We start from the raw sequence: 71,411 nt of genomic DNA, 5'->3' as shown, positions 1-71,411 counted from the left end.
CCTAACCCTAACCCTAACCCTAACCCTAACCCTAACCCTAACCCTAACCCTAACCCTAACCCTAACCCTAACCCTAACCCTAACCCTAACCCTAACCCTAACCCTAACCCTAACCCTAACCCTAACCCTAACCCTAACCCTAACCCTAACCCTAACCCTAACCCTAACCCTAACCCTAACCCTAACCCTAACCCTAACCCTAACCCTAACCCTAACCCTAACCCTAACCCTAACCCTAACCCTAACCCTAACCCTAACCCTAACCCTAACCCTAACCCTAACCCTAACCCTAACCCTAACCCTAACCCTAACCCTAACCCTAACCCTAACCCTAACCCTAACCCTAACCCTAACCCTAACCCTAACCCTAACCCTAACCCTAACCCTAACCCTAACCCTAACCCTAACCCTAACCCTAACCCTAACCCTAACCCTAACCCTAACCCTAACCCTAACCCTAACCCTAACCCTAACCCTAACCCTAACCCTAACCCTAACCCTAACCCTAACCCTAACCCTAACCCTAACCCTAACCCTAACCCTAACCCTAACCCTAACCCTAACCCTAACCCTAACCCTAACCCTAACCCTAACCCTAACCCTAACCCTAACCCTAACCCTAACCCTAACCCTAACCCTAACCCTAACCCTAACCCTAACCCTAACCCTAACCCTAACCCTAACCCTAACCCTAACCCTAACCCTAACCCTAACCCTAACCCTAACCCTAACCCTAACCCTAACCCTAACCCTAACCCTAACCCTAACCCTAACCCTAACCCTAACCCTAACCCTAACCCTAACCCTAACCCTAACCCTAACCCTAACCCTAACCCTAACCCTAACCCTAACCCTAACCCTAACCCTAACCCTAACCCTAACCCTAACCCTAACCCTAACCCTAACCCTAACCCTAACCCTAACCCTAACCCTAACCCTAACCCTAACCCTAACCCTAACCCTAACCCTAACCCTAACCCTAACCCTAACCCTAACCCTAACCCTAACCCTAACCCTAACCCTAACCCTAACCCTAACCCTAACCCTAACCCTAACCCTAACCCTAACCCTAACCCTAACCCTAACCCTAACCCTAACCCTAACCCTAACCCTAACCCTAACCCTAACCCTAACCCTAACCCTAACCCTAACCCTAACCCTAACCCTAACCCTAACCCTAACCCTAACCCTAACCCTAACCCTAACCCTAACCCTAACCCTAACCCTAACCCTAACCCTAACCCTAACCCTAACCCTAACCCTAACCCTAACCCTAACCCTAACCCTAACCCTAACCCTAACCCTAACCCTAACCCTAACCCTAACCCTAACCCTAACCCTAACCCTAACCCTAACCCTAACCCTAACCCTAACCCTAACCCTAACCCTAACCCTAACCCTAACCCTAACCCTAACCCTAACCCTAACCCTAACCCTAACCCTAACCCTAACCCTAACCCTAACCCTAACCCTAACCCTAACCCTAACCCTAACCCTAACCCTAACCCTAACCCTAACCCTAACCCTAACCCTAACCCTAACCCTAACCCTAACCCTAACCCTAACCCTAACCCTAACCCTAACCCTAACCCTAACCCTAACCCTAACCCTAACCCTAACCCTAACCCTAACCCTAACCCTAACCCTAACCCTAACCCTAACCCTAACCCTAACCCTAACCCTAACCCTAACCCTAACCCTAACCCTAACCCTAACCCTAACCCTAACCCTAACCCTAACCCTAACCCTAACCCTAACCCTAACCCTAACCCTAACCCTAACCCTAACCCTAACCCTAACCCTAACCCTAACCCTAACCCTAACCCTAACCCTAACCCTAACCCTAACCCTAACCCTAACCCTAACCCTAACCCTAACCCTAACCCTAACCCTAACCCTAACCCTAACCCTAACCCTAACCCTAACCCTAACCCTAACCCTAACCCTAACCCTAACCCTAACCCTAACCCTAACCCTAACCCCTAACCCTAACCCTAACCCTAACCCTAACCCTAACCCTAACCCTAACCCTAACCCTAACCCTAACCCTAACCCTAACCCCTAACCCTAACCCTAACCCTAACCCTAACCCTAACCCTAACCCTAACCCTAACCCTAACCCTAACCCTAACCCTAACCCCTAACCCTAACCCTAACCCTAACCCTAACCCTAACCCTAACCCTAACCCTAACCCTAACCCTAACCCTAACCCTAACCCCTAACCCTAACCCTAACCCTAACCCTAACCCTAACCCTAACCCTAACCCTAACCCTAACCCTAACCCTAACCCTAACCCTAACCCTAACCCTAACCCTAACCCTAACCCTAACCCTAACCCTAACCCTAACCCTAACCCTAACCCCCTAACCCTAACCCTAACCCTAACCCTAACCCTAACCCTAACCCTAACCCTAACCCTAACCCTAACCCTAACCCTAACCCTAACCCTAACCCTAACCCTAACCCTAACCCTAACCCTAACCCTAACCCTAACCCTAACCCTAACCCTAACCCTAACCCTAACCCTAACCCTAACCCTAACCCTAACCCTAACCCTAACCCTAACCCTAACCCTAACCCTAACCCTAACCCTAACCCTAACCCTAACCCTAACCCTAACCCTAACCCTAACCCTAACCCTAACCCTAACCCTAACCCTAACCCTAACCCTAACCCTAACCCTAACCCTAACCCTAACCCTAACCCTAACCCTAACCCTAACCCTAACCCTAACCCTAACCCTAACCCTAACCCTAACCCTAACCCTAACCCTAACCCTAACCCTAACCCTAACCCTAACCCTAACCCTAACCCTAACCCTAACCCTAACCCTAACCCTAACCCTAACCCTAACCCTAACCCTAACCCTAACCCTAACCCTAACCCTAACCCTAACCCTAACCCTAACCCTAACCCTAACCCTAACCCTAACCCTAACCCTAACCCTAACCCTAACCCTAACCCTAACCCTAACCCTAACCCTAACCCTAACCCTAACCCTAACCCTAACCCTAACCCTAACCCTAACCCTAACCCTAACCCTAACCCTAACCCTAACCCTAACCCTAACCCTAACCCTAACCCTAACCCTAACCCTAACCCTAACCCTAACCCTAACCCTAACCCTAACCCTAACCCTAACCCTAACCCTAACCCTAACCCTAACCCTAACCCTAACCCTAACCCTAACCCTAACCCTAACCCTAACCCTAACCCTAACCCTAACCCTAACCCTAACCCTAACCCTAACCCTAACCCTAACCCTAACCCTAACCCTAACCCTAACCCTAACCCTAACCCTAACCCTAACCCTAACCCTAACCCTAACCCTAACCCTAACCCTAACCCTAACCCTAACCCTAACCCTAACCCTAACCCTGGGCCATGTTCTGAAGGTTGTTCTTCCTGACTTTTCGCCAGTCTCTGTGGCTGGCATCTTCAGAGGACTGGAGTAGGAAATTCTGTCAATACTCTGTTGTTGTTTGTTGGATTAGTTGAGTATTTATACTGTGGGAACAGCTTTTGTTCTTTTCAGGAGATAGGGTGATCAGCGTGTTTTTGTTGTGATAAGGGGGAGAGATTATCTGTCACTGTGATTGATGGGTGTCGTTAGCTGGTCTTTTTTGTGCAATGATCCCTGGTCCTTGTGGCTGGGTAGAGTTTGTTGACATTTTGCAGGGTGTATTTTTCAGTGCTGGGAGCCAAGCTTTGTTGAGTTTTAAGTTTTAGTGGCTTCCCTGTGCAGTCTAATGTTATGATTGCTGGTGTTGTCCAGTATTTCAGTATTTTGAAATAGAATTTCATGTCCAGCTTGTTTTAGGCATGTTCAGCTACTGCTGATTTTTCCGGTTGTTTTAGTCTGCAGTCTCTCATGTTCTTTGATTCTGGTGTGAATGCTGCGTTTTGTGGTTCCAATATATACCTGTTCACAACTGCAAGGTATCCAGTGTACTCCTGCAGTGGTGAGGGGGTCCCTTTTGTCCTTTGCTGACCGTAACATTTCTTGTATTTTTGTGGTGGGTCTGAATACTGTTTGTAGATTGTGTTTTTTCCAAAGTTTCCCCATCCGGTCCGTGACCCCTTTGATATATGGCAGAAATACTTTATTTGTGGGTGGCTGTTTTTCCTCTTCAGTTTGGTGTTGCTTTCTTGGTTTGAAAGCTCTTTTGATTTCATTCTTGGAATAGCCGTTCGCCTTCAGGGCCCAATTCAGATAGCTGAGCCTTCGAGAATACATAACCAATAGAATTGTAGTACTTTTATGGCTCTTTGTTTGTATTATTATAAAACATATCTGCAGTGTAGTTTCAGGATCTTCTCTGCTTTTAAGAGAAGTCCCAGCTGACCTTTTTCTTTGTTGCTATTCAATAAAATAGGGCCTTTGGTTCAGCTGGCTATGTCTGTGCCTGATTCTTTGCCGGAGAATTTAGAAATCAAAAGAGGCCGGTAACACCCTAACTGAGCAGGAGGCGACGGAGAGTTTACACAAATGTAGCTCCACTTCATTCAGCATTAGCTAGCTAGCAATCGCCCAACAGAAACAGGTTCACATATTTAATATAGAGAAACCAGGATTTTTATTGTTTTTTTACTATTAAGAATGTTTTTATAGCACACAAGCAGACTACCACAATCTCCACGGTCCATCCACCTCCAAATGTTGGCATTTGGCCCTGAGGTTAAGAGTTCACACCAAAACCCAAGAAGGATCACCAGCACTGGAAATTCAGGAAACTTAACAGCCACTGCTCTGACTTGCAGGTATAACCTCCCGCTTACCTAACACACACAACTGGTCCTGTTCAGTCTCTCTTTGCTACTTTCCTTCATGGGTCTGGCTCAAAACGCCCCACCCCCACCGGCCCCTTCGCCAATGCTATGATGGGAGTCAGGCAAAGGTCTGGGTCTTCCACTCTCAAGTCGGCAGTTTTCAAAGTGCTGACTGTGCATCCAGCAGCACCCCTTCCTTCCTTCCTTCCTTCCTTCCTTCCTTCCTTCCTTCCTTCCTTCCTTCCTTCCTTCCTTCCTTCCTTCCTTCCTTCCTTCCTTCCTTCCTTCCTTCCTTCTTTTCTGGGTGTTTCTCTTCTAGAACCCAAAAATCAACGGGAGCGAACAGAACAGAAAGCCAGCAGGAAGAGCAAAAAAACATCCATCCCATAGTGAAGGAGGGACTGGGCAAGGCAGGGCATCCTCAGCAGAAGAAGCCAGCTCCTTAGTGAGGTCAGGGACTGAACCCGATTCCTGCCATGATGTGGCCCCTGGAAAAACCTGCTGGACCCCTGGCCATCTCCAGACAGCGAAAGCAAGGAACGTGCGCTGGCATTACCCCAATGACAGGTGCTGTCCAGGTGCTCACTCTTCTTGGGCCAAGTCAAAGGGCTCAAAGGCTCTCCGGAAGTCCTGGGCTGCAGCTGCTTCTTCCTCCTGACTCATACGGCAGCTCCTCCAGTCTGCCCGGCCAGACATTCCCAGGACAGCTTCACTGGCCAACACTTCCCTGGGGGGGAGGGGAAACAAGGGGTGAACTCAGGCTGACAATTGTCCCTTAACTACCACGTTTCCTCGAAAATAAAACAGGGTCTTATATTAATTTTTGCTCCAAATACCGCATTAGGGCTTATTTTCAGGGGATGTTTTTTTTTTCATGTACAAAATCTGTGTGTGTGTGTTTAGTCGTTTAGTCGTGTCCGACTCTTCGTGACCCCATGGACCAGAGCACGCCAGGCCCTCCTGTCTTCTACTGCCTCCCGGAGTTGTGTCAGGTTCATGTTGGTTGCTTCGCAGACACTGTCCAGCCATCTCATCCTCGGTCGTCCCCTTCTCCTCTTGCCATCACACTTTCCCAACATCAGGGTCTTTTCCAGGGAGTTTTTCTTCTCATTAGATGGCCAAAGTACTGGAGCCTCAGCTTCAGGATCTGTCCTTCCAGTGAGCACTCAGGGTTGATTTCCTTTAGAACTGATAGGTTTGTTCTCCTTGCAGTCCAGGGGATTCTCAAGAGCCTCCTCCAGCACCACAATTCAAAGGCATCAATTCTTCGGCGGTCTGCTTTCTTTATGGTCCAGCTCTCACTTCCATACATCACGACAGGAAAAACCATAGCTTTGACTATTCGGGCTTTTGTTGGCAAGGTGATGTCTCTGCTTTTCAAGATGCTGTCCAGATTTGTCATCGCTTTCCTCCCAAGAAGAAGGCGCCTTTTAATTTCAGGGCTGCTGTCTCCATCTGCAGTGATCATGGAGCCCAGGAAGATAAAATTTGACACTGCCTCCATATCTTCCCCTTCTATTTCCCAGGAGGTGATGGGACCAGTGGCCATGATCTTAGTTTTTTTGATGTTGAGTTTCAGACCGTTTTTTGCACTCTCCTCTTTCACTCTCATTACAAGGTTCTTTAATTCCTCCTCACTTTCTGCCATCAGAGTGGTATCATCTGCATATCGGAGGTTGTTGATATTTCTTCCGGCAATCTTAATTCCGGCTTGGGTTTCTTCCAGTCCAGCCTTCCGCATGATGTATTCTGCATATAAGTTAAATAAGCTGGGGGACAATATACAGCCTTGCCGTACTCCTTTCCCAATTTTGAACCACTCAGTTGTTCCATGACCAGTTCTAACTGTTGCTTCCTGTCCCACATATAGGTTTCTCAGGAGACAGATAAAGTGGTCAGGCACTCCCATTTCTTTAAGAACTTGCCATAGTTTGCTGTGGTCCACACAGTCAAAGGCTTTCGCATAGTCAATGAAGCAGAAGTAGATATTTTTCTGGAACTCTCTGGCTTTCTCCATAATCCAGCGCAAGTTAGCAATTTGGTCTCGAGTTCCTCTGCCTCTTCGGAATCCAGCTTGTACTTCTGGGAGTTCTCGGTCCACATACTGCTGAAGCCTACCTTGTAGGATTTTGAGCATAACCTTGCTAGCGTGCGAAATGAGTGCAATTGTACGGTAGTTGGAGCATTCTTTGGCACTGCCTTTCTTTGGGATTGGGATGTAGACTGATCTTTTCCAATCCTCTGGCCACTGTTGAGTTTTCCAAACTTGCTGGCATATTGAATGTAGCACCTTAACAGCATCATCTTTCAAGATTTTAAATAGTTCAACTGGAATGCCATCACCTCCACTGGCCCAAAATCTACATTTATTCAAATACAGTCACATCATCTTCTTATGGTTGCTGCACAAGGGTGGAGGGCCTTTGTTTCTCTGAACTGCGGCATATTTTTTTTGGATAGGGCTAACGAGCATCCTGAAAAATAACGCTAGGGCTTATTTTCAGGTTAGGTCTTATTTTAGGGGAAACCAGGTATTGAGGACAGAACATTGGGAGGTTGTTCATTAATAGGGACTCCATAACTCAAGGGTGACTTGATAGGACCTAACAACAATAAGATGCTCAATGTTGCAGCTTCGCAGTGGTGTTTCAAGAAAACACACACCTGTTTTTGTGTGGACTGGTCCAGGCTGATTCAAGTTCAGATTAAAGTCATTGAAATTCTAATGGGATTTCCTTTCCATGGATCCAGAATTTTAAAAAAAAGTCATCAAGGTACCTGAAATAGAGGTATTTGTTGTTTTTGTTAAATTGTTCTGGGTCAGCCATAAATATATTTGCACATTGTGGGGCCATGTAAGTGCCCGTGGTGGTTCCATTGATCTGGGGGTAGGTTTTATTGTCAAAGGTGGAATCGTGGTGTGTGAGTACGAAGTTACACGGGGTGGTGATTTTGTGTGTGTCATCTTTATTTTGAATGCTTTTCCTGACACTCTGTAGTCCATCTTTATGTGGGATGTTGGTGTGGAGAGATTCTACCTCTATTTTAGCTAGGGTGTTGTTGTTAGGGAGGTACTGAGTAGACTGATTCCTTTTTAAGGAGAAAGGTGGTGTGGCCACCTCCTCCTACGTCACAGAGGAGCCGCCACTTCACACTCACATACACTTATCACGCTGCCACCAACCACACACATATATCTGACTCCTCAGACAATGGTATGGATTTTAAAAATAAAAATGATTGTTTATTGATACAACATAAGAGATAGTAAATCACAATATAAACTAAATAAGGCAATCAATATCATAAAGTATCCCCTCATACACTCTCTCACACAGACCTTCACTAACACAGTACCATAACCTGCACATGCCCTAAGTCCCTAACAAGACCCTAACCAAGTCCCTCGCTAGTCCCTATCTAGTCCCTATCTGCCTCACACATCATTCACTCCCCCCTTATATACCTTAGCTCCACCCCCTGAAGTCCCACCTCCTGTCCTGCCATAGGCAGATGAACTCCAGCCATAGCATTGACAGGCAGGTGACATCATCGCAGCCGTCACTTACCTTCCCCCTTATAAAGTTGTTTTGCAGTGAAAAGCTAAAGTGCTTTTCATCCCAAAACAACTGCACATCAATTATAACAATACATACCCCATTACAATACATAACATAACCTCATAACATTTTTATGCATAAACATATCTTTTAAATATACTTACTTTCCAAATAACAATTCACAGATAACAATGCAATCACAATAACATTATACAACCTTTTACACTTAGTTACAATTTTTAAGAGTTCATGTTTATTCAGCCGCCGTCTTCAGGTCTTCGGGATAAGGTGTCAGTAACACAGTTCATTGTCCATTTGACAACCTTACCCTCCAAGTCATAGTCCTGCAAAAGGAGAGCCCACCTCATTAGTTCACTGTTCTGGGCTTTCATAGTCTTTGGCCATATAAAAGGTGAATAGTCCACGCACCAAATGAAGTGTCTTTTCCAGATGTAGGCCCTCACTCTCTGGATCACGTAAACGATGGCCCAACACTCTTTTCCGATGGTTGACACGTGCTTTTCTCTCTTTCGAAGTTTCTGGATCAGGTAGGACACAGGATGCTGGTCTCCATTGTCATCACACTGGTACAGCACGGCTCCTACCCCGGCCTTCAAAGTCTCGGTGTGGACGATGAATTTTAAGTCTGGAGCATGCAACACAGGGTGGTTGGTAAATGCTTCTTTTAGCTTTCCAAAAGCCACCTTGCAGTCATTGGACCATGGAACGAGGTCCTTGCTCCTTTTCTTCATCAGCTCTGCATCAATCTGATGTAACATTCCTTTGGCTACATTAGGTTTGCTGTAGAAAACCTGCTGATACTTATTAACTAATGTTAAATCACTCTGCTGTTCCATGAATAGAGCAGGGCTGATCTGCACCTCCTCTGAGATGAACTTTTGCTGACCCCTCCCTTTCCAGAAAGGTAACTCATGTTCTCTTTTATCAGCTGCTTTCATTTCAAACAGCACATTTTTTTCTTCACTATAAGAAGGCTTAAGGGCATTTACATGAACAACCCTTTTGTCTAGGTGTTCAACTCCCTCAAGAATGTCATTGAGGTTACTCATTTCATGAATAACTCCATATGGACTGTTCCAGTTCAGTTGTAACTTGTTCCCCTTGATGGGCCTCACCAGAAAGACCTCATCTCTAGGAATAAACTGAAGTTCCCTAGCCTTTTTGTCATACCACATTTTCAGTTTGACTTTTTGTGGTCTTAGATTTTCAGCAGCCAAATCCAGATTTCTTTTGAGGCAGTTCATTAAGGAGTCAATGTAAGTGACTACATTTTGGGGATCTTCTTCAATACACTGTTCCCAATTTTGCTTGATTAGATCAAGCGCTCCCCTCACATGTCTCCCAAATAATAGCTCAAAAGGGCTGAAACAAGTACTCTCTTGTGGAACTGATCTGTAGGCATATAAAAGTAACTGTGGGTTTTGGTCCCAGTTAGTATGGTTCTCAGTTAAATAGGCTTTAATCATCCTTATGAGGGTCCCATTGAATCTCTCTGTTAACCCATTACTTTCCGGATGATAGGGAGATGTTTCTAGGTGTTTTATTCCACAAATCTGCCATATTCTCTTCATAAGTTTGGAGGTAAATGATGTTCCTAAATCTGTAATAATCTCTGAGGGGAAACCCATCCTACTCATATAGTCCACCAAAGCATCAGCTACGGTATGGGTCTCAATGTTTCTTAAAGGAATTGCCTCAGGGTATCTCGTGGCATGGTCCACAATGGTTAGAATAAATCTGTTCCCTCTCTTAGTGACTGTGGGTAATGGTCCTATAATATCCACTCCTAAACGTTTAAAAGGCATTGAAATTACTGGTAAAGGGCACAGTTTTGCTTTAGTCTTGTCACAGTTATGACACTGTTTCTGGCATACATCACATCTCTGACAGAAAATTCTAATATGTTTTCCTATTTCAGGCCAATAAAAATTTTGGGATATTCTCTGTTTGGTCTTATTTATACCCAAATGTGCTGCGAAAATGTCTGCATGTCCCTTTTCCAGAATCATGGGATGATATTTATCAGGTACAACCAACTGACTTTTAACCTCAGGTCCGCCTTTGGAAATATTGATCAGTTTTTCTTTATAAAGCAACCCACGTTTGATAATGAAATGTTCAGGACATTCAAGGGATAAGTCTTTGTCATCCACTTTTTCAAAACAAATCTTTAAAGTGGGGTCTGCTATCTATTCTTTGGCGAATATATTTTTCTGAGGTATTTCTAAAGAAAACGCCTCAGCTTGGGGTATATTTTCCTCTTTCTCTTGCGATTCATTTGTTGCAGCCTTAATTTGTTCTGATTGTGATCGTGTAATCACCAAGGCACTTTTGACATGTTTTGATAAATCAGTACCAATAAGGACTGGTGTAGGAATTTGAGAAGAAACCCCAACTCGCCAATTACCCCGCCATCCTTGATAATTAATTAAAACTTCCGCCACAGGCAAAATCACTACCTCCTTCCCAATCCCTTTGAGAGTCAGGTGCTGATTAGGAATTATACATTTCTGAGGTACAATGTCAGAGTGGCAGATGGTAACTTGGGAGCAAGTGTCTCTTAAGGCTGTATAGTTGTTCTCAAATATTTTTATTTTGTCAGCAGCTGATTCAAGTAACTGAGAATTAGCTTGAATATATAAGCCGTGTCTAATCTCAGCTATAGGCAGATTTTCATCATCGCTTGAAATCTGCTCACTCAAAGTATCAATTTCAGAGGTCTTAGCTGCCTCTGTTTTCGTTTCCATGGTTACAGAGCTACCTCTAGAGGGAGTCATCTGACTGTTCTGTATGCAATATACAGACTTGGTCTCTTTTAAATTCACTTTCTGAGGAGAAATTTCTTTATTTTGTTTTGTATTAAAACACTGGGAAGCAATGTGTCCCCTCCCCTGACAAGCGAAGCAAATTTTCTCTCCCCATGAGCTTTTGCCAGCAAATCTTTCTGATTTTTCTTTTCCCTCCAAAACCTGGCTCTTGGCCTGGCTCTGTCCTGAAGGCTTTTCAACAAAATGGCCGCCCATTTTAGGCTGGCCCTGAACTAGCCCTTTGGAGTACTTAGGGTCCCATGTCTTCCTTATGTATTTTCCCTCAGAATTTACAGGTCCCCTTATTTGCGAAATAAAATCAGCAATCTGAGCAGCCTGTTTAATGTCTGAAGGTTTCTTTTCTTGAACCAAATATTTAATTTCACCATGGAGTAAGGAATAGAACTGTTCCAATCCTATAATATTTTTTAATTGTTGAAACGTCTGTACATTCTCTTGTGCTAGCCACCGGTCCAAACATTTTTCTAAATTAAAACCAAGCTGTGTGTAAGATTCATCTGCTTTCTTTGAAAGTTTTCTGAATTTCTGTCTTAGGTGTTCTGCATTAATGCCAAATTTAGTAAAAACCATCTTTTTAAACTCTGAATAATCTTTACTGAATTCGATTGGCATATCAGCATAGACTTCAGCCATTTCCCCACTAATTAGAGACCTTAAAATTATCATTTTCTCTGATTCACTGAAAGAAAAATCTGAGCATGTTCTTTCAAAAATCATAAGGAACGATTCAGGAGAGTCCCCTTGTTTATAAGAAGGAAATTTCTTTAAATCTGCTTTTGATAATTGGCCCTCTTCCAGACTAGAATTTCGGTTGTTGTTATTATTCTGGTTCATCAATTCCAGCCTTCTAATCTCAAAGGCCATACGTTCCTTCTCCAGAGCAATTTTCTCCCTCTCTAACTCAGCCTCAATTTTTCTCTGTCTGTCCTCTTTCTCTACTTCTAATTGCCTCATTCTTTCCTCTTTCTCTAGTTCCAATTGCCTCATTCTTTCCTCTTTTTCTAGCTGTTTCATTTGAAATTCATGTGCCTGGACTAACTGAATTTTCCTCAGTTCTGATCAATGTTCACTAGTAAATTCTTCCTCCTGCACTGAGGCAAACCTTTCCTCGCCATTAAACAAATCCCCAGACCTATCAGACATCTCTGGAGACTTTGGCTCACTTTCAGCCGTTTTACTGCGCGTTAAAGGCATGTTAATTGCACAAGGGGCTCCTTACTATTTCCAAGCCCCTGTGTAAAAACACTATTTTTCTTTCCTGTGCTAAGGTCTGATATTTATTAGCAGTGTATTCCAGCTGATCTAACTGGACTAGTAACTGTAACTACGCTTCTCTGGCATCTTCTTCTTCCCCTTCTGCTGGGCCTCTTGCCAAACTAAGGATACTTTATTTTATATTTCTGCCTTTGGCTGCCTTTAGTTTCACCACAGCTCTACCCACTCACAGGTGCTGTTTATAATGGAGATCCCTCAGCTTTGCTGCCCTTGGTCTGTCCTCTTGGAGTTCACCTAACTCTGGACACTCTGACCAAATCACCACAGCCTCTGCTTTTGGGCCACTCTCCCTCCCAAAATGGACACCACCGAGCTCATATATCAGTTCTTCCACTCTGAAGCTTAAGCGCCTCTCCACTAAATTCGCTCCCCTTGAGTCAAATTCTAGAGAGTTACCCACGCTTTACACTTCAGGTGACCCTAACTGAAATCCTTTTGCTCCGGTCACTTTGGCCAAGGCTTTACTGGACAACTTGTATCCCACCGCTGCCACCAGTTTTATTGTGGCCACCTCCTCCTACGTCACAGAGGAGCCGCCACTTCACACTCACATACACTTATCACGCTGCCACCAACCACACACATATATCCGACTCCTCAGACAATGGTATGGATTTTAAAAATAAAAATGATTGTTTATTGATACAACATAAGAGATAGTAAATCACAGTATAAACTAAATAAGGCAATCAATATCATAAAGTATCCCCTCATACACTCTCTCACACAGACCTTCACTAACACAGTACCATAACCTGCACATGCCCTAAGTCCCTAACAAGACCCTAACCAAGTCCCTCTCTAGTCCCTCTCTAGTCCCTATCTGCCTCACACATCATTCACTCCCCCCTTATATACCTTAGCTCCACCCCCTGAAGTCCCACCTCCTGTCCTGCCATAGGCAGATGAACTCCAGCCATAGCATTGACAGGCAGGTGACATCATCGCAGCCGTCACAGGTGGGATATATATATATTTTAATTAAAGAGAATGTAGTTGTTTTCAGTAGTGACAGATTTTACCTTCTTGGGCTCCATGATCACTGCAGAGGGTGACAGCAGCCACGAAATTAAAAGGCACCTGCTTCTTGGGAGGAAAGCAATGACAAACCTGGACAGCCTCTTAAAAAGCAGAGACATCACTTTGCCAACAAAGGTCCATATAGTCAAAGCTACGGTTTTTCCAGTAGTGATGTAAGGAAATGAGAGCTGGACCATAAAGAAGGCCAACCGCTAAAGAATTGATGCTTTTGAATTGTGGTGCTGGAGGAGGCTCTTGAGAGCCCCCTGGACTGCAAGGGGAACAAACCTATCCATTCTAAAGGAAATCAAGCCTGAGTGCTCACTGGAAGGACAAATCCTGAAGCGGAGGCTCCAATACTTTGCCCATTTCATGAGAAGAGAAGACTCCCTGGAAAAGACCCTGATGTTGGGAAAGTGTGAAGGCAAGAGGAGAAGGGGACATCAGGACGAGATGGTTGGACAGGGTCACCGAAGCGATCAACATGAATCTGACCCAACTCCAGGAGGCCGTGGAAGACAGGAGGGTCTGGCGTGCTCTGGTCCATGGGGTCATGAAGAGTCAGACATGACTAAACGACTAAACAAGAAGGAAGGGAGGGAGGGAGGAAAGAAGGAAGGGAGAGAGGGAGGAAGGAAGGAGTTGATGATGGATAGAAGGAAGGGAGGGAGGGAGGGGTGACAAGAGTAGGCAATGGTCTAGGGCTCCTCTCCCCTGGTGCTCAGGGCAGAAGGAGACACTTAACCCACCCACTGAGGATGTAGAAGCCCATCTCCTGCACCAAGGGCAGCCAGAGGCTGAACTGGAGGGAGTAGTTGTGGAGGGAGGGGGGGACTTCCAAGCACATGTCGGGCAGAAGGAGGTCCAGCAGTGAAGTGGCAGAAGAGCCCCAGCTTTCAGGCCCAGCCACCCATCCTGGCCACCTCCGGGCAGGGCAGGGCAAGCAGTGGCTGACCTTCTTGGCCTGACTGTCTGAGGGAGCGTCCTGGGTCCTGCTCAGAGCTGGCCCCTTCCACCGCAACCCCTGGGCCTGTGGTCATACTTTACTCTGAGGCAGAGGACAAGCGCTCCCTCGTGCGCTCGCAATGCCCTGGCTGACCAGGAACAGGCTCCAGCCCACACCCCTTTATGACAAGTATTTGTGTTATTTTAAAAACTCACCAAAGCAATTGTCCCGGGAACTTAATTCTTTTGTCCAACATTTGCCTCCTCTCCTCCCAACAAGAGGAAGTGTCCAAAAGGGGAGAAAACCACTGCTGCTGACAGCACATCACAAATTTCCAGGAGATATTCCCCCCCCCCCCCATGGACCTATTCTCAATCCCTGCTGGCCGATCATTCTTTCATTCCCGGTAGCAAAGAAAAGCAAATCCCATTTGGCGAACGTGGCGGGCCAAGGAGGCCTCCTCAGCCCCCGCGCAGGCAGGTGGCCACCCACCCGCCGGACTCCCCAGCCCCGAACCCTGCTCTGCAGCGCAGGCACCCACCGGATCGGCACGAATGAAGCTGGTCAGGCACAGCATGAGCTCTTCACCCGTCAGAGGGTCTGATGATGGGGGTGAGAGGCGGAGAGCAGCCACTGCGACGGTGGGCCTTGGAGGGGCTCCCTGCAAAAGCTGAGGAGGAGGAGGGCAGGCCCCGGTAGGCAGGCATGGCGAGGACCCAGGGGCGAGCCACCCACTGGCTCCTCCGAAGGCAGGTACAGGTGAGGAACAACCAGCCCTCCCTCCCCACCCTTTGGGCTTCAGCACCCAGGAGCTCAACGCCACCTGCCTCAGGGTCAGGGTCAGAGCAAGGTGGGGTTGGGGGTGGGGGCTGAGAGGAGAAAGCCCTGGCCAAGGGGGCCAAAGAGCCCTTTGCCGGCAGTAATCCCACTCCCACCCTTCCGGAAAGCCCTGTTCACAAGGCCAACAAGCCATACCAATAGCACACAACACCGCCAGCATCCGGGCCTGCTTCTTCACCACGGGCAACCTTTCTGGCTGAGGCAGCGGAAGCAGCTGGAGAATCGGGTCCAGGAACTCACACGGGGCCACCCACATCAGGTCCCCCTGTCGCTTCCCGAGGACTCAGACTTCCCAGACCTGGGTTTTTTTTTAAAGCTGGGTGTTAAGCCAAGGCTGAAGGGAGTCCACCTGCATTCAGCTATTTCCCCATCCGAATGGTGCGCCTTCAACTCCAGTTATGTTTTTGCTTTATATCCGTCCTCCCAGTACCGGGACCTGGTGAGGCAGGATTAGCCCAATCCACCCAGAAACCAGCTGCAGGAAGACTGGCATCTCCTGGTCCCACCCAGGGAGCTCCAGAGGGCCTAACAGGGCCCCAGGAGAGCTGGATCCTGCACAGCTGCTGTACCTGGAGAGGTCAGAGTCGCTTACCCAAACATGGCCAGCTGTGAAAGCGCCGGCAGCATAAAGGCAGAGTCTCTCCGCCATGAGAGGCGGGGTGCTCACAGCTTGGAGGCCAAGAGCAAGCAGACGGCCGCCCACCAGCTGCAGGTGGGCTTGGTGACAGCGGGGGGGGGGGGGAACAGAGCTGGTGTAGCAATCCACGTAGCTCATGGCCAAGGAGAAAACCTCCTCTGGGCACCTCTGCTCCCTACAAACCTGAGCGGAGACCAAGAAGATGTCATTTCTGAAAGAAAACATTTTAAATACACAATACAGAAAGAGAGGAGACTGGCCTCTCCTCCTCACTGCCAAGCACGAGGCGGGCCCAGGGCCGGTCCGAAGGAAAGGAGGAGGGAGGCAAATGCGGCCTGGGGGGGGTCGGAGCCCCCAGGTCAGAGTCAGCACCGCCACCCTTCAGCGTGGACGGAAGGCCTCCACCCACTGCACCCTTGCCTTTTTTGCAGCGCTTGTTCCAAAGGAGCAGCTCCTGCAGAGACCCGAGGCGTCCTCTGCAACCTCTGTCCTCGGAAACCGATGCTGTCTGGGGGTCGGGCAGGGCCTTCCGAGCGGCGCCACAAGGGTTTCCGCACAGATGACCTGGACATCTTCTGGAGACTTCATTTGTCCTCCCCCCCCTCTCCTCCCGCAGTGCAAAACACCAGGGCTGCTTCTAGGGCAGCTTGGCCTCAGGGGGCCAGTGGTTTTCCCTCAGGGACCCCCTGAAGGGCGGCCTCAGAAGGAGGCGCTCCGAAGGACCAGCGAGCTGGCCTCCTGGGCACCTCTTTCTGGCGCCAAGGGCTTACCCATGCCCTCCCTCTGCAGGTTCAGTAGGGCTGGATCCCAAGTAAAGATGATAAGGGGCAAATACTACTGTATTTCCTTGCTATAATGATATTCTATATGCATTTTTGTATCTGTACTTTATATGCATTCTCTATAGTCAATGTATTTTGTATCCTCATTTCATCTCGAAGTATTGAATCCCCTGGCCCTTCCCAGTTGGCACTCACAGAAACATTTCTGCATTATCACACAGCTTTGTGAGACACCCCCCCCCCCTTCAAGGCCAACTCACAGCGCTTCAGGCAAAGACTGTAAGTCATTAACATATTTAAAGATAAGCTGCACAATGCTTCACACATTCACAAACTTAGCAGCCACTAACCCTGGGATGAAATCTGGATATTTTTTCCTCATATCTACCACGGCCAATTAGATGATCTAACAGGCACCTATAAGGTCCAGGAGACCAATAAGGGGATGCTGTGCTTATTGTATTTTGTGTAAGAATCTTATAAAATGCTTTACCACATGCTTGATGGGGCACCCGATCCGCCTTCAGGACAGGGTCCAGTTCTATGTTTAATAAATTGGCTTACATAGACTGATTGATGCACTGTCTTTATCTGTTATTCCCTGCCGGAGAATTGAAACCTAAAATTGGGTGCTAACATCAGCCTGTCTGCTTCGAGGGACCTAGTTTCGGGCCAGGACTTGGCAGCATCGTGGGCGGCCACCATTTTGCTTTGCTTTGCTTTATCCAAGCTGATGCTGCCGTGAGTGTCCCCACACTGGATGCAGGGCAGCCTTCGGAGCTTGGGTTCAATCAAGGGCGGGGGGGGGCTGAGAAGGGGGTGCTCAGCCAGCATGGGGCCTCCGGAAGCAGAGTGGGGAGCGGCTGCGGACTTCCGAGCTGCCACACCGTCCACAGGCTGGCCTCCCTCCTCAGCGGGTCCGGCTGGAGTCCCTGCCTGGAGTTTTGGATGCTGGTAGGGGCTCCGACGAAGGCTGTTTTGCCCATCAGCTCAAGGGATCAGTACCCAGAACCGTTATCTCCAGGGTGTGACTTTTCCGTTTCTGGCAGGGGCCCCTTCAGAAGTCTCTCCCTTCTGTGAAAAAAATGGGAGCTTCATGAGGAGGAAAAAAACAAACCTGAGTCTGGTCTTTGTTCTTCTTCAAGGGCTTCACGTTCTCCATCTTCTTTGTTACCTAAATTTTTATTAGCGAAAGTGGAAGGAGACCTCCTCACAAAGAGGAGACTTCCTTTCCTATCCTTCTTGGGGGAGGTGTCACAGCCTGACCGTGACTGATATGACTGTTCAGGAGTGTGGAGGAAGTGGCCCGTCATCCGCCCAGCCTTTGCCCTCTCCTGCCCCACATGTGCTGCCGGCTCAGGGGCTGGGCAGGGACCCAGGATTGCAGAAAGAGAGAGAGAGAGAGAGAGAGAGAGAGAGCAGGATTCGGGGTGGGGGGCTGAAGCCTCCCTCCCAGAACCACCTGCAGGCGCTGCCAGGATTTAACCTGCTGCCTGTTAGCTGGAGACTCTCCCTGTGGCTTCTCCCATTCCAGATGAGGGAGGGCCACAGAGTGGCCACCCTATCCCCCAGATTTACAGCCCTGAAAGGCAAGTCCATTTGGGGTGGGGGAGCTTGGCTGCCCTCCGGACAATTGGCTAAACCTTCCTGCCACAGGTTCCCCCTTGCGGGGGACGCCTGAACTTCCCTGGAGCTGAAAAGGGGCCTTAGTTGTCTTAGTGAGGTGAGAGGGCTGGACTTGGGCTTTGGTGGGGGGCACTCTGGGTTCAGGCCTCCCCCAGTCCCCACGGGAGGAGCTCCCAGTACACAACCTTGAGCAAGTTGGAGGTGAGGATTTTAGCCAGTTAAGCAATAAATAAATTACGCTTCTGGCTGTGGAAGACGTTGGTCCATGTAAGCAGGGACCCAGCAGGATGTGACGGACCTTACGGTCCGGAGTCAAAGTCTGGAGAACCTCCAGTGTTTCCTTCCCTCACCTGCCCCCAATCGAACAGGAAAAGAGCGACGAGGAGGGGTCTGCTTCTTCAGCAAGGCCGGCGTCCGGGTTCCCATCTGTCTCTCCAAGGAGCCCGTCCGAAGCAAAGAGCGCAGAATCAGGGGCAGGAAGCAGTGCCAACAGGAAGGAGGCACAGACGGGCGGGCAGGAAGGGATGGGCCAGTACCCTCTCAGCTATCAGACTCTGGACCGAGCCCAACTGAGGCAGCGGTGGTGGCGGCTCCAAGAGCTGACCCTGGAGCCCGTAGCGGAGGGGAAAGGACCCTTGGCTGCCCAACAGCGGGCTGGCGGGACGGAGGGAGAAGCCGAGAGAGCGGAAGTCATGGGAGCCTGGAAGGGCAGGAACAGGAGGCTGCATCTCGTAGGTGTCATTAAGACAGCAGCTGGGGGGAACATGGTCCTCGGAGTTGCAAAGCCAGGTAATTTGGGAAAGTGTCCAAGATGGCAAAGGGAATTTTGATCCAGCCAAACTGCAAGAGGCCATTGTGGAACCCGAACCCCGGGTCGAGAAGTGTTGTTGGGAGTGCCGTCTCGCCCCAAAGCGAACGTAGGCACGCAAACGGCTCCTCTACCTTTCCCACCCAGATTGATTCCCCAAGCTGTGGATACCTTTGACTTAGAACTAGGCTTGAAAGGGTTATCGGTGGCTACCCAGACACCTCCGGTTTGGGCGGAAAAAGGGAGGGAGAGGAGAGAGTCTGAGGAGGGAGCAGTAGGAGAGTGGGTCAGTACCCCGGGAGATGTAATCCCAGGTGGATGGGAAGGGGTGCCTATGCAGGACCCATGGACTGGTAACTGGGAGCGGCTCCGGATACCTAAGAAGGAGGCTGAGGAGAGGAGAAAGAGGGGAATGACCCCACGCCTGTCCTACTGGGGTGAAACCGAGACCCGTGAGTGGCGGCGTAAGTTGAGGGAGGAAAAGGAGAGAATAGAGAAAGAAAGAGAGGAGAAGAAAGCATGGCATATGGAAGAACTGAGAAAGATGGGGTGCTACCTGGACCCTGGGAAGCCCTGGGTGATGGGAGATATGTTCCCTGGGGATATGCAGGGGATGAAGAGATCACCCCCGTTACTGATGCCAGACCCAGATGACTTCGAACCCAGAGAACCCTCACAGGTTCAGGCTGGTCCATGGGTTTCAAAGACAAGTAACCCATTTATAGAAGATTGGTTGCCCCTGTCAGAGCCGTTGCTCCAGCAGGAGAAGTTTGCTCCCCATCTATTGGATGCTTCTATACCCATTCCACACTTAATAAAAGAAGACAAGTTGTTTGATCACAAAACGTCTCCTGGTTTCTTTGGTTCGGGGGAGGTAAAGAATAGCGGACCTTCACAGCCATCCAGGAAGTCTTCTCGTTATGCTGACGAGATTCACGAGAAGCGGCCTAAGAAAGGAAGACCTCCTGGCCTTCCTCAATTGCTTCCATTACTACCCGGACGAGCCCACTTTGCAGCTCACCTTGGAACAGTTGCAAGTGCAAAGGAGGATGGTCGCCTGGGGGTGTGTGTCCCCCACCGAGCGCAGAGGCCGAGGCAAGCAGCAGAGAGTGGGGGAGAAGGCGGCTCCTCCTCCTCCTCTTCCTCGTGGGAGCTCGGGTGCTCCGGCTCCCAGGCGGCTGAAGGAGGGCCTGAGGGGGGGGGCCAAGGGGTCACGGCTGGCCGGCTGCCCTGAGGAGGAGGTGTTGCTGCTGTTCAAGTTCAAAGGGAGAGGAAGGGGAGGAGGTGGGCCATGCGGAGTTTGATCCTGGCTCTGAAGAGGCCGTGATGTAGCACCCCTCCTGTTAGAAGAAGGCTAGCGGTGCCAGGTTTTTGTATTTTCAAGCACTTTTAGAGAGAATTGTTTGCTAGTTTAGCAAAGTATCTGAACCCTTTCCCCAGATAATGGGGCACTTTTGTTTTATTTTTTTTGCTCTTTGTATGTTGGGGGCGGCGGCGGCGGCACCGAGAGCTGACCCTGGAGTCCGTATCGGAGGGGAAAGGACCCTTGGCTGCCCAACAGCGGCTGGCGGGACGGAGGGAGAAGCCGAGAGAGCAGAAGTAATGGGAGCCTGGAAGGGCAGGAACCGGAGGCTGCATCTCGTAGGTGTCATTAAGACAGCAGCCGGGGGGGGGGGGGAACATGGTCAAAGGGAGAGGAAGGGGAGGAGGTGGGCGATGAGGAGTTTGATCCTGGCTCTGAGGAGGCCGTGATGTAGCAGCCCTCCTGTTACAAGAAGGCCATGTTCTTGTATTTTCAAGCCCTTTTAGGGTTCATGAAAACCTTCTCTGTATTAAGAGAGAATTGTTTGCTAGTTTAGCAAAAGTATTTGATCCCTTTCCCCAGATAATGGGGCAGTTTTTTTGTTTAGCTCTTTGTATGCTGGGGGGTTGTTGTTGTAGAATTCATAAAACAGGTTTGAAACCCAGCATGTGGTGTGACATTTGACTAGCCTTCACATAGTTTCCCCATAAATAATAATATTCAAGCCCAAGGTTTTCCAGGTAGAAAGTACTCGGAAGTGGTTTCTGTTCCCTTCCTCTGGGACTGTGCAGGTTGCCCAAGGCCACACACGCTGGTTTTTCTCTGTGGGGGCCCAGTGGGAGGAATCGAACTCCCAGCCTCTGGCTCCGTAGCCAGAGACGTAAGCCACAGACCTATCTAATCAGCCTATAAAACCAGCAACAGGAAGATTGGGATTGACTGGTAGCTGGCTGGGTGGTTTCCAGTCAATCTCCCTGGATCTTTCTGATTCTCTACAGCAGTGGTCCCCAACCTTTTTAAAGCCAGGGACTGGTTTGGTTGAAGACCATTCTTCCAAGGACTGGGGGGGCTGCCACCGCCGCCACCACCATGAGTGGGGGGGCATGGGGGGCATCCGTGCGTGGGGGTACTTGTTATGCAGTAGGTTGTTGGAGGAATTTCCAAGGCATTAGATATACCATGGAACACAGTGAAGACAGTCATTATCAAGTGGAGAAAATATGGCACAACAGTGACATTTCCAAGAACTGGACGTCCCTGCAAAACTGACGAAAAGACTAGAAGAAAATTGGTCAGGGAGGCTGCCAAGAAGCCTATAGCAACATTAAAAGACCTGCAGGAATATCTGGCAAGTATTGGCTGTGTGGTACATGTGACAACAATCTCCCGTATTCTTCATATGTCTGGGCTATGGGGTAGAATGGCAAGACGGAACCCTTTTCTTATGAAGAAAAACATCCAAGCCCAGCTAAATTTTGCAATAACACATCTGAAGTCTCCCAAAAGCATGTGGGGAAAAGTGTTATTGTCTGATGAAACCAAGGTTGAACTTTTCAACCATAATTCCAAAAGATCTGTTTGGCGCAAAAACAACAGTGCACATCACCAAAAGAACATCATACCCACAGTGAAGCATGGTGGTGGCAGCATCATGCTTTAGGGCTATTTTTCTTCAGCTGGGACAGGGACCTTAGTCAAGCTAGAGGGAATTATGAATAGTTCCAAATACCAGTCAATATTGGCACAAAACCTTCAGGCTTCTGATAGAAAGCTGAACATGAGGAGGAACTTCATCTTTCAGCATGACAATGACCCAAAGCATACCTTGAAATCAACAAAGGAATGCCTTCACCAGAAGAAGATTAATGTTTTGGAATGGCCCAGCCAGATCCCAGACTTGAATCTGATTAAATATCTGTGGGGTGATCTGAAGAGGGCTGTGCACAGGAGACGCCCTTGCAATCTGACAGATTTGGAGTGTTTTGGAAAAGAAAACTGGGCAAATCAAGATGTGCCATACTGATAGACTCAAACCTAAAAAGACTGAGTGCTGTAATAAAATCAAAAGGTGCTTTGACAAAGTATTAGTTTAAGAGTGTGCACACAGATGCAACCATATTATTTCATTTTTTTATTTCCCTCCACCTAAAAGATTTCAGTTTGTTGTTCAACTGAGTTGTACAGTTCATAGGTGTCCTTAAAGGTGAAAAAAGTTCCAGAACTGTCTTGCTTTTGCTTTCACTGAGACTTCATAACACTGGATTGATTGATTGATTGATTGTGTGTGTGTGTGTGTGTGTGTGTGTATGAGAGACAGAGAGAGAGAGTTCTCAAATTTTCCTCGTAATATTTTATGTATACTTTTCACTGCTTTATCACAGGGGTGTGAGGTGTTTCTGCTTTAACCAGTGCTTATCAAGTAGAATTCCTTCTCAATGGTCGAGAGGTGTCTCTCACCTGCCTGCAGCTTCTTGCTCAGGTACGCCACGGGATTAAATTCTCCGCTGTCGTCCTTCTGGCTCAGCATGGCTCCTAACCCGGTGTTGGATGCATCGGTGAAGATGGTGAACTCGTGCTGGAAATCTGGAGCTCTTAAGACTGGGTTGGTCACCAACACCTCCTTCAGCTTCGCGAACGCCTCCTCGCAGCTGCTGGACCACTGGATACTATCAGCACTCTTCTTGCGTGTTAGGTCAGATAGAGGAGCGGCTATATCACTAAAGTTGGGGATAAACCATCTATAATAGCCAACTAATCCTAGAAAAGACTTAATCTTTTTCTTGGTGGTGGATCTAGGCCAGTTATTAACTGCTTCAATTTTGGCTTCTAGGGGTTTTATTCTACCTCCCCCTACCATATGGCCTAAGTATTTCAGTTCGGGGCTACCCAGCTGGCATTTACTAGGTTTCACTCTTAGCCCAGCTGCTTTCACTCTCTGCAGCACTGTCTCTAGGTGATACAGGTGATCTTTCCAGGTGTGACTAAAGATCCCTATATCATCAATGTAAGCCACTGTGAAGTCGCTAAGCCCTTGCAGTGTTTTGTCCATGAGTCTCTGAAAAGTTGCTGGTGAGTTTCTCAACCCAAAACTCAAGACACAAAACTCAAATAAACCAAAAAGGCTACAGAAGGCTGTCTTCTCCTGATCTTTGGGGTCTATTCTCACTTGCCAAAACCCTTTCGTTAAATCTAGACAGGATATGTATTGACATCCACCTATGGTCTCTATTAGATCATCTAATCTGGGCATAGGATATGCATCAGGCTTGGTTACATGGTTCAGCTTCCTATAATACACACAAAATCGAATGCTGCCATCCGACTTGTCAACCAACACTATAGGAGCAGCCCATGGACTGGATGAAGGAACAATGATGTTTTCCTTCAGCATTTCATCCAGCTCCTTGCGCACCTTATCAACATATGGCCCGGTAACTCTATAAGGAGTGACCACTTGTGGGGGTGCATCCCCTGTATCAATCTTGTGCACTACTCCCTTGGCCAACCCTGGTTTGCTGGAAAAGACCTGTTGGTATTTCCTTACCAAGGCCCTCAATTCATTTTGTTGCTCAGGGGAAAGTACAGGACTAACTCTGACATCTTCAGGGTTATATTTTGCTTTCCCTCTACCTTCCCAATAGGGTAAGTCATGTTTCCCATTGTCTGCTTCCTTCATGGCAAACAGAACCCAGTTCTCTTCCCTATAGTAGGGCTTGATCATATTTACATGGACCACTCTCCTGCCTGGTTCTCCATCCTCCTTAATGATATAATTGATTTCATTCATTTTAGAGACTATACTGAATGGTCCTGCCCAATTTAGTTGTAATTTATTCCCTTTGAGAGATCTTAGCACTAGCACCTCATCTCCGGGATTGAAATTTCTTTCTCTGGCTTTCTTGTCATACCAGAGTTTTTGTTTCATTTGCTGCCCCTGTAAATTTGTAGCAGCCAGCTCTAAGTTTCTTTTTAGAGTGTTCATTAGGTTGTTTAAATATGAAATCACATTTTCAGGATCAGATCCTTGTATGTTCTCCCAACTTTGCTTGAGTAAGTCAAGGGGTCCCCTTACTTTTCTCCCAAACAATAGCTCAAAAGGACTGAACCCAGTGCTTTCTTGGGGCACAGACCTATAAGCATATAATAGAAGTTGCAATTTCTGATCCCAATTGTAGGGATTCTCTACCGAGTATGCCCTAATCATACACATGAGGGTTCCATTGAATTTATCCGCCAAGCTGTTAGTTTGCGGATGATAGGGGGTGGAAGTGACATGTTTGATCCCACAAAGTTTCCACAATCTTTGCATAAGCTTAGAGGTAAACGATGATCCTAAGTCAGTACCTATTTCGTACGTGAACCCCATACGGCTCATCTAGCTAAGCAAGGCATCAGCTGAGTCTCAATATTCCTCAAAGGAATAGCCTCAGGGTACCATGTGGTGTAATCAATGATGGTTAAAATAAATCTGTTCCCCCTTTGGGTGACTCTGGGCAGTGGTCCTATAATGTCCAGACCAATGCATTGAAATGGGGTAGAAATAATAGGTAAATAGCTTTGCTTTAGTCTTATCATTGCTATTCCCATGCCTTTGACACACATCACACTTTTGACAGAAATCTTTTATCTGCTTCCCCATCTCAGGCCAGTAAAAATTCTGTGCTATTCTTTGTTTAGTTTTGGTGATGCCTAAATGAGCTGAAAATACATCAGAGTGTCCTCTTTCTATTATTTTCTGATGATATTTTAAAGGAACCACCAGCTGCTTCTGAAGATTTTCCCCTCCCTTCCTGGGATTCACTAAGAACTCCCTATATAATCGGTCCTTCTCTATACAGAACCGTTCCGGTCTTTCAGGGGTTAATGGTTCTTCATTAAGGTTTTGTTCCTGAGTAAAAGTATTGATTTGGGGATTACTAAACTGTATTAACTCAGCTGAGTCACTATTGTCTGTCATCATCTCCCCATCGTCTTTCTCCTCAGCTGTCTTTTCAATTTCCTTTTGGGCACGAGTCAGTACTAAAACTCTCTTCACATGCTCAGAGAGATCAATACCAATCAAAACCGCTGCAAAGTGTTGAGGAAGGAGCTGGCTGGAAGGCAGAAAGGTTTGGAGATGGGGAAACTCTCTCGGGAGGCAGTTTGGCTTCAGTTAGCATCCCTCCTCCAGTCTCACTCCCCCAACCCGGCTCTGGATGTTACAAGGATGCTTCTCTGGAAGATAAGAGGAAACTGCCTCAACCTGGAGGGAGGGCCTGAGAGCTGCTGAGAGGCCAGAGAACAAGGGACAGCTGAGCAAAAAAGGCAGAGAGGAGGGGAGAAAGGAGACAGGACGGGTACAGCATCCTTAAGTGCAGGAGGAGACAGCGAAGCTAACTTGGAGAGCAAGGAGGCCTGAGATGAAGTGTCTATGGAGTTCAGCTCTGTGTCCTGTGCTGAAGGGGAGGTGGAATACCACCTGAAAGAGGACCCCTGGAAATGAGGCCTCGTGGAAGTAGGAGCAGCTAAGGGATGTTGAGATGGAGAGGGCCCCCCCAGAACCCCCTCTGGCATCCTGACCACAGTTTGTGTTCACCTGGCATCCAAGAATACAAACTGGCCCACCTGACTTGACTCAGTGTAGTGCCAGTGGCACTCCACTGGACTCCCTGGAAAAGACCTTAATGTTGGGAAAGTGTGAAGGCAAGAGGAGAAGGGGACGACAGAGGATGAGATGGTTGGACAGGGTCACCGAAGCAACCAACATGAATCTGACCCAACTCCGGGAGGCAGTGGAAGATAGGAGGGCCTGGCGTGCTCTGGTCCATGGGGTCACGAAGAGTCGGACACGACTAAATGACTAAACGAACTAACGAGTGCCAGTGGCAATGCAAGCGCCAGAAAGGGAGGCAGCCGCTGCTCCACAAAGAGTCAGCAAGCTATACCAGCCATCTTTGAGGTAACTGAGCTAATTTTGTTGCCATCCTTGTCAGGATGTGACCATGACAGGAAAGGTTCTAAAGATGACATGTTTCCCTGTAAGTTTTTGATACCCTGCTGTTCTAATTCTGAGCCTCCGGGTGCAGTGGTTGAACTTCAGTACCTCAGTGAAGACTCTGCTCAAGCTCTGCGTTTAATCCTGGGCTCAAGGAGGTGGCTTGAGGTTGGTTGACTCAGCCTTTCATCCTTCAAGGTTGGTAAAATGGGTGCCCAGCTTGCCAGGGGAGGTAATGTGTAGCCTGCATAAATAAAAATTGTTTTAAAAACATCCAGAAAGAGCTTTAAGCGCTATGGGGCAGTATATATAGCCAGCACATCTTGCTTCTGCTTTTGTTTTGAAGGATCTTGTCAGACCTTGAGCGATCCTATTCATCCTGCAAAAAAGGCTTCTCTGCACAAAAACGAGGGTCTGGGTAGGTTTTGGACTCTCCTCCCTCTCCTGTTCTAGAACGCAGACCAATACTTTTAATTGTAAAAGTTTGGTGCATCGGGCATCTTATTGATCAAGACTTCCTAAGGGTAGATACTATGAACATAACCAGATAACCGATCCCATAGTTTCTACACATTTTATTATAGTTTTATTATTGTCAGGCTTCTCACGTTTCTCTGCTCAGCCGTGAAGAGACCAACGCTTCACGCCTTGTCTGCTTCTGTTGTCCTGCCCCAAACAGTTGCTTGCTTCTGTGTGAGGGTTGCCATCTCAACAGGACGCTTTCACCCAGCCTGCCCTCAGCTTGCCAGCTATGAGACAGCCGGCATCACCCCATCTTAGATCCTTTCATGCCAGCTGTGCCTGGTCTGGTGCTTGCCTCGTTCCAGTGGATACAGTTGACTCCCTACTGAGGGGTTTAATTGTTGCAGGCAAGCTATCGTCTGTCAGTTCAGTGTTCACGGATAGCGTTGGAAGCTTGCTTCCAAGCCTCTGAGGAGCTGTAAAAGGGGTGGAGCTGAGAATATGCTCCGTTGCAAGACTGTTGCTGGAAGGGGTGGCCCGTGGAACTCCTTGCTGCATTAGCCAGCGCCGCATGTCTGCCAGGTTTTCCCGGTACTGGAGCTCCCGGAGGAGCTGCTCCTTTTGCTCGCTGAGCTGGTGCACGATGCTTTTCAGGCCCTGAGCTCTTTTGATGAGGTTTAGCAGTTCATTGCGCAGTTGCCAGTTTTCGGCTTTCACCTGCTTGGTGTGCTGGATGAGGCTGCGCACGGCTTCCTTTTCAGCCCGTTTGGCCAGAGCTTGCACTTTCTGCTGAGACGCCATCTCATATTCTGCCTTCTGCTGCAGGAACTGGCTCTTGACCTTGTGCATTTGCTCTGAGTGGTGGATCTTCATAGCTAGAAGCTCCTTCTCCAGTTCACGGATCCGAGTCAGCTGGTCTGACTGTAGTTCCTTGAAGGGCTTCAGCTCTTCCACCTCTTTGTTCATGAGGGAGTACTTCGTCTCCATCTCTATCAACTGGCTCCTCACTTCTTTCTCCTTGTCTGTGTACTGGGAGGTCAGCTCGTCCATTTGCTTCAGGACATGGGCTAGATCCGAACGGTTCTGGTCATTCAGCGTGATGATGGCATTCTGGCAGCGGACAGTGCGCTTTGTTAGATAGCCAAGGTAGGCTTTGCTGTCCTCTCGGATCTGCTGGGCTTCCTTGTCTAGGAATTCGTTTTCTGATTGGAAGTGTTGTGAACGCTGTGTGTATGTGTTGACATGCTCTGTCAGAATGCCATATTCTTTCTGTAGGTATTTCTCCCTTTCACTCACCAACTGCACACAGGGGCTTTGCACTTTGGCAGAACCTTTCTTCTCTCGTGACTTACTTCTCTTTGGTGCCATATTTCAGCAACTGCTGGGCACTTAAGCACTGTCAAAAAGAAATAAAAAAGTGATTTGACAAAGCACCTGAGGGGGCAATATATGGGGCAATGAGACAAAAGGATTTTATTTATACATTAAATATATATTCTGCCCTTCTGCCCAAGAGCACCACTTTAAATGATTAAAGGTCATTATATTGCATGTAATGAGAAACTGGGCCTCATTTTCAAACGCCACAGGACAACAGAGCTAATAGGCAGAGACACGTGCCACCAGGTTAGGAATTATCTGAGATGATGGACTCATGGACCTTCTGCTCTCTATCCCCATCATGGCTTGTAACCTGCGATGGACCTTTCCTCCAGAAATTTGTCCAATCACCTTTTAATGGCATCTAGGCCAGAAGCCATCATCACATCCTGTGGCAAGGAGTTCCACAGACTAACAACAACATGTTGGGTCAAGAAATATTTTCTTTGGTCTCTTCTCACTCTCCTAACACTCAATTGGAGTGGAAGTTCACCTGTTTCTGGTATTGTGTGAGAGGGAAAAGAGCTTCCCTCACTCCACTTTATATCCACTCCTGCATAATTTTAAATGTCTCAATCATGTCCCCCTCAGGCGCCTTTTCTCTAGACTAAAGAGCCCCAAACACTGTAGCCTTTCCTCATAAGGGAGGTGCCTCAGCCCAGCTCCTCATAGTAAAGACTTGCAAGGATGGCATTAGGAATGCAAAAGCTTAAAATAGTAGAGTAGACGTTGTCTAGAGAGGCGGGGTAAAAATCGAATGAATGAATGAATGAATGAATGAATGAATGAATGAATGAATGAATTAAAATGAGCTGAAGTTAGCAAGAGAGGCTAAAAGTCAACAACAATACAAAAAAAATTCTTCAGTTGTAGCAAATGACAGAGAAAAGAAGCAGTGGTTAATTTGCTCAATGGGGATGGGAAAGTGATAAGAAATGACCAAAAAAGGGGGTGCACCCACACAAGGGCCCCACCCCTTAGCACATGTAAGCAAGCATGGGGGTGCCCTGCCTTTCCTGCACAGAGATCCTGTCCTCCCCCAACCAGTCCGCGATGACAAAAAGGTTGGGGACCACTGTTCTAGGGTATTAGCTGTTCAGCCCAGTTTGGTATCTGTGACAGACCCAGACCTACTGGGATCTGCCACACGTTAACTAAGCTGCCACCAACCATTCCCTACAAGAAGTCACACAGACCAGGGATGGATTTTCAACAAATAAAAGAATAAGGTTTATTTAAATACACACAGGGAAAAATAAAACGATCAGGTGAATAAGATATAGTAACGTGGCTTAGTCTCATTCATACATGCATACAGTTTGGTTCACACAGAACCCTTAACTTGAAGCACAGACCCTGAACCTATCAGTTCTGGCTAACCAACAGACACCTGAACCTATCAGGTTGGTACTCTGACACACAGTAGTACCCTGTCTGACACACAGACTCCCACACCAGCTTCTTCTTCCCAGCTGCTGCTTCGTCACATCCCAGCGTCTCAACTTCACCACACAGGCTTCACATTTATATACAGTACAGCCCCTCCTCCTGATGTCCCGCCTTCCACTCCCCATAGGATGGAACTTTCCCTCCAAACCCATGACAGACAGGTAACATCAGTGCTGTATGTAACACCTCCCCTCTTTATAAGTTGTTTTGTAGGGGGAAAGCTAAGGTGCTTTTTCCCAAAAAACAACCTGGATAAAACACACAACAACAGTTATACATACCATATCATACTTACTTATACTTACATTCTAAGTTAACCATATCAATTAGGCATTTAAACATTTACCATATACATTACATCAATTTACCTTTATTCATACAAACCAAATTCAAAAAACAGGTACATTCAACTTTTTGTCATCAATATATATACATAGTCCATGTTTCTTTCGCCGTCTTCATTCTTCAGGTCTTCTTGACAAGGCGTCAGCAACACAGTTCACTGACCCTCTGACCACCTTCACTTCAAAGTCATAGTCCTGTAGGTTTAAAGCCCACCTCATAAGTTTGCTATTGTGGGTTTTCATTGTCTTTAACCATTGCAGTGGTGAATGGTCGGTGCACAGAATAAAATGTCTTCCCCAGATGTAAGGCTTGGCCTTCTGGATCGCGTAGACTATGGCCAAACACTCCTTCTCCACGGTTGCCAAATGTCTCTCACCTTTTTGGAGTTTCCTACTCAGGTAGGACACTGGATGCTGGTCACCATTCTCATCCTCCTGGCAAAGAACTGCTCCTACCCCGCTGTTAGACGCATCGGTGTAGATGATGAACTCCCGGTCGAAGTCTGGAGCACGCAGCACTGGATACTGGACGAGCGCCTCCTTCAACCTCTGGAACGCCTCCTCACAGTCGCTGGTCCACGGGATGCGGTCATCAGCCTTCTTCCTCGTCAGATCGGTCAGCGGAGCCGCAATCTCGCTAAACCTCGGGATGAACTTTCTGTAGTAGCCCACCAACCCAAGAAATGATTTGACTTTTTTCTTGGTGTTGGGTCTGGGCCAATCATGAACAGCTTCTATTTTGGCCTCCAGGGGTTTTATCACTCCTCCCCCTACCATGTGACCCAAGTATTTTCTTTCTGGGCTACCCAGCTGCAGTTTGCTCTCTTTGCAGGGCCTGGGCCAAAGCACTTCCTCCCCTGGATTAAAGCGCCTCTCCCTGCCTTTCTGGACACACCAGGCTTTCTTTCTGACCTTTTGAGCTTGCAGGGTCTCTGCTGCTAGCTCTAGGTTTCTCTTTAGGTCAATCCTTAAAGAGTCTATGTATATCACAACGTCTTGTGGGTCATCCTGGGTGATCTGCTCCCAATTTTGTTTGTTCAAATCAAGGGGCCCTTTCACCCTTCTCCCAAATAAAAGTTCAAATGGACTGAACCCGGTACTGGCTTGTGGCACTGATCGATAAGCAAACAAAAGGGATTGCAGCTTTTGGTCCCAATTGTTTGGATTCTCTGCCAAGTAAGCCCTAATCATGCGCATTAGAGTCCCATTGAACTTCTCAGTTAACCCATTACTTTCAGGGTGATAAGCAGTGGTTTCCTTGTGCTTAATTCCACAGATTTGCCATAAGCGTTTCATGAGCTTCGATGTGAACGATGCTCCCAAATCTGTGATTATTTCTGAGGCACATCCCATCCTGGACATATACCCCACCAAGGCATCTGCCACTGTGTTAGTTTCAATGTTAGTCAAGGGTATGGCTTCAGGGTACCTCGTGGCATGGTCCACAATGGTGAGAATGAACCTGTTCCCCCTCTTTGTGGCCTTGGGCAAAGGTCCCACAATATCCACCCCTATGCATTTGAACGGAGTGTCAATCACAGGCAAAGGGCACAACTTTGCTTTGGTCCTGTCGCGGCTATTCCCCTGCCTTTGACACACATCACATTGTTTACAGAACTCCCTGATCTGCTTCCCTATGTCAGGCCAGTAAAAATTCTGTGTGATTCTCTGCTGTGTTTTGTTCACCCCTAAGTGCGCAGCAAACATGTCAGAGTGCCCCCTTTGTAAGATCATGGGGCGATACTTTTCAGGCACCACTAGCTGACTTCTGATCCCATCTCCCCCTTTTGAGATATTCCTCAGGGTCTCTCTATACAAAATCCCCTTTTTCTCTAGAAATCTCACTGGGGTTTCAGATGTTAGCTGGGCGTCAGTCACCGGTTCAAAACACTTTTGGAGAGTGGCGTCCGCCTTTTGCTCTTGTCCAAATCTGCTGTCTGTGGTTAAGGTTTCCACCACAGCTTCTGAACTCCCCTCTGCTTCCGTCTCAGGCTCATCATTACCCCCCTGAACTGTCCCCGTGGTGGCTTGTGAGCGTGTAATCACTAGCACCTGTTTCACATGTTCAGCCAGGTCATTTCCCACGAGCACGGCTGCTGGCAGAGTCGATGAAATCGCTAGCCGCCAAACTCCCCTCCAGCCTTGAAAGTTGACAGGTACCTCCGCTACTGGCAGAGAGATCACCTGCCCCTCAATCCCTGCCACCTTCATGCTCTCATTTGGGATTACATACTCCCTAGGAATAATATCTGGATGGCACAGGGTCACCTGGGAACAAGTGTCCCGCAGCCCCCTATACTGACGGTCAAGTATTCCTACGTCCACCCCTGCTGTCTCAAACAACTGAGAATCTGTTCTCACGAGCAAGCATCGCTTGACCTCCACAAGAGGACCATTTTCCTCAGCCTGATCAGCAGATGTAGCTGTTCCAGATTGAGTAGCCATGGCAACAGGCTCCCTCAGTGACAATGAGCCTTGCTCTTTCTGGACACAGAACACAGCTTTTGGCTTGGTTCCACTCGAATCCTGAGGCACCATTCCTTTTAGCTGCTTTAATTTCTCACACTCTGAGATTAGATGGCCCTTTCCCTGACAGAAATAACATTTTCTGGTGTATTTTGAGTCTTTCTCATCCTGTTTTGGTTTTCCCTCCAAAATCTGAGGTCTTAGTTTCATGTCTGAGGGCTTCCCTTCACCATGGGCCCCTCCCCCTTGCTGGCTTTTCCCTTTTATTCTCAAATCCAGCTCCTTTTGCTTGGCCTCAAACTCAGCCCTGATCTGTAAAATTTCTTCCTCAGCCCTAGCTTTTATCTCTTTTACTTTTTCTTCAGTCTTATCTCTGATTTCTTTTAATTTAATGTCTTTTTGCTGATTATATTTTTCAAGATCTTGCTCACTTTGCCTGGCCTGAGCCTCATACTTTTCTTTCTTTGACATTTCTTCCACTGATAAATTGTTAATAAACTTATTTAGGAACTTCAATTCTAATTGTACCATTCTAATTTGGAGTTTCAGTTCCATCTGTTTGATCCTCATGTCCATTCCCCTTTTCTTGGCATCTGCCTCTGCCTGACTGATTTCAGCTCTTTCTTTTCTTCTGATTTCCATTTCCCTCACCCTCAGTTCATGCTGTTGGGCTAGGAGCATTTTTCTGAGTTCTGGGTTCTGCTCTCCCGTGCTCTCATCCTGCACTGAGCCAAATTCCTCCTCAGAACCTTGGTCCACCTGTGGGTCTTTCACTTCACCCATTTCTGCCACTTGGCTTCGAGTCAAGGGCATAATCCCCCCTCAGAACAAGCTGCTTTAAAAAGTCAAGCCTCAAAATAAAACGACCACTTTTTTTTTCTCTTTTGCCTCAGAACCAGCTTTCCCTATAGATTGCTGCTGTCCTTCAGCACTTAACTTGCAACTGTAGCGAGTTAGAGTCTACCCCCCTCTGCTGGGCCTCTCAGCAGGCAGGCTAGATCACTGCTACTACACAGTTTTGCCTCAGCTTTTTTCCCGCCAAAACAGGCTGCCTCAGAGCACCCTAATCTAGTCTCCCCAGTTGGCACGTTCTTCCACTAGCGCACCTCCCCGTGAGGTACACCTAGAAGATTACCTACGCGCCTCAGATTGTCCCTGACTAGACCCCCCTTGCTCTGGGCACACTTGCCAAGGCTTTGCTGGACCGCTGGACAACTGGACCAGTCGTATCCCACACGCTAGACACCAATCAATGTGACAGACCCAGACCTACTGGGATCTGCCACACGTTAACTAAGCTGCCACCAACCATTCCCTACAAGAAGTCACACAGACCAGGGATGGATTTTCAACAAATAAAAGAATAAGGTTTATTTAAATACACACAGGGAAAAATAAAACGATCAGGTGAATAAGATATAGTAACGTGGCTTAGTCTCATTCATACATGCATACAGTTTGGTTCACACAGAACCCTTAACTTGAAGCACAGACCCTGAACCTATCAGTTCTGGCTAACCAACAGACACCTGAACCTATCAGGTTGGTACTCTGACACACAGTAGTACCCTGTCTGACACACAGACTCCCACACCAGCTTCTTCTTCCCAGCTGCTGCTTCGTCACATCCCAGCGTCTCAACTTCACCACACAGGCTTCACATTTATATACAGTACAGCCCCTCCTCCTGATGTCCCGCCTTCCACTCCCCATAGGATGGAACTTTCCCTCCAAACCCATGACAGACAGGTAACATCAGTGCTGTATGTAACAGTATCATCTGCAAATTTGACAAGCATTCCCTGCACTTCTTCATCCAGGTCATTAATAAAAATATTGAAGAGCACCGGGCCCAGGACTAAGCCATGGGGTACCCCACTTGTGACCTCCTCCCAGTTAGAGAAGGACCCATTAATCACCACCCTCTGAGTACGATTCTGTAGCCAATTGTGTGTCCACCTGACATTTGGTCTATCCAGCCCACACCTACAGTAGTTAGCTTGCTAATCAGGATATCGTGGGGCACTTGGTCAAAAGCTTTGCTGAAGTCAAGATATAATATACATGTACAGCATTCCCTCTATCAGGAAGTTGACATGATCAAAAAAAACCTTGATCAAATTAATTTTGCAGAATTTGTTCTTGACAAATCTGTGTTGGCTTCTAGTTCTTACTGCATTGTTTTCTAGGTGCTTGCACAATGATCGCTTTATGGTCTGTTCCAGAATTTTGCCTGGGATTGATATCAGGCTGACTGGCCTGTAGTTCCCAGGTTCCTCTTTTTTGCCCTTTTTGAAGATAGGGACAACATTGGTCCTCCTCCAATCCTCTGGCACCTCACCTGTTTCCCATGATTTCAAGCAAATAATGGTGAGTGGTTCTGAGAGTTCTTCAGCCAGTTCCTTCAGTACTCTCAGATGCAGCTAACCTGTAAGGTTAACAGACCGTGGCGAGGTAGCACCTTACTGGCTGGGGGCTGCCCAGCTTAAGGCGGGCGGTAGCTACCTAGTGAGGTGCAATGACCTTTCCCACCGTCAGAAGTAGCTCCTGGTGTCCTGCTCTATGCCAATCGAGCAAAGACTTATAACCGGTAACTGCTACTCCCCGTGTTATCTTGACGCTGTGTGCGAAGCTAGAGTGTCCTCTCCAGAGCATGAAGCCTGGGTAAAATAATATGGAGCATAGGCTGTTACCCAAGCAGCAAATCCCCCCTCTTCACATCACTAAATGGAAAGGCAAGAGCCAATACAACTGGTTCCAGCAACATCACAGGAGTTGCCAGAACGACACGAACTGCCACCGGGATTCCGGCACCGAATTTTGCCTTGAGGTTAACTCCCGAAGCTTTTTCCATCAGTGGATATAGCCACAAGGCAGTGGAGGTTTGAAATCGGAGTTTTCCTTCTCCTAGATGGGCTGCCTTCCAAGGCTGACGAGCCCCACCTATCTGGCCTGCTTCCTGATAGTGCGGAAATTAGAACACAGGCCTCCAGCTGCTGGACCTTGTCTTCCAAGAAGACCACCAGCTGACTCTTAGAGCATTTCTACCCAGGCACCAAATAAAATGTCCTTCATAAGCTTCATAATACAGTGGTGCCTCGCTTAGCGATTGCTTCCTTTAACGAAGAATTCACTTAACGATGTATTTCTTGGAGGAATTTTCCTCATCGTTTAACGATGTTCTCTATGGGGGATTTTCACTTAACGATGTCCGTTTTCGCTCATTTTTAAGTGTCTTAAAATGTTTGAAACCTGTTTTAAATGCTTGGAATCAGTAGTCCACCTTGTGAAACATGTGCAAACTTAATTTGGCTCTGTTCTGAGTCTTCGTTAATTTTTGGTGATTTTTTGTTTTTCCCCTTTAAATGCATTGAACGGACAGTTCAATACAGACATTTGCCTACCTGCTATGAAACCATATCGATTGGTGTGGATATAATTTGTGACAAAACTATTCAGTTTTTGTGCTAAAATAAAGGGGGGAAATTGATCTTGGTTTTGTAATGTTATTGGTCTATAAGCAGAGGGGAGTGTGGTATCTTTTTCTGGTTTTGAAATAGCTATTATTATTTCATAAAACAGCTTAATATATTTTTTTAAATTTTGCAATAATTCATGGGCTAGTAAGCATGTTAGTATTTAGCCTCCAATTCTTTGATTTATTTTTAAAATATAGTTACTCCATTGTACTTTTATTGGGGCATGACCTGAAGATGTGATTGGGGCAAACTCGATTTTATATAATTGTGGTGCTAGTGATTTGGACACAATGATATGTGATCTATTTTTGAATATGTAGCATATTTTTTTAGAAAAGAAAGTGTAATCTCTCTCTCTCTCTCTCTCTCTCTCGGGTTTAAATCTCTGTAAGCATCAATCGCTGCTTCTGGTGTGAGAGGTCCTGGCCTGCATGCCAACACAAGGCTTGTGCAAAGATAAAGAAGGTACACTACTTAGTATCGAGCACGCATTATATGTGCAAGGTTCCAGGTTTTGATTTCTGGGCTTAATGAGCAGGTAACAGGCAACACTTCATGCTGGCTTAGACATAAACAGGCTACCACCAATCAGGTTAGCCACATATTTGAGAGGACAAAGTGGGCCACTTGAGGCCCTTTAGATATTGAGATGCAATTCCCATAAGCTTAGCCCAAGTGGGAGAGAAGAATATTGTTGTCCACCAATATCTAGATGGCCAATGGTTGCTACTTTGGATTTAGACAAAGATGATGGCACTTCCTTCTTTGCTGGATGGAAGGACTTTCTATTGCTTTTGAGTGAGGGTTTATGCCTCTCACTACATCGACTGATATCTGTATGCTACCTTTCACTTTTTGTCACAAAACCCAGTGCTACTCCCTAAAGCTTGTGGATCTCACCAACTTGCGTTTTAATGCAGAGTCCTTGACATCTTAGCTATTGGCCAACCACCTCTCAGGTGAAGCGTAAGAGAAGACAATGCATTGGAACCTGGTGAGGACCACTTTCATTCCAAGTGACTGGCAACTATAGAAAGTTGTGCGCATCCATGGTGATAGAATGCCTTGACATCACAAGCTCACCAGCTAGTCGCCTGAGAAAGTACACTTTCATTGTTGCTATTACACTGTTGTTTCCTTCGCAATCTCTCTCACACACTCTTTCTCAAAAAAGAGAAATAATAAATTGGTTGTTGTAGGTTGTTCCAGAACATGTTTGGCCACGTTCTGGAGGTTTTTCTTCCTAACGTTTTGCCAGTTTCTGTGGCCATGGGCATCTTAAAAAGCTGTGAGCAGCACGCCAACTTCCTAACTCACAAATACAACCATTTGGTCATTTTTATACACAAAAGAGATAAACAAAATATAAAGTTCAAGTGTTAAAGCTGCACTTTATTCATGTATTGTAAAAAAAAAAGTTCAATGCCTTGGGGGGCAAACAAGTTCACAGACATAAAGATTAGAAAAAGGACAGAGCTATGGCCGAGCCATGCCCAAAGATATGTCCAAATACCCTCTTCTTTCCGGACATTTCCCAGGGCTCTGCTTTCTTCTTGGGAAGGAGCCTGGCAGTGTGGAATTGGAGCTGCTGCATCAGTCCATTGCTGAAGCAATTCAAGGGCTGAGGAGACTTGTCTGGGCTGCAAAGTCCATGCTGAGCTTCTTCATGATGGCTCCGTGACTTAGGCCCTGCTGCGATCGCTTAGTGCAGCCATAGTTCTCTTTCACATATTTTGCAAAGGGAGCAAGGGATGTTTTAGCTGGTGTACCATCTTTCCTTGTGGTTTGGCAGAGCACTAGCTGTCCCTTGCAAAGGGCACACACAAAGCGCTGTGTGTCCAGGGATTTTGAGTGGCGTCCAATCCTGGAAAATGAAAAAGAAAAGGAATGGATATTTTTCTTCTATTTACAGATACACTAAATGGCAGACTGGATAATAATAAAGGGGAACCTCTTTACAGCTGGATGAAATCTACACCGATTTAAATAGAATAGATTGGATTAATATTATGTTAGAGAGTACAAGACAAGATTAAATAAACTGAATACATTGTAATAAATCACTCTAGATAGAATGGGTAGAAAAGTAGGGGAAAAATGACATCATCAAAGCACAAAGATACAGTGGTGCCTCGCTTAACAGCGATAATCCGTTCCAGGAAAATCGCTGTTAAGCAAAAACATTGTAAAGTGAAACGCACTGAAAACTGTTCAATGCGTTCCAATGGGCTAAAAACCGTCCAGCAAAGATCCTCCATACGGCGGCCATTTTTGGTGCCTGTATAGTGAGGAATCCATCCCTAAATACAGCGGCAAGCCATTTTAATTACCCAGCAGCCATTTTGAAACCGCTGATCAGCTGTTAAAAAACATTGTTTCGCGAAGAATCGGTTCCCGAAGCAGGGAACCGATCATCGCAAAGCAAAAAAACCCCATTTAGACCATTGTTTTGCGATCGCAAAAACGTCGTCATGAAGCGGAGTAATCGTAAAGCGGGGTACCACTGTACAGCATTTTGGCTCCTTGAGAATCTTTGCCCTTTGAGACTGGGTATTTCTTGTACCCAGATAAGGCTGACAGTTATATCAAGTCCAGAAAACAGTTAAAGATGTCAATAAACAGGAGCAAATTCAGAGGAGAGCAACAAGGACGATCAAAGGACTGGAAACCAAGCCCTCTCAGAAAAGACTGAAAGAACAGGGCACATTTAACCTTGAGAAAAGAAGACTGAGAGGAGATAGGATAGCACTTTTCAAACACTTGGAAGGCAGTTATACAGGAGGAGCAAGATCTGTTCTTGATCATCCCAGAGTGCAGGACACATAATAATGGGCTCAAGCTACAGGAACATACAGGAGAAAATTGTGCAACCATCTCCCATATCTGCTTTGATTTCAAATCCTGCACTGAGTGGCCTTGTAGGCCACTTGCAATGCCATTATTCTATGATTTTAAATTCAACATACATTTTATCTATAGCATCCCCACTACCTATTAAGAGGTTACCTGTTAAATAATAAGAGTAGCCTGTTAGGATTTGTTCTTGACAAGTCCATGTTGCCTTTGTCACTGAACCACCTGCAATCCCAGAGGTTGCAAGCCAATCAATAATATGTCCCGCACCCATGAAAGGCACTGAAACACCCCTTGCAAGGAATGTATATGCTAAGTCACAAGCAGGATAACTCAACCACTTACGTATTCTTGCACTCAGAACACTCATAGATAAACTTGTATTTTATCTCATAGTTGTGGCAGCGCGAAACCATGGGGAGTTCTGGGTGAATCAGGACAGACTTCTTTGCATATAGGTTCCAAAATCGCCCATGCCCATCTCGAATGCCATGGATGAGCCAGGCAGCTGCATGGCACAGTTCATGGATCAGCGTGTCCCTCAGGCGATCTAAGCAAGAGACAAAACAGGAGACATATTCGGAGCCCAGAAAAAAGATCTATGTGCTTCTATATGTAAGCAGAGTCTAGAAACATTTGGGAGAGCAGATGCAATAGCAACTGTGGTGGGCGGATCACATGCACAACATCACAGTTCTGCTTTGCAATATGCCATCTGGTCTCTTCACAATGTACAGCTGCCCAGAATATGGCATATGCATTGGGGGAAGAGGACAGAACAATTTTTCTAAGAAGAAGAAAAAGAAATAAAGGGCTCTTCAACAGCTTTTGCTACTAATGGCAACAGCCTGGGGTAAGATCATAGAACCATAAAATAATGGGGTTGGAACGGCCCTATAAGGCCATCAAGGCCAACCCTCTGCTCAATGCATAAATCCAAATCAAAGTATATTTGAAATATGGTTCTCTAATTTTCTCTTTAATGCCTCCAGCGTTGGAGTGCTCACTGTGACAAACCCAGACCTACTGGGATCTATCACACAGTTACTAAGCTGCCACCAACCATTCCCTATAATAAGTCACACAGACCAGGGATGGATTTTTAAACAACAAAAGAATAAGGTTTATTTTAAATACAAACAGGGTAAATAAAACAATCAGGTGAATAAAATAAAGTAACGTGGCTTATTCTCACACACACAAGCATACAGTTTGGTTCACCTAGAACCTTTAACTTAAAGCACAGACCCTGAACCCATCAGTTCTGGCTAACCCACAGACCCCTGAACCTTTCAGGCTGGTACTCTGACACACAGTAGTACCCTGTCAGACACCCAGACTCCCACAACAGCTTCTTCTTCCCCAGCTGCTGCTTCGTCCCAACCCAGTGTCTCACAGTCTGTCTCAGCATCTACTCTTCACCACACAGGCATCACATATTTATACAGTACAGCCCCTCCTCCTGATGTCCCGCCTTCCACTCCCCATAGGATGGAACTTTCCCTCCAAACCCATGACAGACAGGTAACATCAGTGCTGTTATGTAACACCTCCCCTCTTTAAAAGTTGTTTTGTAGGGGGAAAGCTAAAAGTGCTTTTCACCAAAAAACAACCTTGATAAAACACACAACAACAGTTATACATACCATATTATACTTACTCATACTTACATTCTAAGTTAAACCATAGCAAATAGGCATTTAAACATTTACCATATACATTACATCAATTTACCTTTATTAATACCAACCAAATTCAAAACCAGGTACATTTTAACTTTTTGTTTTCATTATATACATATAGTCCATGTTCTTTCGCCGTCTTCAGTCTTCAGGTCTTCTTGATAAGGCGTCAGCAACACAGTTCACTGACCCTCTGACCACCTTCACTTCAAAGTCATAGTCCTGTAAGTTCAAAGCCCACCTCATAAGTTTGCTATTGTGGGTTTTCATTGTCTTTAACCATTGCAATGGTGAATGGTCAGTACACAGAATAAAATGTCTTCCCCAGATGTAAGGCTTGGCCTTCTGGATCGCGTAGACTATGGCCAAACACTCCTTCTCCACGGTTGCCAAATGTCTCTCACCTTTTTGAAGTTTCCTACTCAGGTAGGACACTGGATGCTGGTCACCATTCTCATCCTCCTGGCACAGAACTGCTCCTACCCCGCTGTTAGACGCATCGGTGTAGATGATGAACTCCCGGTCGAAGTCTGGAGCACGCAGGACAGGATAGTTGATCAACGCCTCCTTCAACCTCTGGAACGCCGCCTCACAGTCGCTGGTCCACGGGATGCGGTCATCAGCCTTCTTCCTCGTCAGATCGGTCAGCGGAGCCGCAATCTCGCTAAACCTCGGGATGAACTTTCTGTAGTAGCCCACCAACCCAAGAAATGATTTGACTTTTTTCTTGGTGTTGGGTCTGGGCCAATCACGAACAGCTTCTATTTTGGCCTCCAGGGGTTTTATCACTCCTCCCCCTACCTTGTGACCCAAGTATTTTCTTTCTGGGATACCCAGCTGCAGTTTGCTCTCTCTGCAGAGCCTAGGCCAAAGCACTTCCTCCCCTGGGTTAAAGCGCCTCTCCCTGCCTTCCTGGTCATCCCAAGCTTTCTTTCTGACCTTTTGAGCTGGCAGGGTCTCTGCTGATAGCTCTAGGTTTCTCCTTAGGTCATTCATCAAGGTGTCTATGTAAGTCACAACGTCTTGTGGGTCACCCTGGGCGATCTGCCCCCAACCCTGCTCGATCAAATCAAGGGGCCCCTTCACCCCTTTCCCAAATAAAAGTTCAAATGGACTGAACCCGGTACTGGCTTGTGGCACTGATCGATAAGCAACCAAAAGGGATTGCAGCTTCTGGTCCCAATTGTTTGGATTCTCTGCCAAGAAAGCCCTAATCATGCGCATTAGAGTCCCATTGAACTTCTCAGTTACCCCATCACTTTCAGGATGATAGGCAGTGGCTTCCCTGAGCTTAATTCCACAGATTTGCCATAAGCGTTTCATGAGCTTTGACGTGAACGATGTGCCCAAATCTGTGATTATCTCTGAGGCAAATCCCATCCTGGACATGTACCCCACCAAAGCATCGGCCACTGTGTTAGTTTCGATGTTTGTCAAGGGTATGGCTTCAGGATACCTTGTGGCATGGTCCACAATTGTTAGTATGAACCTATTCCCCCTCTTTGTGGCCTTGGGCAAAGGTCCCACAATATCCACCCCTATGCATTTGAACGGAGTGTCAATCACAGGCAAAGGGCACAACTTTGCTTTGGTCCTGTCGCGGTTATTCCCCTGCCTTTGACACACATCGCATTGTTTACAGAACTCCCTGATCTGCTTCCCTATGTCATGCCAGTAGAAATTCTGTGTGATTCTCTGCTGTGTTTTGTTGACCCCTAAGTGTGCAGCAAACATGTCAGAGTGCCCCCTTTGTAAGATCATGGGGCGATACTTTTCAGGTACCACCAGCTGACTTCTGATCCCATCTCCCCCTTTTGAGATATTCCTCAGGGTTTCTCTATATAAAATCCCCTTTTTCTCCAGAAATCTCACTGGGGTTTCAGGTGTTAGCTGGGCGTCAGTCACCTGTTCAAAACACTTTTGGAGAGTGGCGTCTGCCTTCTGCTCCTGTCCAAATCTGCTGTCTGTGGTTAAGGTTTCCACCACAGCTTCTGAACTCCCCTCTGCTTCCGTCTCTGGCTCATCATTACCCCCCTGAACTGTCCCTGTGGTGGCTTGTGAGCGTGTAATCACTAGCACCCGTTTCACATGTTCAGCCAGGTCATTTCCCACGAGCACGGCTGCTGGCAGAGTCGATGAAATTGCTAGGCGCCAAGCTCCCCTCCAGCCTTGAAAGTTGACAGGTACCTCAGCTACTGGCAGAGAGATTACCTGCCCCTCAATCCCTGCCACCTTTATGCTCTCATTTGGGATTATAAACTCCCTAGGGATGATATCTGGATGGCACAGGGTTACCTGGGAACAAGTGTCCCGCAGCCCCCTATACTGACGGTCAAGTATTCCTACGTCCACCCCTGCTGTCTCAAACAACTGAGAATCTGTTTTTATCAGCAAGCAGCGCTTTACCTCCACCAGAGGACCATTTTCCTCAGCCTGATCAGCAGAGGTAGCTGTTCCAGACTGAGTAGCCATGGCAACAGGCTCCCTCAGTGACACTGAGCTTTGCTCTTTCTGGACACAGAACACAGCTTTTGGCTTGGTCCCACTAGACTCCTGAGGCACCATTCCTTTTAGCTGCTTTAATTTCTGACACTCTGAGATTAGATGACCCTTTCCCTGACAGAAATAACATTTTCTGGTGTATTTTGATTCTCTCTCCTCTTGTTTGGGTTTTCCCTCCAAATTCTGAGGGCTTGGTTTCATGCCTGAGGGCTTCCCTTCACCATGGGCCCCTCCCCCTTGCTGGCTTTTCCCTGGTCCCTGAGAGTACTTGCTGTAGGTTTCTTTGGGTTTACCTACAGATTTCCCCTCACCCAAGGGCTTTCTTATTTGGGAGATAAAATCCGCGATTTCTGCGGCTGCTGCCACAGATTTCGGTTTCCTTTCCCTCACCTGGAATTTCAATTCCCCCTGCAGGACTGAATAGAACTGTTCCAGGGCTATCAAGTCTTTAAGCTGCTCATAGGTCTCTATTCCCTCCTGCGATAGCCATTTCTCAAGCAGCCTCACCAATTGGGCCCCCACTTGGGTAAAAGTCTGTTCTGGTTTCTTGGTGAGGGACCTGAATCTTTGTCTCAGCTGCTCTGCATTTATCCCATGTCTGGCAAACACCAGTTTTTTAAACTCTGCAAAATCTTTCATCAATTCCTCAGGCATCTCGGCATAAACCTCAGCCAGGCTACCACTGATTAAAGACCGCATGATGGTCATCTTCTCAGTTTCCCTTACTGAGAAGTCCACAAACGCTCTTTCCACTAAGGAAAAGAACACCTCAGGACAATCTCCCTTGTGGTACACAGGGAATTTCTTCAGGTCAGCCTTAGACAATTGGCCTCCCTCAGAATCCCTATTATTATTATTGTTCTGGTTCATCAGTTCCAGTTTTCTTAATTCAAACGCCATTTTCTCTCTCTCCAATGCCAATTCAAATTGTCTCTGTTTCTCTCTTTCCCTTTGCTCCATTTCAAATTGCCTTTCCCTTTCCTCCCTTCTTTCTCTCTCTAATCTTTCCTCCATTTCCCTCACCCTCAGCTCATGCTGTTGGGCTAGGAGTATTTTTCTGAGTTCTGGGTCCTGCTCTCCTGTGCTGTCACCTTGCACTGAGCCAAATTCCTCCTCAGAACCTTGGTCAATCTGGGGGTCTTTCACTTCACTCATTTCTGCTACTTGGCTTCGAGTCAAGGGCATAACCCCCCCCTCAGAACAGGCTGCTTTAAAAAGTCAAGCCTCAAAATAAAACGACCACTTTTTTCCTTTTTGCCTCAGAACCAGCTCTCCCCAGAGATTGCTGCTGTTCTTCAGCACTAAATTTGCAACAGTATCGAGTCAGAGCCTACCCCCCTCTGCTGGGCCTCTCAGCTGGCAAGCTAGCTCACTGTTGCTACGCAGTTTTGCCTCAGCGTTTTCCCGCCAAAATCAGGCTGCCTCAGAGCACCTTAATCTAAGTCTCCCCAGTTGGCACGTTCTTCTACTAGTGCACCTCCCCGTGAGGTACACCTAGAAGATTACCTACGCGCCTCAGACTGTCCCTGACTAGACCCCCCTTGCTCTGGGCACACTTGCCAAGGCTTTGCTGGACCGCTGGACAACTGGACCAGTCGTATCCCACACGCTGGACACCAATCAATGTGACAAACCCAGACCTACTGGGATCTATCACACAGTTACTAAGCTGCCACCAACCATTCCCTATAATAAGTCACACAGACCAGGGATGGATTTTTAAACAACAAAAGAATAAGGTTTATTTTAAATACAAACAGGGTAAATAAAACAATCAGGTGAATAAAATAAAGTAACGTGGCTTATTCTCACACACACAAGCATACAGTTTGGTTCACCTAGAACCTTTAACTTAAAGCACAGACCCTGAACCCATCAGTTCTGGCTAACCCACAGACCCCTGAACCTTTCAGGCTGGTACTCTGACACACAGTAGTACCCTGTCAGACACCCAGACTCCCACAACAGCTTCTTCTTCCCCAGCTGCTGCTTCGTCCCAACCCAGTGTCTCACAGTCTGTCTCAGCATCTACTCTTCACCACACAGGCATCACATATTTATACAGTACAGCCCCTCCTCCTGATGTCCCGCCTTCCACTCCCCATAGGATGGAACTTTCCCTCCAAACCCATGACAGACAGGTAACATCAGTGCTGTTATGTAACACTCACCACCTCCCGAGGTAACTGGTTTCTTTGTTGTACTGCTCTGATAGTCAGGAAGTTTTCCACATGAGAACAGATCCTGCCCCTTCTCTGTAGGACTGCCTTCAAGTATTTGAAGAATACTATACTATCTCCCCTCAGTATTCAAAGCTAAACATGCCTGGTTCTTTCAGCCTTATAGCTTGGTTTCTGAAGTCAAGATATATTACACCTACAGCATTCCCACCATCTCACGGGGAGGTTACCTGATTTTTTAAAAATGAGAGCAGATTAGCCTGTCAGGATTTGTTTTTTGACCAACCCCTATTGACTTCTGGTTATCACAGCATTATTTTTCAAGGCGCTTGGGGAACGGCTGCTTTATAATCTGCTCAATTTTTTTCCTGAGATTGATGTCAGGCTGATTGGTTTGTAGTTCCCTGTTTCCTCCTTTTTGTCCTTTCTGGAGACTAGAACATGTTAGTCTTCGTCCAGTCATATGGCACCCGTCCTCCTTGATTTCAATAAAATAAGAGTCTATGGTTCTCAGAGTTCTTCAGCCAGTTGCTTTGATGCTCTCAGATGCATTTCACTGGGCTATGGAAATTTGAACTTGCTCAAAGTAATAAGATACAGTACTGTGTTCCTTGACTATTTGACTATCCATCTCAAACTGCAATCCTGTCCCCTCCCTTTACATTTTACATTTGCATAAACTGTCTTTTGGGAGAAGACTGAACTGAAGAAAAAAGTGAGCTTTCTCTGTCTTTTGTCATGTAAATATTTGAAGAATGCTTTTGTTGTTTTTAGTTTTATCAGTACAAAACAAACAGGTAGCAAAGCCTTGCAAAAGCTGACCTTTGTTTTCAGCATGAGCTCATTCTCAGCTTTTGCAAGGCTTTGCTGCCTGTCTGTACTCTTTCTTTGTGGTCTGGTCTTCCTTCCATATGTGTCCTGTTACATTTTCTGAGCTTTTTGTGGAGTCACAACCCTCTTTTTCAATGTCTTCTTTTTTTCTTCTTGGAATGGTTTATAGTTTTGCCTTTAGAATTTCCTTTTTGGAACACAGGAACATAAGAACAGCCCTGTGCTGGATCAGGCCAAGGGCCCGTCTAGTCCAGCTTCCTGTATCTCACAGTGGCCCCACACAAGACAACTAGAGAGCCGTCTCCTGATAGCCCTCCCCTGCATCTGGTATTTTGAGATACCTTCCTGCTAAGACTGGATATTATACATCCCCATCATGGCTTGTAACCTGCAATGGACTTTTCCTCCAGAAATCTGTCCAATCCCCCTTTAAAGGCATCTAGGTCAGATGCCACCACCAAATCAAGGTGGTTGTAGAAAGAGCTTTAAGACAGGGTTCTGCTGCTGTAAGGTAAAGGTTCCCCTTGACATTTAGTCCAGTCGTGTCTGACTCTAGGGCACGGTGCTCATCCCCGTCTCCAAGCTGTAGAGCCAGAGTTTGTCTGAAGACAGTTTTCCATGGTCACGTGGCAACGCAACTAGACATGGAACGCCGTTACCTTCCCACTGAGGTGGTCCCTATTTATTTACTCGCATTTACATGCTTTCGAACGGCTAGGTTGGCGGGAGCTGGGACAAGTGACGGGAGCTCACTCCATCGCGTGGATTCGATCTTACGACTGCTGGTCTTCTGACTCTGTAGCACAGAGGCTTCTGCGGTTTAACCCACAGCGCCACCACGTCCCCTTCTACTGCTGTAATCCCATATAAATCAACTGAACATATGCAAGAGTTGACTCACCAAATTCTCATTTATTCAACTAGACTACAAGAGTTTGACACATTATGGTAAGCAACAGGATTTCAGTCACACAGCCAGATACTGTAATTACAAATGGTTTTATGTCAGGAACGACAAAATCAGGAGAAACCAAGACGCATTACAACACATTAGGGGCGCTAATGAAATGTCTGTCCAAATCATTTCAATTAGCTTTCTCACAAAAACCACTAGCATAACCAGCACGCAAGTCTATGCTCCAATGAAAATAGGAGGACCAACTATACGGTGGCCACAAAGTTGTGAGTTTGCAAGAGTGGAGCAGAGCTGTTAATGGCAAGGCATTTTGGGAGTCATTCATAGGGTTACTATGTTACAGATGACTCAACGGTACATAACAAACAAAACATGTGCTGGCATAACACCGTGCAGGGCTTTGAAGAGCACCGATATCTGCTATTTTGCCAGGAAGTTTAGCAAAGGAAGATCATAGCTGCAAAGAACAGTCAAGAGAAATCTGGCCAACATCTTCTAAATCAAAAACAAAACAAAAAAACCTTTATCGATCCAACTTCAAAGATGGGAGATTAATCCAGGTCCAATTTCTGAAATGTTTATACACCTCTGACTTATTTTTCATCACAAAGCAATAACTGTAACGGGTATGATCATCGACTATTGTCAAAACATATCGCGAACCACCCATAGATGGCGGCAGAGGACCTATAACATCTGCGTGTACAAGCTCAAACGCTCTCTGTGTTTGTTTTGTCCTTTCTTTAGGAATCTTACAAACCTTAGACTTCGCTAATTTACAAATGTCACAGTCTAGGTAATTCTTACATGCTTTCACTTCTGCCCCCTTGGCAAAGCTTTCCATTTTCTGTATTACTTTAAAACTTGCATGCCCAAGCCTCCTATGCAATAGATGCACACACTTATCATGATCTGGCACATTCCTTACCACATTAGCTGCTTTGTTATCATTCAGTACATACAATCATTTCCTCTCTTTATAATACACATGTTATTCTCAAACATTACTATATATCCTTCTTTTGTTAACCTGGAAATACTGAGGATACTACATTCCAGATTGGGGACATATAAGACATTATTAAACTCCTTTTTCAAACCTGGTACATAAGGGGGTCATGGCGGTCACACTGAACATGACAAGCAGTGCTATCCAAAACTGGCATGATTTTTTTAAACGACAAATGTGCATTAACTCTTTATGCTATATGTGGAACTAGAGGTTGAGTTTGATTTCCTCCCATGTCTCGTTAACAGGGGCTGGACTCTATGATCCATAGGGTCTCTTTGAGCTCTGCAGTTCACGGATGATGATGATGATGATGATAAAGGCATTTCCAGAACCTATACTGGAAATGCGCAAGCCTTTCCCCCACTTACCTGGAGAATCACAGACTTTCTCCGACAACATGATCCGCGCATAGCGCTGCCCCTCCGGACCCTTCAGCTGGCCTGTTACACAGCACCCTGCTGTCTTCTGCATTTTCTTATTCCAGAGGATCTCCATTTGCTCTGGCAACTGAAAGGAATAGCAAGGTGTATGTGACCAGATGCTTAGTTTCCTTCCAATGAGAAAACAGGAGGCAAAAGGCAAGAGAAACCAGCCTCCTAGAGTTCTAGCACAGCTGTGGCCACTGCAGCTGTTGAGCTGTAGCTAAAACCTCCTACTGGGGAGGAAAGCGCTGACCGGCCACCTTTCTACACGCTCCCAAGTCTTTGTCCTTGCTGCCTGGGAGCAGGGAAGGCACCTACAGATTCTACTTGCCCAAGAAACCAGAGGCAGGGGGTGGGGGTGGGGGACGGGATGCTAGTGGTGCATCGCCCTCATCCTGTACAGCTCCACAGAGGAGCTGGGACCATCCGCTCTCTTTTCCTTAGCTTCTAAACCCACAGGCAACAAGAGTGCTCTCAGTTACTCTTGTACATGACTGAGCAAATCAGTTTTGGCATTAAAATACTCTTTCCATCAGCAGCTTCTTTTATGCACAGATACCTCTGAGAGTTCACTTGGAAAGAGAGAACGTAAGAAAAAGGCTCTCCTCTCATACTTCTGACCTTGCCATAGTAAAGCATGCCCAGGGGCAGCTCTCACACCTCGACCACCCGTAACAGGCAACACAGAAGAAATCCTATCTCCAGCTGCTCCTGGGAGACAGAAATCGGAAGTGCTGCTCAGACTGCAGGTTCCATAAACCGACTTCCCAAGGGTAAACAGCCCTCTCTAACCTGCTGGTGAAAAAAACAGCTCGTGGGAGAGAAGGCGCCTCTCCTCTGCGGAAGGAAAACAAACAACCCAGTGGCTCTCCCAAGCCCTGCTGTGCTGGTGTATTTCCAAGAAACCGGGTGGAAGTGCCGTTAGGGAGCGCACGGGGCTCCCTTCACGGGGCTCCCTCTACGACCCTCAGGATTCAAAGAAGGAAACGGGAATTCTGGCTAACTGCAAAATGGCTAGCTTGGGAAAGAAAGCCCAGATCCGTCAGCCTCTTTCTAGCAGTAATCCTGGGAAAAAAAACAAAAACCCCAGGTGAACAGGATACCTTTTGCTCAAACACAGACGAGTTATAAAAAGCATACAGCTTCTGTGCCAACTCTTCTTTTTTGCTCCGGAAATGCTTCGATTGCTGGGAATCCGGGTTTGACAGTTCTTGCAAGAAGCAGCCCTTGACCTGACATGAACCCCTGTGGAGACAAAACGCCCATCAAAAGGAAGGCACTGAAACCCTGGCCTGAGATGTAGCCACTCTGGGGGCCATTCAGACAGAAGGCCCAAGGTTCACACTCAGGTTGCTTGTGTGGAGAGCAGGCCACATGGAGGCAGGCGCCACGCTTGCCCTGAAGCAGGTCGCTGAAAGGGGCATCTGAGAGCTTGGCAGCCACCTCTCATATACAGGCCTGATCCTAATTCTTCTTCCCTCCACTTCAGCCCATCTTAGTCACCTCTTCAAGGGCCAGAAAGAGTCAAAAATAATAAAAAGTGCAGTTCTAACACACTGAAAGGCTGGTCCAATGCAGAGGCTGCAATGCACGGCACCGACTGTGTAGAGCCGGCTCCTGGTGCAGCTTACGCCCGGCCCCCTCCCTGGGAACGCTCACAAGGCCACGTAAAACGCTGCTTTTCAGGGAGGCCTTCCACATAATGACCCCGTCGGGTTTTACGCCTCTTGTCCTGCTACTAGAGAGGCAATTGCCTCTGGGGCCATTCGTTTTATTCTGTCAAATGTTTTAATTTCTTAGGGTTAGTTGCAGTTTTATTAGTATATGTTTTATTTATTGTCGTAAACTGACCAAAATAGTACATTGCACCAATGGGGTGGTAGAGTGATTAAATAAGTAAATAAATAAGTAAATAAATAAATAGCTCCACACAGGGGACCACCACGAAGCATTTTAATGCGTCCTGGAGCTCTTCATGTAAAAAACGATAACTGCACTCAGGGGAGTGTCCAGACCAAGAGTTTTACCTTCATATCACACCCATCACCCCCTTCTCAGGTGTAACAAGCAAAGTTTTTAAAGCCAGACATGTACTTCAGCCACTTCCAGTTTTCTCAGGTGGATCAAAATGCCAGATGCAAGGGAGGGGTATCGCGAGACAGGTATCTCGTTGTCTCGTGTGCTCCCAGGGGCATCTGGTGGGGCCAGTGTGAGATACAGAAAGCTGGACCAGATGGGCTCTTGGCCTGATCCAGTAGGACTCCTCTTATGTCAAGGGAGGCAGGCAAAATTAGACCCTCCAACACATTAGAATTTGCTTTTTAAGCACTTTGGCAGGTTCATGCCCTCCTATGAGAAGGGAGACAAATTTACTTCTGTTCTTTTTTCCTCCTCTCCTACGGCACTTGATGAGAAAGGGGTAGTGTGGCTTTACACACTTCAAAAGCATTAACAGCAAAGATGCCTGCTAATGCTGTTAAAGTCTGAATTGTTCTAAAGCTTAACATGTCAAGTGGCTGTGTGAAAACCTCAAGGGTTTTCCACCAAACCTCCTTGCTAGATTGAGGCTGGGGCTGTTCTGTCACCTTTAGTCACAGAAGTCGAGGTGGAAGGGATCTTTTCTTCAGGATGACAGGGAACCAGTCGGAAGCCCTCTTCGGGAATTGCCTGTCAACCAACTAAAAACTCAACCAACAGTAGCATCCTCTAGCCTGTGTTTTACCGTCTTGGCCACAATAATTTCACCAGGTAAAAGCCTTGCTAAGGTCAAGTCATGCTATACTCACAGCTCTCCCCTCTACTGAAAAAAGAGGTGGGATCCGTATTAAATGGCTTGTTTTTAAGAGACCCCCGTGCTGGTTGAGTGTCTAATGATCTGTTCTAGAAACTTTCCTGGCATTAGAGTCAAGCTGACCTGTTGGTAGTTGCCTGGAACTTCTTTCCACCTCTTTTCAAAGATGACATTTGCTTGCATCATCTTCAGGGACCTCACCTGTATTTCAGGCCTTGCTAAAGACTATAGAGGGGGACATGGTGGCGCTGCAGGTTAAACCGCAGAAGCCTCTGTGCTGCACGGTCAGAAGACCAGCAGTCGTAAGATCAAACCCACACCACGGAGGGAGTGCCCGTCGCTTTGTCCCAGCTCCTGCCAACCTAGCAGTTTGAAAGCATGTAAAGTGCAAATAAATAAATAGGTACCACGTTGGTGCGACACGGTGTTCCGTGTCTAGTCGCACTGGCCATGGAAAACTGTCTTCAAACGCTGGCTCTACGGCTTGGAGACGGGGATGAGCACCACGCCCTAGAGTCGGACACGACTGGACTAAATGTCAAGGGGAACCTTTCCCTTTACCTAAAGACTATAGACAGAGGCCCTAAGATTAAATCTGCACATTCCTTCCTTCGGTAACTAGGATGTAGTCCTTCTGAACCAGGAGATTCCGCCCGCCCCCCAATTCCCTTCTATTCAGTTTTCTAATCCGGTTACAAGTCTGTAGGTAGACATGTTCCTAAGGCTGCTTTTTACATACATTTTCCCTACAAAAGCAGCTGTATTATTTTACAACTTTTATCATGGTTTCTTTATACCTTTATCTTAAAAATTCTAATAATCAAGCTTTTCTCCTAATTCTGGGTCCAACTTTAGGACTTCTGAGTTTTTATGCTGTGTTGTGAATTTCTATAATTGTGTTACAATTGTGTTCTAGTTCCTTTTTTGTGTTAGCCCTTGACCTTTACTATAGGAAAGCCCTCTTCATATGACTTTCATAGTGGCCCCAGGAACAATTCTAATCCTAACCCTGACATTTGAGGTGGAGGGCTTTTTAAAAAAAAATTGATTCAAATTAATACCTGTTTCCCCTATAAATTCTCAGTGGGCCATCAGCTTCTTTTGGGTGACCAGTTCCCCATTTTACCACTAGAGGGGGCACGGCCAGATATTGTCATCCTTCCTGCATTCATTATACATACAGTACTGTAGTAATCTTAGAACTGCAGGTCTGGAAGGGACCGTGTCTGGATCACCCAGCCCAACCCTAACCCCCAACCTCTGGCTCCGCAGACAGGTCCTTAAACCACTGAGCTATCCAGCGGCCCAACTGGGTTTGCAAATTTGCCATTTACCCATATGGGATTAGTTTGAAACCTTGACGGACCTTGTGCCCATTCTCTTCCTTTCTGGTCTACGTGACCCCCCCTATACCAAGCCCCCTCCTCATTCCCTGAATCCCTTCTGCTAGGCAAGCGCCTCGGCAGTCTAGCAAGACCCACCGGTCGTCGTCTATCCAGTTCCTCATCGAACACTGCGCTTGCACTGCCTTCAGGACAAGACCCCCTTCAGCAAATTGTTCTAATTTAGCAACCACATCTTTCATAAAATTGATTTTGGAGCTCTTTGGCACATAGTAGGCGCAAAGTGTTACTGTTTCTTTTTTGCACGGCGGGGGGCTTTTATGAACACAACTCTCCCATTCTGGCTTGGCAAGACATCTGCTATTTCTGGAGCGTATTGTTGGAGAGGATAATTGCTGGTCCTCTTGCGTTTGATGTCCCAGAGGAAGGGAACCGAGCTTTAAAATAGGGACATCTCAGTGGTTCTTTTATTTTCTCCCCTTGGCATGTTTCTTGTAGCATTCTGGGGTGTATAATTTCACTATTTATACACATCCGGGGTATATAATTTCACTATTTCCATAACCTCATATCTTTTCAGCACTGAGCCCAGTCCATTTACATTCAATGAAACTATTCTAAAGCCATCCGTCATTTTAATTACATGTTTTTCCTTAGATTGTATTGTTCTATGGACCCTGTTGTTTCCTTGCTGCTCTCCCTTGCCCTCAAAGCTTGCTTCAGGACATGGCTCATACCTCACTCTGTGGATCTTAATGCCCATCCGTCCTGCCTTCGGAAGACCTTGGTCTTTGGATTTTGCTTTCTCCCTGCTCTCTGGCAAGTCTTTCTTGTGTCAAAAAACTAAGCAACTAAAATGAAGAAAACTCCCCCCCCCTTCTCTGTGGCTGCAATAGAGGATGCTTATCTGATAGGGATCCTTATCTCTGTGGATGCTTATCTGATATGAACCTTTTTCTCAGAGTCTCTGCCCTCTTTAAGTGGGTCTGACAAGTTCATCTCTTGTTCCTTTCCTCTGCAAGGCTGCTTCGCCATTTGCCAAGCTAGTAGTTCCCACCTAATGTTAACCTCTTGCCTTCTGAGACATCCTCCTCCACCACCCAGTACGTTAAATCATCAATTCAAAAAAGTTTCAGTTAGATTTTCCCTTTTCAATGATTCATTTGCGAGCTGGGCTTTTGGCTGATGCAGTTTCTGGCTTGTTGCTACCAGACTGGTGTTTCCACTCTTCTGTTTGTCTTGTTCTGAATACATCTGGTATTTCATAAATTTCTATTAGCTCCTCTTTATTTGAAGCAGTCCTACCTGTCCTAGGTTAAGCACTGCTTTCCTAAACCCAGCTCATATTGCCCCAGCAGTCTTAGCCACCTCACCACTCCCTCCACCCTCTCCAGATCATTGATGAACAAATGAAGAAGAGTCTCACCCCCCCCCCAAGTACAGAGATCCAAGTTCAAATCTATTCATTTCAAGATGTGACCCTCTATTCCCACACGCTGCTTCCATTTCTTTAAACAGCTGTCATTCCACAAAAGGAAGATGTCAGCTTAACTGCACACAACTCAGATGTTTTGGGAAAGGACTTTATCAAAATCGTTTTGGAACACAAGCTAGTTTCTGCTTCTTTTCCATTTCAAATCTTGTTATAAGTGAATGGGATGCCTGCCTGTCCTGTGAATATCCAGGTAGAGGGAGGACAGCTGTTATTTCATGTGATTTGTATTCCTGCATTGAGCAGGGGTTTAAACTCAACGGCCTTAAAGGCCCCCTTCAGACTTCATGATTCTATGGTGGTTAATGCGGTATCAGGCCAGGGGGTAGGGGTGCAAAGGGTTCAAGTTACTGTCAGTCACGGGCTAATTATTCTCTTTCTGTCTCAGCCAATAAGCGGAAGAGGCAAAATCATGTCCATTACCCTGAGCTCCATGGAGAAAGGGGGGGGGGGCAGAAACGTTATTAGAAAGGACGTCAAACATTCCCCTGGAAGAAACACAATTCATCATGGCTCTCTTCTATGAAGAATGGTAGCAGCAGCGAGACCCCATTCCTCCAGGTCCATGTCACGCTCACCCTAACCCTTTGGGAGCCGCAGCCAATTAGATGACAGGGAAAGCATCATAAGCAACCACCTACCTCCTCTGTGCCAAGTCTGACTGGGTGACGTCACTGAGGACTTTGCACTTCCTGGGAGCCTGAGCAGGAATCAGTGCATCAGGAGCAGATAATGGAGGCAGTGCTGGAAGAAAGGTGATGTCGATGATGACTTACATTTACTGTATGTCTATACGTGGTATGCTTATGCTTACAAAGTAGCTCTAGGTGGCTTAAAGTCTTCACAAAACTAATCACACTATTGCTCCAAACAAACAGAACCAAAACTGCCATAAAGACTATTAAAAGTAATTAAGTTTACATTAAAGTTAGAGATCATACACCGGTTTAAAAACGTGTTTTACATCCTTCTTTTTTTAAAAAAAAGAATGGAATATGATCACAGCTTTGAGGGGACTGCCTTGTAAGTCTGGAAGCCACACAGAACAAATGTCCTCTCCCGAGTTCCTGTCATGGCTTCTGTAGAAATTGGTATTCTTACCAAGACCTCTTAACACTCAGACAGGTTCATAATGATGAGATGAGCAGCTGAAGTATCTGCCTCTAGAGCAGGATATGGAAATCTATGCTTAGGGAATCCAACTGAATTAGAAAGACTCCTTCCATCCTAGAAAGATGAAAGAAGGTTACGGCTATGCCACAGCAGATCCTTAACCTTCCTGTTGCAGTGGTTCCCCCCGTGGCCCTGGCCTCAGCCGCAGGGCTTTCTCACCGCTGGCTTCACTGCTCAACAGGGAAGCAGGATCCCTGTTAAGACCTGGGAGGTCTGGTCAAGCTCAGAAAACCCTACATATCATTGTCTCTGCAACTGGACAACCAAAGAGAATGGCTTTTGAAAGCAAGCCATTCTGTTGGGAATTGTTCCTCATCGCCTGCATGAAGAAACGGAGGAGGAAGCCTGGAGCACACTTTGCTTCCCACCTTCTCATTCACACAAACACCTCCCCGCAACCCACCTTGTTTGCCCAAGACGGACGGACGAACGGACAGCCCGTCGCAGAAGCTCCAGGGAAGGCCTCCCCTCCCATGGCTCTGCTTTTGTGCCCATTCGGGACATTCAGGAAGCGGGCCGCACAGGAGGAGGAGGCGGTCTCCTCAGCTACCTTCTCCTTGTTCCTCTCCCTGGTCAGACGGGGGGGGGGGGGGCAGCCGTTTTTCCTTGAGGGGCTGGTGACTCTCTCTTGTTTAGAATACACAGAACAATTCCGTGCTTCTTTCCCTTAAACCAAAACAATTTTGTCCAGCCATTAATCGTGGCAAAGAACTCAGCATGGCAGGAGGGGAGCTCTCTCTCTTACCGGTCGTGCTTTTCCGGTTTGTGCCCCTCCTGTCTGGAGGAAAGCCCATCCTCTTCCTCACACGCTCAGCAAGGCTGTCCACCTCTTCCTCTGAGCTGCTCGATGCCAGCACGGGGCTTGTTCGTGGCTGCCAGCTCTTCGCTGCCCCTCTAGCCTGAGGGCGCTTGCTGGTGGCACCTCCTTCTCCCTCACTTGCAGAAGAGGCCAAGCCATCCCTGGCTGTCGTGGGACCCTCCTGGGAAGAGGCTGGGTGCCCACTCCTCCACATCGGTGGCTGACTGCCCAGCTGCCTCCCTTTGGGTCCTGCCCTCGGTGTACTTCTGACAAAAACAGAATCATCATCGCTGTCGCTGTCACTAAAGTCCAGTGGAGGCAGAACGGAGGTGGTGCCGGTAGCTTCTTTTCCTGGCAGGCCAGGAATTTTTGGCATGTGTTCTGTAAAGCAACACAACATTTGAAATAGGCTGTTTCCAAACCCATCTCTTGGATGTAAAACTGTGCAACTGCATGATTAATTTCTTCACGGCTGTTTTATCCCACCAGTAAAGTCAAGGCAGCGCAAACACTCGCCTTCTCCTCACTCTGTTCTTAGAAGACCCTCGTGAGGTAAATTACAGAAAGAGAGCAGGAGAGGGGGGTGGCTCTAACATTAGGAAGGGAGCTGCAGGGCCCCGGAGACTGGGACCAGAATCTCCCACCTCCACTCCCCAGACACTCCCTCTCTCTCATTGTCAAGGATCATTGGTGAAGACAGCTGTGCAGGAGGAAGACAAACAGGGCTCTGACGCCCTTCGTTTCCACACAGCTTTGTGAAAAAAACAACCACCCTGAGATACACCCTGTGCAGATATTGTACTTATCAAGAAGGTGGCAAGATCCCAGCAGGTTGGGGTGGGGTGGGGGGTGGGGAAACTATATTCCCAGTCCAAGGGCCTCTGCATGAGCTCCAGGTAACCCAGCCAAGAGATCCAGCAACATGTACAGTGCAGCATATAATGACACAGTCCAGCATGGGGAGGGTGAAGAAATATATGATCCAGGTGTCAGGACCTCATCGTCTGAGTTGCATTTTACACCAAGGCAAACCTCTGGTGCATCAACCTCATACTGACATGCTGTTATCCAGGTTTTAGGACAGAAGAGAGAATGAAAGAGAAAAGAAAAAGTGTGTGCGTGTGTGTGTGTGTGTGTGTGTGTGTATGTGTATGTGTGTGTGTGTGTGTGTGTGTGTGAGAGAGAGAGAGAGAGAGAGAGAGAGAGAGAGAGACAGAGACAGAGAGAGACAGAGAGAGACAGAGAGAGAGAGGGAGCGCTACCTTAGGCTTCTCCATCACTTGCCTTTTTTGGCAGATCCATACTTGCTTACAAAGTAGCTGAAGAAATCCTCTGTGGAGTCATTCATCCTGGGAAGAAGAAATGAAACAAAGCTAATGAATGCGGAGAGGTCCAGAACCAGAACAAGGTCTACAGAAGTTTATGAAGCAGCCACACCGAGAAACACTTGCATCTGCAATTTTGGGGCTCACTCACTATTTTGAAGCAAGGGTCAGAGTCCATTTTGGGACAGGAGGCATCGTGATACGTAAACCGATTCCGCCAAGTTCCTCAACTGACCCATGGACACACAATGTAGGGGAAAACGGCACACGGAGATTCTGCCCAAACCTTTCCCATGGCTGGAAGGCAGGAAGGAATGACCATTTACCAAGTCCTGACCTTCCACCACCACCACCACCACCACCTGTACCAGCCTTTCAAGTCATGAAGAGGGGCAGGTGGGTGGCTAGATGGTGTTCGAATACTGTACAGCTTTAAAAACACCATGGCTGTTCTTCTGTGCTGTCACGTCAGAACCTATAGCGAGCCTGGCAGAGTTTTCAAGGTAAGTGAGACATTTAAGGAGTGTTTCTTTCCACTTTCGCCACCCCAGTGAGTTTTCATGGCACAACTGTGGAATCGAGACAGGGTCCTAGTCCATTACTCTACCCCTACATATACCATAGCCACAAAAAAACTCTGTCTGTCAATTGCTCTGTTTGTTTGTTTACTGCTCATCATTTAGTTTTCCTTTCCCCCCTTTTTTAGATAGGGTTCCATAGCCTTATCAGTTTACTTAATTTCCACTATTTGGGGGGTATTATTTTCTGTACTGGGGCTTTTTCTTGGTGTTCAATTGGGATGGGCTAAATGTGATGTGAAGGGAGAATGGAAAGAACTGGGTTGTCATTATTATTCAATTGTTTTACCATTCCCCTTTGCATTAGGAGTAATTAGGCTTTGTCCAAACTATCTCAAAGACCGTATATCCTGTTATGAGCCGGCTTGGGTCTAAAGATCATCAGGAGAGGCCTTTCTCTTGGTCCTGCCATCTTCACAGGTGCATCTAATGAACACACAGTAGAGGGCCTTCTCTGTTGCTGCACCTAGACTTTGGAACTCTCTCCCACAGGAGGACAGAGTGGCCTCATCTTTGCTAGCCTTCTGCAAGCAGGCAAAGACCTTTCCTCAGTAACCAGCTACTGTATGTGATTTTTGGATTGTTGTTGTTTAGTCGTTTAGTCGTGTCCGACTCTTCGTGACCCCATGGACCAGAGCACGCCAGGGCCTCCTGTATTCCACTGCCTCCTGGAGTTGGGTCAAATTCATGTTGGTTGCTTCGATGACCCTGTCCGACCATCTCATCCTCTGTCGTCCCTTTCTCCTCTTACCTTCACACTTTCCCTTGATTTTTGGATAGATTGTTGTATATCATTGGTTTGACCGGATTTTTAGTACTACTATTTATGTAGTACTAAACATTTTTGTGTTTTCATTTCTCAGAGTGACTTGTTTTTCTATACTTATTGATCTTTGCCTTCATATTGCCTGTTAACATTGTAAAACACCTCCCTAGCTCTGATGGTGTGATTTCTGAGATAGGCAACTGCTTATGGTACTGTGTGAAATTTCTTCTTCTTCGATTCATAAATAAAACCATCAGAACTACAAAAGACAGCAATATTAGAAATAGCATATATATTGCATAGATATTTAACAGATACTTAGGTTTTTGGTTACTACTTGTATCTGTTATATAATACCAGTCAATGTTTTTATAATTTTGATTGACTGTGCTTGGTGTTTTTGAACTACAACTGTGGGGAAATTGTATGCTTTTACAATGTATATAGCAGACATTGTGCTTGGGCCCAGGTCAGTTTCCAGTAAGGATGATTCATTAACCTGCTTTGGTATCTAGGATAATTTCCTGTCTGGGTAAATTGTATCAACTTACTTGTGTATTTAAAGTGTTATCTGTCTATGTTTACCCTGCTCTGTATTCAGGAATGTTTACCCTGCTTGTGTATTTAGGATTTACGTGCCTCTGTTTACCGGCCCCTCTGTTTACCCTACTTGTGTATTCAGGATATTAACCTGCCTGTGTTTAAAATGGTTTTTGATTAACCAGTACAAAAGTAGCAGAGAACAATAAAAGGGGGATGCGGCGACGGATAAGGAGAGTTTTTCCACTGAACAGCATGCTGTTTTTGTTCATCCGGATCCCGCCCTGAAACACACACTCAAGTGCTGGCCTCTTCCTTTCTCCTTGCTGGTCAAGAGGGGGGAAAGGCTTCATCTGCAGATCCCTACAACTAGGCTTCATCTGCAGATCCCTAAAGGCTTCATCTGCAGATCCCGACAATAGGTTTCATCTGCAGATCCCTACAACAAGGCTTCATCTGCAGATCCCGACATACAACAACAACAACAACAACAACAACAATGTGCCGGCAAGCGAATTCTGACATGGTGACCCTTTCCCTGGGTTTTCCAGGTAAAGAATACTGAGTAGTGACTTCCCATTTCCTTCTTCTTCTGGGGGGTGCCCTGGGACTGCACAGATTGCCCAAGGCCACATAATGGGAACTTTAAAAATACATATAGTACCAACTGATCATTCAAGATAAAAGAAATGCAGGAAGGATAAGAGGTTCGGGGGCTACAAACCTTTTGGAACTGGCTTGGGTAGAACACTCCCTGTTTCTTTAAAAGCTGCTACACCCCAAGTCAGAATAGCTATTACGATGCCCAACTTCCACCCAGAGGGCGAGAAGAAGAATGATGGAACTAGCACACTAGGTTCAGGTCAGACGCAAGTGGAATAAATGTTAGCCAAGCCTAAAAACAAAACTGGAGCCTTTTTCAGAAAACCCAGGAAAAAAACCAAAGGCCCTGCTAAAATTGTCCCCAGTGCCTTCCTTTTGTTTACAAAACCTAAATGATGGAAAAGACATACAGTATAGCTGTTAGTTCTTGCATATGTAAATATGCCAGTAGGAATATTTCCAGAAAATAAAGCTTCCAGTGTACTTGACTAAACAGTTCCAACCACAGCGAATGGATTTTTAAAAAATGCCTGATCTAATTTTGACTGTTGGGATAACTGAACAGATATTTAAATAGCTACATAAAGCTAAGACAGAACATTTCCAAACATTTTTGTTCACTGACGGTAAGTCAAGGAACCAAATCAGATGTCAAGCCATTTGAAACAACTGGAAGTGCTTCCAATTCAATTTTTTTTCAAGAGAATCTGTTGCTCCAAAAAGTAACATAGGGAATTCCAATACATACCTTTTGCTTTGTGTCCTTGGTGTACAACATGTTCCTGATTTGGGAGTCTTCATTCTAGACAAAACTAAGCCAGACAAGGAAACATAAGTTTTTTTCCCCCCTGAAAGGAATTCTCTTGGTCTTTATTGCAGAAGTGGCAATTACTTTTAAAAAAAGTCAACCTTTGAACCTGCTAAAACTCCCCAGCAAGTGAAGGAAGCCAAATTCAAGCATAAAACTGCTCACAGGAGAACAAGATAAAAGGTCAGGTTCTGCCCCAAACAGGAACTCTAAACACAGAAGCAGCACAGCAGTCGGTCCTGCTCGTCTCTGGATGTTTAGTCCCCAAAGGTGCTGCTGGCAGATCGGGGGCTGCCCTTGGCCGCTGGGGATCTGCTTTCTCCTCCCCACTTTTCCATCTCTGTCTGAAACCCGAGACAGTCATCCAGAAATGCAGTTGAGTCCCTCCAACAAGCAAGTGGGAACACGGATTGACCTCTCCTTCTCTCGTACAGGCAAAGCAACCAAGCCCAGAAACAGGGCCTGATCCGGGGAATGCCTGAAGGAAGCCAAATAAATGGAGATGCCTGATGAAATGGAGACACCCCCCTGTTGCAAGGGGGTTGCACATCCTGTAATCATCACCATCCTCTTAGAATTGCGGGGGGGGGGGAGAAGGGACCCTATAGGTCATCGAGGCACGATGGGGGACTGAACCCCCAACCTCTGGCTCTGCAGCCGAATACGGCAGCCAAGGAGCTCTCCAGCCGTTCCAGATCAGTCCTGCAACTTGGGTACTCTTAGGAACCGTGGACCTCAGAGCTCCTTGTATACTTACTAAAGATGAATGAGAAACATGTGAAGCACTCCTTGAGCTCCTGGCCATGCTGGGCATGGAGTCCAGCCCTCCGCAGAGGGCGGCTGGCGTTTGGCTCTCACTCCCTTCAGCCGGTTTGGCCAAAGGGCAGCAGGCAGAATCCAGCCAGGTCTGGAGAGCCACAGACAGTCCCATCCCAACCACAAGGCACCTGCTTCTCTGAGGTTTGGAGATTCCCCCCCCCAACACCAAGGCACGAGCATCCTCAAGAAACTGAAAGGCAGACCAACCCCAAATTTTTGTTAGAACTCACCTCACATCACAACAAGATAGTCACAAGCTCAAGGTACAGTGGTGCCACGCATGACGATTGCTCCGCATAACGACAAATAACGCTTTACGCTGAGGTTTTTGGAGCGATCTTGCGCTTCGTTTAACAATGTTTCCTATGGGGGATTTTCACTTTATGATGTTAGGGACTTGCCTTGCAAGACGGTTAAAGTTTAGGTCCCTGTTTTTCCCTTTACGATGTTTTTGACAGCTTGGTCTTGCTTTGCTATACGAGTCTTTTAATGGTCTCTGTTTCGTTAGACGTCTGTCTTCGCTTGGGAACCGCTTTTCGCTTAACGATGTTTCCTATGGCAATTTTCGCTTTACGATGGCAATCCGTTCCCACTGGAATGGATTATCAGGTTTTCAATGCATTTCAATGGGAAAACGTGTTTCGCAAGACGATGTTTTCGCTTAACAGCGATTTTCGCGGAATGAATTAACATCGTCTTGCGAGACACCACTGTAGTTGCAGCAAAGGTGGCTGAAAGCGGTGTAGCATGAGGTTATACTTGGGAGCCAGGACAGCTGCTGGTACAGGAAGCACAAGCGCAGTTGGGAAACCATAGACGACGGGGGAGAGGCACACACACACAGAGCCAGCTGAGGGATGAAGGTCAAGGACAGGGCATAGATGCATGAGGTGTGGAGCTTTGTAAGGTAGAGATCACATGAGGGTTGAACACAAGACATATAGGTTGCAAAGGATCACATTATCTCATAGCTCAGGAGCTCCAGCACCACATGGCAAACTGAGAATGGCCAACAAGAGCTGCAGACCTATCCTGTTGAGCTTCTACTGGGATGGGGTGCAGCACACCACATTCTCCTTTAACCTTGCCCCACATGGTGATTCATGACATTGCAATGTCAGATTGTTTAGGAACTTGGAGGGAGGACCATCAACACAGAGAGAATGAGGAGGAACACAGAGACAGAGAATGTGGACAGCGGGAAGAAAATGTGGAAGGGTCCATAACTGGGCATCAGAGGAAATCCAGAAAGTTTGTGTTTACTGGATGAAGTCAAGCAGAGGTGTTGTAGATGAAACATTTCCTGATCAGATAGTTTAAACAGCCTACTAGAGAAAGCTGTTTTTGTTGTAGCTGCTTTTCAGTAGATGAAGATGATGATGATGATCTTGAAACTGAAGAGTAGGAAGTGACCCTATGGATTATCAAGTCCAACTCATGTCACGTTTTATTTATCCAGTCCTGCACATGCTCACTTGTTACTTTGGAACTTTCCACTTGCAGCTATAAATGAGTGAACTGTTTCATTATTCAGTGAGACTCACTATACACATATACTGTATGTGTCAGTGATTCTCCTGCTTTTGAAAGCAATCGTTTATTGTTATATTACTAAGATTCATTTCATGTTCTGTTTTGCGGCCCCAGCCAGCAAACCTGGGTAGTCTTCCCAAATAAGGATATCTAACTTATGCTTCCTTTCAGAGCTCTCCAAATGTTGTTGGACTGCAATTTCACCAGCCCTGGCTAATTCTGAGGGACGAAGAGTAGTAATAGCTCAGGATCTTGACAGCCAAACCTTATGCCCCACACCTGAGCTGGAAGCAAAGTCAATTCATCCACCTTCCTCAAAAACTGGCTGAATTTCTGGAGGTACAACTTGTACCATGTAAGACTGATGACAAAAGCAGCTGTAGTAGGGTGTTGGGTTGTTATTGTTTTTGGAAACTAAACATTTCCTCCTTCTCTCCCAAAACCCCCAACTCTTTACAGGAGACGTCATGGAGGCAGGAGATCTCAATATCTAGCTCCTTGTCCCTCAGGTCAAAAAGACAGATTAAGCCAAGGTGGATGGTAATAGGTGGTATGAAGAAGAGCAGACAGACAGACAGACAGTGAGAACACATGGAGCTTCTCTCCTCCCCCAAAGTTAAGGGTTACTTACACTGTTCAAATTCACCATCACTGCCCGAAGATGCAGAGCTGAAAACACAAACAGAACAGGACAGCTAATCAGGGAAGTGGCCAGAATCAGAATTTATAAAACTTGTAAGTAAAATGGAGCCCTTTTTTCAAAAAACCCAAGAGCTAAAGGCATCTGCATGCATTGAATAGAACAGCTTCTGTCTGGTGAAGAAAACACCAAAATGCAAACTGCAGATGGTCCTGGTCTCATGTGGGAGGTCAAGACTGAGTCTGTGTGGATGTAGGGCCCAGAAAAACAACAAAAACACCAGAATGAACATAAACACAGTCATGGAATATACAGTTTTCTTATACGCAGCACATGCTGCTTGTGGATGTGGGAGGCAGAGCCAAGTGTGGAACGGGACCAGGTGGAATGACAGACACCCATTCAGACCAGGTCGTGGGCGTCGACCGTGACAATAGCCTTATTCACAGGGGTTGTGAGCCCTGAAAGGGCTGGCAATGTTCATCTGTGTGAAGCAGGAAGATGCAAATCACGTCCTTTGAGGACCTGAGTTGTCAAGAAGAGCAGGTTGTGCTCAGTTCAGGGTTTTGCTAAAAATAAATGCTTGAATATTAGAGAAAAATAATAATTAAAACCTCTTACCTTGTTATGGGAGAGTAGCACACAATTGGCATAACATCTGGAGGGCAAATTTCTTCCATTTAAGAAGTCACTCCAGACATTACCAGCTGCTTACCGAGTTGTAGAACTGAGTGTACAAGGGGTAAGGCCTATGGCGATTTCTTAACTTAGGGCAACCAGCTTCCAAAAGTTACACCACTTGAGTAGCTGTGCGACAGGCCTTTGACCACAAGGTCCTTAGAAAGTCCAGATCTCTGCTTAATCCTCCAGGTGACCCCTAGGATATATCCATGGCCAGGATTTTAATGTCAGCAATGCTCTGAATGTTCAGAACCTGCTATTAATAATGATGATATGGCTCCTTGGAAGCTCATTGCCACGTGTTAAAGTGCTGTTTAATCATTCCACATCCCCACATTTAGTCCTACCCCACAAGCCCCACATTCTGTCAAAAAGTGCTTTGGCACAGTTCCGTTGAGCACACAGACTTCCCCAAGCCAAGCTTTTTGTCCCTTCATTTTAGGGTGAGCCTTGGAGGACACAGCCCTCTTCTTCTTCTTCAGTTATACTGCCCCTTGACGACTGCCAAGCGTCCTCTGTGGGCCCAAGCTTTCACGGGCGTGGGGGTGCGCATGTTCACGCAATAAGCGCCAGACAAACTGCTACCTGGCAGAGGGTAACAAGATTCGGGCAGCTCAAAAGGGTGGGAATGGCCTTCCCGGCCAAGCTTAAGATGCGGGTTTAAACCTTCAGCACTTTCCACAGCATGGGCCCAGGCTAGCCAAGGAATCACCTTACTTATGAACCTGGCAGGCCGTTAAGACATTCGGGAGAATCTATCCTGAAAATACCCCTGACTGCAGAGGGCCACTCCAGGCGGACACAGAGGAGAGCTTTCCCTCAAGTGGCGAACAGACTGCGGGACTCTCTCTCCCCTTAGAGCCACCATCACTTGCCGCTCTCAGCACTTTTAGGAAGAATGTGAACTCCTTAAACTTACACTTCAAATGGCTTTTACTAATTACTATGATTAATTCTTTAGATTGTTGTGATTTTCATGGTTTTATTGTTTGATCATCTTCTCACCTGTTTATAGTTTTAAAATAAAAAGAATCCTGTCTTAATTTCTCTTAGACTCTTTGAATGCAATTTTTAGTGGAAAAGCAGGGTATGAATATAATAAAATGCATCGAACAATGTTCTATTCAAGAAGCAAATGCAGCAGTGTTAAAAAAAACAGTAAAGATGGAGAACATCTGGAACCATTGCCATCGCAGGGAGGAAGCTTTAGATCGGGTTGTAAGGAGCCCATTTAAGACCTACTCACCATTCAGGGCTTCTTCGCAGCACGCACTCCGGGACATTCTGCATGGCCATGAGGTCTGACAGAGAAAAGGATGCAAGTCAGTGCCCTCAGCTGGGTGTCCGTCTAGCTTAGCCTCTCTTCAGACTGGAAGGGGTTGCTCAGCATCTCAGGCAAGCCCCTTTCCAAGCTCAGCAGCAGCTGCCTGTGGAGTCCTTCTCCACCCAGCTACCCAATGAGCTGGACCACAGCAATGCACCCCATGTGAGAGAGTCCTTCAAGTCAGTTTGGAAATGACAGCTGGTACAAGACACAGAGGTTAGGATGCCTTGTAGGAAGTTCTACCGCACAGGATCCCACCATGGTGGAAATAACTGACTGACTACCAAAATAAGTCCCAGCTCCGTTGTTGACTTAAGAAGCCCTGGACAGTTTAGGTTAGAGTTCCCTGAGCAAATAACTGGGGTTATTTGAACCGATCCTTCTAGTCATGCCTCTCACAGAGCCTGGTAGGAAATATGTACCGTACATCATTTGGTGACTTAGGTAACAGCCTCTACAGTGGAGACTAGCTGTGGAATGATGCGTACTTAAGAGCTACGAGAACTACTGTACTCAAATGCCAGGATCCTGCCAAAGTAAAAACGTATCTGTTCATACAAATGCTGATTTTAGCACTTGTTTTCCTCAATCCTTATTTGTTAGATTTCATTGCATTTGAATTATTTTGCAAACTACCTTGTTATAGCTTATATTAAATAATCAACAATTAATAATCACTGACATTAATAGTAGTTTTAATTCCAATCATAATACTGTACAGCCTTTTGACTGGGGTGGCAAAGACTATATAAAAAAAGTGTGCTGCTTATATGGCAGCTTGACCACCAATGTCATTCCTCCTAAGAGCCAACAGAGTCTGAGGAATAATTTCTGAGGTGGTGGGTGTCCAAAAAACTGGATCAAAGTAAACTTTGATTACTTAACTACAATTAGCAGGTTTGCAGCAGGGACTGGTCCGCACTGGCGTACTCTTTCCTAGTTCAGTCCAACTGGTCTATATATGGGGGGGAAATGACTTAATGGGCTTACTCACAAGTAATCCGTTCTTTTCCCCTCTCCCTCTGGGAAATCAAAGAGCAGCGTCAGGAGGTAAAAGGTGGGTGGGAGAAGGTCACTGGGGCTCTGAATCTCCTTCCTTTGGGGAGAGTGTTTGTTCTAAACCGAGGGCTTCTTCCCTCTTCCTTTTGGGAATTTCCCTGCTCTGTGAAAGGCGGCCGAGAGATTCGCATCAACGGCCCTAATTTCGAAAGAGAGAGACCCCAGTATAGGAGCCCCCCCTTTCCCCCCCCCCCACAGCCGGACTGGGATGTGTTTGTGTCCCTCCCTCCCTCCCTCCCTCTCTCCCCCCCCCCCGGAGAGGCCGGCCTGGCGCCCCCTTGCCTCGGCCCTTCTCGCCAGCCAGGAGGGAGAGAGACCGAGGGAGGCCCCCCCCCCCGCCTCCCGATGTCCGTCCCGGGAGGAATTCCCCCTCCCCCCGCTCCCCTTTCCCTCTTCCTTCCGGGCGACCTACCGAAGGGGGGGGGAGAAGAAGAAGAGGAAGAAGAGGAAGAGGAGGAGAAAGAACCTCCCGCTCGTCGCCGCCGCCGCCGTCGTCGCTTCAAATGTCCCGCCGGAAAAAGGAGCCCGTGACGTACTTCCGGCTCGGCGGCGCCGCGGGAGAGGGGGCGGGGCGAAGGTGAGGCCCCGCCCTCTGGGCTGGGGTGGGGTGGGGTGGGAGGCTCCGATTGACCGCCGCCGCCAAGGGGAGCGCGGGGGCTCCTCGCGGGGGCGGGGGCGGGGGCGGGGGCGGGGGCGGGGCTGCCCCCTCCGGTGGGAAGTGCGCGGCGCCTCCGGGAAGGGCCGGGCCGGCTCGAGCGGAGGAGCGCCGGCTCCCCTGGGCGCTTCCGACGGCCCCGGGAAGGGGGAGGCCCTCGCCTGGACGGCGCTGCGGAGCCTCGTCCCCGCGGGGTGGGGGGTGGGGGCAGGCGGGACCCTCCGGCCCTCCCGTGCCCACGGGACTCCCCTCCACTGGACGCGGCGGCCCCCGCGCTGATCGGGGAGGGGGGTGGGAGGTCTGCCACGCTGAGCCCCTCGGAGGGAGGAGGAGGAGGAGGAGGAGGAGAGGCTGTGGCTCCCAGTGAACGCCTTGAGAAAGAGGAGACAAAGGAGGAAGGGAAACCCGACGGGGGAGGGATGGTTACACAGAAGAGCTCGGCTTTGACGGGTGAAGGTCTCTCTATTCAACTCTCAGGATTATAAAAACACCCGGGATCCAGGCAGGGGACGTCGGCAGCACGCAACCCGTCAGAAAACTCTTTCCGAGTCGGGAAACCTCTGGAGAGAGTAGAGTCGCTAAAGGGGGGGGGGGGAAGGATCGCGTAGAGCAGTGGTGTCGAACTGTGGCCCTCCAGATGTTCTTGGACTTCAACTCCCAGAAGCCTTCACCACCACCTCTGCTGGCCAGGATTTCTGGGAGTTGAAGGCCAAGAACATCTGGAGGGCCACAGTTCGACACCACTGACGTAGAGAGATCCGAGGCGAGGCGAAGGGGGCCCTGGGGGCTCCGCCAGGTCTACGGCCAGGTGCCAGCTATGAAAATGCTGCCCAGGAGGAGGAGGGGGGGGGTGTATGCACCGAAGCGGGAATGCAACTTGCGATGTCTGTCAGCTCTAAGGGAAAAAGGGGCTTTAAAATGTATTCGCGAGGGCTTTCCCCGGACAGGATCCGATGGCTGTTGTGGGTTTTTCCGGCCTCTTTGGCCGTGTTCCGAAGGTGGGTCTTCCTGACGTCTCGCCAGTCTCTCTGTGGCCACGGGCATCGTCTGAGGACAGCAACCTGTGCTCTGGTGTAGTTGGCTTTGAGAGTGCCGTATTTATGGCTGTGAGATAGGCTTTTGTCTTTTCCTGTAGATGAGTGATTAGTGTGTATTGTTGTGGGTGCATTGTGCTTTGAAATGCATTTTGATGGTGGAAATGGCATAGTTGAAAAGGACAATGAATCTAGTGCCATCTATAAAGTGAGTCTCCTAGAGGAACAGGTGAAAATCAACACAGCAGAGAAGGTGCAAGAAGTGACGACCAGCTGGGACCTCTGGCATTGCAGATTTCCTCAGAGAGAGAGACAAATGTGGTCCTGGAACAGCAGAATAAGAACCCAGCCAAAGGTGTTGAGGTAAAGCCGCATGACACAAACAAGACTGCCAGTTGCATAAATCGCCTCACAGAAAAAGGAGTCAGACCCTCATTTTGCTCAAGTGCTGAGAAGAGCACAAAGGTGTTGGAATTAATTCACACTGACTTGTGTGGGCCAATTAATGTGCCGTCAGTGGGAGGCAACAGATATATTCTAGTAATTGTGAGTGATTTCTCAAGGTATTGTGTCACCTACCTACTGAAGGACCAGAGTGAGACCCACAAGCTTCTGAGGAGATACATGGCCATAGTGAGCCACAAATGTGAAAGAAAACCCCAAGTGTTTCAATCAGACAGCGGTGGTGATTATACTGGACACCACACAGAGACATTCTTTGAGGAACAAAACACTTCACACCAGGGGTCTCAGACTCAATTTACCTGGGGGCTGCTAGAGGCAGAGTCTGGGTGAGGCTGGGCCGCATCAGATTTTCCACCAAGCGGAGCAAGAGCCTGAGGAATCCGCCCCGGCTGGGGCTCCGATAAGGAGGAGGAGGGGCGCGAGAGCCCTCGTCGCCGGCCACGACCCCCTCCGGCTCCTTTTTCACTACCACCACCACCAGCAAGAAGAAGAAAGGAGCGACTGCCTAGCCGGGGGGGGGGGGAGGCGGGCACAACATTAAAAAAAACCCTCACAGAATCACCTTGCCAAAGGAGAAAAGCCCCCATCGGCAGCTGTGAAATTAAACACAACGGTGCGCCCCCCACAGGTGATTGTGGGCACGTGCACATGCACAAAAACACACACACACACGGAGGTCCAGCAGCCTTCCTCTGAGGGCCCCCCTCAAAAAAAACGCACTCAGCAGCAGCAGCTACCCCCACCACGACAGAGGAGCAAACTTTGCGAGGCGAGCCCAGGCAGCCTCCAGAGCCGAGGTGGCTGAAGCAGGACGAAGAGGAGGAGGAGGAGGAGGAGGAAGCACTGCCGGGTGTTGAGGCGGCCACTGGCTGGGCTCGTGTTGGGGGTGCTGAGAGAGAAAGAGAGACACAGAGCTGCTTCCCTGGAAGAGGCAGCGGCACCAGCTGCTGTTGGCGGCGCTCTTCGAGGACAGGCTGGGAGCGAGCTCTGCTCTCAGGCATTGCTAGGGGCAGCTCAGGCGCTCAGAGAAAAGGGCTGGCAGCGCGCTTCGCTCACGGCTCTCCCCCAAGACAGCACCTCTTGCACCCTCCATCCAGAACTGCAGCCTTCCAGCCGGTAGATAGGCGGGCTGGCTGGCAGGCTGCAGTTCCAGATGGAGGGTGCAAGAGGCACCCTCCGTCTTGGAAGAGAGCCAGCGAGCGAGGCGAGGCTTTTTTTTTACTCTTGACGGCAGAGGACATGGGTGCTTTGGGGCAGCAGTCATGTTGGGGGCCACAAACTATCATCCAGCGGGTTGCATGTTTGAGACCCCTGCTTTACACAGAAGGACTGTTCCATATACATCAGAACAAAATGGAGGAATTGAGAAAATACTGAGATGTCTTCTAAAGATGACCAGAGGCATGCTTGCAGATGTGGAACTACCCAACAAGCTTTGGGGATGATGCAATCATGATAGCAACGTATCTGTAGAACGGATGGCCAGCAAAGGGCGTTGCAAAGATGCCTTTTGAAAATTGGTGTGGTAGGAGTCTGAGCATTTCAAGAGTCTTTGGAAACATCACCTACTCTTACATTCCCAAGGAGAAGAGGCATAAACTGGAGTCTAGAACTGAACAGACAGTTCTTATTGGCTGTGTCTCTAGCATCAAAGGGTGCAGAGTCATGACTCTTAGGAACTGGTGAAGTCAATGCAAGACGTGGTTTACTTTGATGAACAGAGGAAGGCTGTCAGAAGAAGGACTGTGTTAGACAGCTCTAATGAGCAAGATCAACGCATCCAGACTCTCCTAGACATTTTTGTCAGGGCCCTCACAACCTGAATCAAGGACAGAGGAGGATGGGAATGACACACAAAGAACGAGAGCAGTACACCAAAAGAAAAGGACGCTGGTGGGGCAGTTGCTGAAGCTGTTGAACTGGAAGATGGCGCTCTGCCACCAGAGGTTCCGGAACCAGACGTCAGATGCTCATCACAATCCAACAGAGGTGTGTTGCCCTCTCACCCGTCCTGTCTCACAAGGCCATTGCAGACAGATGAACCAGCAACCTGGGAAGAAGTTGAACAGATGCCAGCACAAGAGGGCACCAAAAGGAGGAGAGAGAAGTCTTACACAAGAATAAAATATGGACATAACCAAGCAAGTGAGTTTGTGTGAAAGAGGCCCCCTCCTCCCATGTGTTGAAGTTTGCATCAAGATTGTTAATTGGCCAACAAATGGAAGAGCTGTGTCGTTTGAAACTAGACTCCCAAACTGGTCAGACAAGCAAAGGTGAGGAGGCGAGCACAGTCACGGCTACACTGGCAGGTGCTGGATCCAGACAGAACAAAGGCGATGCTGGTCATTCAGCAATTGTTGCATCCAGCTGTCACTTCTCTAGGACTGATGGAGAAAAATAATTCCCCCTGTGAATCAGGTAAGGAGGAGTTTAGATGTCTTATGGGAACTGTGATCAGGCCAGCAGTTTATCGTTTCACCCCAGTCTGGAAGCTTTACTTAGAGAAGGACAATGTGGCCACCCTGACCCATACCACTGTAAGCTTGAGATTAGACTAATGTAATTTGTTCTGCATGGGGCTACCCTTGTAGACAACTCAGAAGCTACAGCTGG

At 47.3% G+C, this 71,411-nt stretch overlaps 2 protein-coding genes and 1 long non-coding RNA gene across 3 annotated transcripts; all 3 read right to left on the bottom strand.

Moving 5' to 3' along the window:
* Positions 1–23,192: 23,192 nt before the first annotated feature.
* On the bottom strand, positions 23,193–35,191 carry LOC144583278 (coiled-coil domain-containing protein 166-like). Its single transcript, XM_078376791.1, has one exon. The coding sequence runs from the start codon at positions 28,220–28,222 to the stop codon at positions 27,179–27,181; it is 1,044 nt and encodes a 347-aa protein (XP_078232917.1). The 5' UTR covers positions 28,223–35,191; the 3' UTR covers positions 23,193–27,178.
* Positions 35,192–37,338: 2,147 nt separating this feature from the next.
* On the bottom strand, positions 37,339–67,319 carry GCNA (germ cell nuclear acidic peptidase). The gene is made up of 11 exons (XM_078376790.1): positions 67,057–67,319; positions 65,508–65,562; positions 63,572–63,609; positions 60,529–60,592; positions 57,253–57,317; positions 55,915–56,349; positions 54,638–54,740; positions 49,474–49,615; positions 48,317–48,455; positions 39,171–39,375; positions 37,339–37,836 (listed from the first exon to the last, which is right to left on the bottom strand). The coding sequence occupies exons 2-11, from the start codon at positions 65,555–65,557 to the stop codon at positions 37,587–37,589; spliced, it is 1,491 nt and encodes a 496-aa protein (XP_078232916.1). The 5' UTR covers positions 65,558–65,562; positions 67,057–67,319; the 3' UTR covers positions 37,339–37,586.
* LOC144583279 (uncharacterized) lies at positions 51,654–54,631 on the bottom strand. The gene is made up of 2 exons (XR_013536996.1): positions 53,242–54,631; positions 51,654–53,210 (listed from the first exon to the last, which is right to left on the bottom strand). It is a non-coding gene; the product is annotated as an uncharacterized LOC144583279 (long non-coding RNA).
* Positions 67,320–71,411: the final 4,092 nt, after the last annotated feature.

Source organism: Pogona vitticeps, chromosome 5 (genome assembly GCF_051106095.1).
Source record: "Pogona vitticeps strain Pit_001003342236 chromosome 5, PviZW2.1, whole genome shotgun sequence".
Lineage (NCBI taxonomy): Eukaryota > Metazoa > Chordata > Lepidosauria > Squamata > Agamidae > Pogona > Pogona vitticeps.
This window is presented reverse-complemented; position numbering and strand designations above follow the sequence as displayed.

Excerpts from the sequence above, each read along its gene's own strand:
- LOC144583278 (XM_078376791.1), bottom strand. The coding sequence starts at position 28,222 with ATGGCACCAAAGAGAAGTAAGTCACGAGAGAAGAAAGGTTCTGCCAAA.
- GCNA (XM_078376790.1), bottom strand. The coding sequence starts at position 65,557 with ATGGCCATGCAGAATGTCCCGGAGTGCGTGCTGCGAAGAAGCCCTGAA. Across the intron at positions 54,741-55,914 it reads AAACCGGAAAAGCACGACCG|CACTGCCTCCATTATCTGCT; the intron begins GTAAGAGAGAGA and ends CCTTTCTTCCAG. Across the intron at positions 49,616-54,637 it reads TCAGACTTGGCACAGAGGAG|GGGTTCATGTCAGGTCAAGG; the intron begins GTAGGTGGTTGC and ends TTGTCTCCACAG.